The sequence below is a fragment of the Lolium perenne genome, chromosome 5, assembly GCF_019359855.2.
Source record: "Lolium perenne isolate Kyuss_39 chromosome 5, Kyuss_2.0, whole genome shotgun sequence".
NCBI classification, from domain to species: domain Eukaryota; kingdom Viridiplantae; phylum Streptophyta; class Magnoliopsida; order Poales; family Poaceae; genus Lolium; species Lolium perenne.
The window spans coordinates 183,175,323-183,247,411 of NC_067248.2; the positions used below are offsets into that span (position 1 = coordinate 183,175,323).

Here is a 72,089-nt window from a genome sequence, read left to right on the forward strand (position 1 = left end):
TATGAAGATAGATTGAAACACAAAATAAGTTTAAGTCAAAGTACATAGAATGGATATTGAAATAGTTCAATATAGAAATATTAAGAAGATGTTCTTGTCATGTAAAGTTTTAACAAGACTTGAGTGTATCTGACACTCAAAGAGTAAAAACACATGAGTGATTATAGATCACGAATAATATGTACACAATCAGATATCATGTGCTATAAAGTGTTATGAGCATTTACCAGAATGATTCATATGATGATCATTGGACGACAGTAAGAATATCCTTGAGTACTTTAGAAGAACTAAGGATATATATATATATATATTTTTGTATGAAGAAATGACAAACAAATCGCTGTAAGGTGTTACACCAATATTGTTTTTGTCACATATAAAATATAATTTCAATCTCAAATTAGACTAAGTGTTGTTTAAAAGGTAGCACAATGAGCTAGAAGTAGTCTATGCTAGATTTAGAAGAGTTCTAAATATTGTGATGGATTCTACAAAAGAAGGCAGAGTATGTCATTGTTTTGACAATAACTAAGGATGTTAAGTCAAGAAGTTCTTTGAGAACTTGGTGTAGTTCCGATAGTGTCAGAACTTTGAAGCTATATTGTGTATGACAATATTAGTAACATATTTCAGACCGCGGAATTAAGGTTCCACCAGAAGACCAAACATATTTAATGCCGACTCATTTGGAAATGAGTGATGCGTTGAGACGCAAATGAATTACAAAATACATACGTTTCTGAGCGTGTTAGATCCGTTGACTAAAAACCTCTCCCGTGAGCAATACATGATAAAGCACCATAAGGCCAAGGTGTTATATCTTTACAAATGTAAACTAGATTATTGACTCTAGTGCAAGTGGGAGACTGTTGGAGATATGCCCTAGAGGCAATAATAAAGTGGTTATTATTTATATCTTTATGTTTATGATAAATGTTTATATATCATGCTAGAATTGTATTAACCGAAACATTAGTACATGTGTGATATGTAGACAAACAAGAAGTCCCTAGTATGCCTCTTAAACTAGCTTGTTGATTAATGGATGATTAGTTTCATAATCATGAACATTGGATGTTATTAATAACAAGGTTATGTCATTGTGTGAATGATATAATGGATACACCTAATTAAGCGTAGCATAAGATCTCGTCATTAAGTTATTTGCTATAAGCTTTCGATACATAGTTACCTAGTCCTTATGACCATGAGATCATGTAAATCACTTATACCGGAAAGGTACTTTGATTACACCAAACACCACTGCGTAAATGGGTGGCTATAAAGGTGGGATTAAGTATCCGGAAAGTATGAGTTGAGGCATATGGATCAACAGTGGGATTTGTCCATCCCGATGACGGATAGATATACTCTGGGCCCTCTCGGTGGAATGTCGTCTAATGTCTTGCAAGCATATGAAAGAGTTCATAAGAGACCACATACCACGGTACGAGTAAAGAGTACTTGTCAGGAGACGAGGTTGAACAAGGTATAGAGTGATACCGAAGATCAAACCTCGGACAAGTAAAATATCGTGAGACAAAGGGAATTGGTAATTTATGTGAATGGTTCATTCGATCACTAAAGTCATCGTTGAATATGTGGGAGCCATTATGGATCTCCAGATCCCGCTATTGGTTATTGGTCGGAGTGAGTACTCAACCATGTCCGCATAGTTCTCGAACCGTAGGGTGACACACTTAAAGTTGGATGTTGAAATGGTAGCACTTGAATTATGGAATGGAGTTCGAATATTTGTTCGGAGTCCCGGATGAGATCCCGGACATCACGAGGAGTTCCGGAATGGTCCGGAGAATAAGATTCATATATAGGATGTCATTTTATGTGAAATAAAATGTCGCGGAAGGTTCTATGGAAGGTTCTAGAAGGTTCTAGAAAAGTCCGGAAGAAACCACCAAGGAAGGTGGAGTCCACAAGGGACTCCACCTCCATGGCCGGCCAGCCCTAGTGGGGGTGGAGTCCCAAGTGGACTCCACCATAGGGGGCCGGCCACCCCCCACATGGGAGGTGGGAATCCCACCTTTGGGTGGGAGTCCTAGTTGGGCTAGGTTTGCCCCCTCCTATGGAAGGTTTTGGTTTCGGGTCTTATTCGAAGACTTGGACACCAACACTTGGGATCCACCTATATAATGAGGGGCCAAGGGAGGGGGCCGGCCACCCCAAAGACCATAAGCTGGCCGCCCCCCTTGAGTGGCCGGCCACCCCCTCCCAAACCCTAGCTTTGCTCCTCCACTCCATATTGCCCGCATAGCTTAGCGAAGCTCCGCCGGACTTCTACACCACCACCGACACCACGCCGTCGTGCTGTCGGATTCAAGAGGAGCTACTACTTCCGCTGCCCGCTGGAACGGGGAGGTGGACGTCGTCTTCATCAACAACCGAACGTGTGACCGAGTACGGAGGTGCTGCCCGTTCGTGGCGCCGGAACCGATCGTGATCAAGATCTTCTACGCGCTTTTGCAAGCGGCAAGTGATCGTCTACCGCAGCAACAAGAGCCTCCTCTTGTAGGCTTTGGAATCTCTTCAAGGGTGAGACTCGATACCCCCTCGTTGCTACCGTCTTCTAGATTGCATCTTGGCTTGGATTGCGTGTTCGCGGTAGGAAAATTTTTGTTTTCTATGCAACGTTATCCTACACAGCTGTCACTTGGCGTCAACACAGAACAGAGCTTCGCGTAGCACCCTCCAAAACCAAACGGTCGGAATAAAAGCATGGGCGCGCACGACCGAATATCACCGATCCAGCAAACTTCCGGCAACATAAGCACTGTTACATTCGCCGGTGGCGCCTTCCGGAACTCAACACTCCGGCCAGATCATGAAGGGTAGGCCTCCGGCAGGTCTTCATCTTCGCCTAAGAGAGATCCTAGGACTGCCGCCTTTATGCAGGTCGGGCCACCACGCCGGCGACCATCCCAGGCTGGCCATGGTTGCCGCCGGAGATACCAAGCAGATCGCGCGCATGCACATGTGTGAGTTGCCTGAGTTAAGAAGTTAGAGCGGCTGCTCAAGAATGGGTTTCCTGGGTGTCAGTTCAGGTTGCTTGGGTGGCATAGCCCAGGGCTCATTGGTGCACAACCTTGGGGCTTGTTTGACAGTTTGGTGGTGTTTGTTATAGTGTTTGGGCTGCCTCACGACGCTTGATTCTTGAGGCCTGTGTTCTTCGTCTCCGTTGTTGGCCCTAGAAACTTGGCCAAATCAAGCCGATTGAATTCGCCTCAAACAGAAGCGTCGTGAGGCAGGAAGGCACACATTACCCGTGAGTCGTGACCAGTGGCAGCGAGCTCGGCCGGACCTGGACCAACAGGAGCAGCAACAGCAGCAGCCGGCAGTTACAAGTAGTAGGTTAAACAAGCAGAGCAAAACAGCGGGCGCCTTGAATTGAATGAGATGAGCGTCGGTTGGTCCGTTTGTTGAGGTATCTGTGGTCGAAGACTTTCACGCCCATCCATGATCCACGGCCATGGCCATGTGCGCGGCTGTGGCGTTCAGGAGATCGACGGGCCAAGCCCACATGCGCTGCCCCTGCCCTCGCGCTTGGATCTTGGCTTTGTTTTGTTTACATGTACGCACGCACGATCGCGCGTCAGAACGGCCAGTGTGCATGCACCCCGTTCTTGCGATTTGGACAAGTTTAATCCTAAAACAAATCGCGATCGCTCCTCGGTTTCGCAGCGCTCTTTTTGTACGTAACTGGTTTAGAGTATGTTGTCAGCAGGTACGTACAGACGGAGCCGCTTTCCCGGCTTCTCCCTGCTGATTCTCCGTTGAAGTAATCGCCGTTTTACTATTCGTCCCCTAGCTCAAGTTCGTCGTAGCCGGAAGGCTAAGATGGGTTTACACTTTGGAATTTTTTAGACACGCCTGGAGACAAATAACAAACTGCAACATCTTATTCTTTTCTTTTCTTTTGCGGCTGGTGCTAATTTGTAGACGTTGTGTATGTCGGCAGAGTGCTTCCAGTTGTGGCTCTAGTCGTGCGTGCTGACGGTTCACTGCGTCCGTGTAGGATCGGTATGTGTGTGGTGTGAACTAGGGAAGTATGGCGCGCATGTGCGTGCAGTTGGCCCGACGCACACCAGCAACTGATTCTCGTACGTACAAATATTCAAACTCTCTAGAAAGGCGAGCGAGACCGTTCGGGGCAAGTGCGGTGTGTTCGTGTGAAGTCGAGTCCTCTTCATATCTCGGACGTGTTTGCTAGCACGCACAACCTCAGATCCTTTCTGTGCCGTCAACAATGAAGCAGGACCAGGTGCTGGCGAAGATGCTCAAGATCAAGCAGAAGCCTCTAGAGACATCTTTTTTTATTTATAATAGGCGCTTTATTACTTAGAAAGCAATTACACCCGATTTCTTTATAGTTAAGATGTACAACCGTTCAAAAAGTCTCAAAAATCTGTAGTGTTAAAAAAAGATGAATTACATATCAGACATGAGCAAATGTAGAACGTCTAAGGTGAAGGCGGAGGTCCAAACCGTAGATTATGCTGCCACCCATTTAGGAAAAAAGTATCTCTCGCCGTGTCCTCCAACCGTGTACAGACCTCCGTAAACAGGCCGCGATTCTCCCATTTCTGCAGCGCGGACCACGAACGGAGCATAGCGGTACATCTCTAGATAACATGCAAGAGAGAACAATTCTTGTCATTAAAAACTCTGTCATTTCTACACGGCCATAACGACTATATAATGGCAAACGCCCCCACCCTAATAAACGTTCTAAATCCGTGATCGATACCATGGAGCCAATTATCGAAGAGATTGGCCACACTAGTCGGGGGATACAGATTAGAAGCTACTTGGATGCATGACTATATAGACCCGGCAAAGCAACATTGGAAGAACAAGTGTTTAATCGTCTCATTGTGTTGACAAAAAACATATTGTGTCCTCCCATGCCAATTGCATTTCACAAGATTATCTTTGGTTAGGATAAAAAATGGGGAGAATTTCACTTCCCGGCCTCTGCACCAACTAAGGATGCTCACATCCATTAAGCATGAGTACTAAGATTTTTCATCTTGGTGAAGATTAAAGCATAGTCCTTAAGATAAATTACATGAGTACCAGGTTCAGCCTGTGCCTCAAGTATAAATAGGAACCTTAATTCGCGTCTGTGAGGATTTGAACTCAGGTGCTCAAGTACCAGGTTCAGCCTGTGCCTCAAGTATAAATAGGAACCTTAATTCGCGTCTGTGAGGATTTGAACTCAGGTGCTCGGTTGTACATCCACTCCCCAAATCAGTTGAGCTAGGCTCACTCCCAACTCTAGAGACCCCTATCAGGGTAGGTAAATGGTGCGAGAACTTGATGCAGAGTGGAAGGATGGATGTCTCGTCTTCTTCAAAGGCTGGAAAGAGACCACCTTCAAGAACAAGATGAAAATCGACAACGCTGCAATCTTTTAAACTGTTTGCTAAATTCATGAGCAGGCAAGAGATAACCTGGCGAACTGAAACATCTTTCTTTTCTAGCCAGAGAAAAAAGAAAATGTCTCATGTTGCTCCTCAGAAAACACGTATAGTGGCCTTCGTCGATGCGACCTCCATTTGTGATTTCCCTTCTAATGAGACGTCTTAGCTTCTCTAGCTCTGTTAGTGAGTTGCGATGCACGTCGCCGATTTAGACATGTTATGTTCGTGAAGCACGGATTGTGGATGTGCCAGCCGACCCGCGCGTGCCCCTACAGTTGCCTCACAACGCAGGATGTCACGTGAAGAGTGGACCAGATCGATTCCTATGGAGAAATCTCGACAACACTTTGTTATAATGGCACAATACTTCGTTTCCTCAACAAAAAAGGAATAATATTATATACTTTATGAGTTAAAAAAATATTACCATATACTTTACAAGCCACCAAACCGTTTCCTCCTGCAAGCATGAAGCACGTACACGTTGCTGCCGCTTCAAGTCGCACCGTGACATATGACCAGGCACCAGCAAAGGATGATTAAATAAATGAAAACGAGGAAAAGCTGTTCAGAGAAAAAAAGGACAATTTGTCAGCCGTAAAACTTACCTTTTTTTATGGAAAGCCGTAGCAACTTTTTTTTTCTTGAGCTTAGAAAGCCGTAGGAACTTCGTACTAGGCAGTAACGTCCTTGGCTCGTGGCGGAGAGCTCGCGGGCTTTGGTCACACTCAAACTTGGGCCGGGTATAAGGAGAAATGGCGGAACAACTATGCCGCTGGTTCCTTTAGGAAGATTTCTGCTTTCAGCTCAGGACGAGGACGACCCTGAAAGGCCGACACAGTTACGCTGAACAAAGTGCTACATGACCTTCTGCGGAAATACGCTTATAGAGCAACTCTAGCGAATCCCAATGTAAACGGAATCCGGATAACCGGTATATCGGGGGTGTTGGTTAACAATCATCTCGCGTGTGGGAGAGACAAAACATTTATACCTCAATTTGATATCTAAATTAAAAAAAAAACATATGAGTCAACTGGAAAGCCTTCATGATGTCGAGGGTGGGGCAACTGGCCCTCATCAAGTCGGTGCTCGCAGCGATCCTATTTCACCAGCTCATAGTGCTATCACTATACAAGGAAAGCTCTAAAGCAAGTGAACAAGATGTAGCACGGTTTCCTATATGGGTGGGCAGGAATGATGCCAACGGTGGACACTGTCATGTCAACTGGGATAGGGTTGCCATGCCGGTGGTTTGGGAATCTAGACCTCGCACGAACGGCCATTAGCCTCCGGGTTCGTTGGATGCGTACATACCCTTCGCAATCTTGGCGCGGAATGGATATGCAGTTCTCCAGGGATGACGTCGGGTGTTCCATGTCTCCAATATGATGGTGCATGGGGGTTGGGGCCTCCACCTTGTTCTAGCAATCAAGGTGGATTGCCGGGAAATCGGTGGAGGACCTAGTGCCGGATCTCTACGCGCTTGTTAGGAGCCGACCACGGAAACGCCGCACGGTGGAACTGGCACTGGCGGGACCGCAGTTGGATTACCGATTTGTTGGGGGCATTGGGCCCACTTGACCCTTTGGCAATACGTCCAACTCTAGGTTCGCCTCCCTGGAGTTCAGCTCACCGAGGTGCCAGACAACCTGGTGTGGCGATGGACGCCGGATGGTCAGTACATTGTCGTCCTGTTACACAACGTCTTCCAGGGGTCGTTTCACTCAACATCATGGAAGCTGAATTGGAAGACATGGGCGCCTCTAAGGGCAAGGTTCTTCATCTAGCTGGCCTGTAAGGACAGATGTTGGACAAGTGATAGTTGGCACGACGGGGTCTCCCCAGGGACGGAGGGAAGGGGTGACGAGTGGGGGCTCGACCCCCCTATGATTCGCTCGACCCTTGAAAATAATTAGCGAGATCGCTAAATTTTGGGACTTTCCAACTACGTCGCCCCCCCGTGCGTGTGCAACAGATGTGAAACAATCCCCCAAGTTCCCTATTTTAAGCCCATCTAGTAATATGAATCCACGTACAAGAGAATAGCTAGGCCCAACAACTACCAGTCCATTCGGAAGACAAGGAATCAACCAAGAATCAGCACGCACGATCAGAACTCACAAGAAATTGTTTTGTTTCTTTTCTGCTGCACCTGTGTTCCACGCCTGCTTGCCAGCCGCCACCGTGGTGTCAATTCCAGAAAACCGATGTCCAAGATCGGCCGAGGATTGATAACTGAGAAGGGCAAGGGCGAAATTACCCACCCAAAGTGATTGGGGAATGGTTTCTCGCACTATTTCATTGTTCTCTGGATAGGGTTAGTTCGTCTGGTGCAGCGGGTCGGGCGGCGGTAGTTGGGAGACGCCATTGCAACCTCAGGTTTGTCCTTGGCCAAAGTCTCTTTCCTCCATTCAGTTTCTAGTCTTGTTTGATTGCCTGATCAGTTAATTTCTTCCATCGTATTGCATGGTTTTGTACTCTAGGTTTTGAGTTTTGCCTATGGAGATTGTGTTTAATCAGATCAAATTTAACAATGAACTGAACCAAGCTGTAAATTATCTATCCCTATTGCATTAATATGAGTATCAATTATCGTTCACCAAAAGGATTTATCAATTCTTTAGAAGAACATAAAAATAAATAAAATATATACTAAGAGAGGGTCAGACTTCGCCCTCCCATATACTGAAATCCTGGCTCCATCCCTGGGTCTCCCAATCCCGTCCAGGTGCCCGCTCTGCGATCAGACGGAGGAGACGATGGAGCATATCCTGACTGGGCGCCCCTTCTCCATGATGTTGTGGCATGGTGTTCTGTCTTGGATCAGATCCACTGCCCGTCCCCCGTCCCCCGGTTTGCCGAGGGTGACTTTGTTGAGTGGTGGGCACTGGTGATGCGATCCACACCCTAATCCATGTGCAAAGGAATTTCGTCGTTGATTATGCTCACGACATGGCGGATTTGGAAGAAAGGGGCCATCTTCAACAATGTGAGTCCCTTAATATCCTCGCTGCTCGACACAGTTAAGGATGATGCAAGATCGTGGGCGAGCGCAGGTGCGAGGGGCTTCATGAGCTTCTCTCTCAGTTCGCTTTTAGGTTGAGTTGTATGATGGGGTGTCTACAAATCCCCGTTTAGAAATTCCATCTTTACATCCATCTGATGTAGCTCTAGATCAAAATGTGCAACTAATGCCATTATGATTCTGAAGGAATCCTTACATGAGACTAGAGAAAATGTCTCATTGTAATCTATCCCTTCTATTTGTGTAAATTCTTTTACCACAAGTTATGCTTTGTACTTTTCTACATTCCCATTGAAGTTCTACTGTTTGGCTCCTTTAGGAATTTCTTCTAAGTCTCAAACATCGTTGGAACTCATTGATTTCATCTCGTGTTCCATGGCCTCAACCCACTTTGGATGAGTAAGGGCTTCTCATAGTTTCTTCATATCAAGTGGGATCACCTTCCATATGAACTATTTCTGTATTATAAACTTTATAATCAGTGAAAATAGCTGATTTTTAAAATTCTTTTAGAAATTCCGAGGTCATCATTCTCTGTCACATTCTATTCTTCAACTTGCGTCTCATCTTTTGGATGTGGTTGTTGTTGCTCTCTCTCATGCTCAACAAATGGTTCAGATGGCTCCTGGCGGGCAGGTTCCGAATTTTCACTCATTATTGTCACGGGTGTAGTCGCAACAAACACTTGTACCACATTCTCAGGGATTATCGGTGCAGGAGCAATAGGTAGTGCAAAAATGGTTCCTGAGTCATCGGATTAGGTGCATGCACCCTCTTCTCCTCAAGATCATTTTTCTGAGCTACCATGCTCTCCTCATCATTTCGTCATCTAGGAAGACTGCATGTCTTGTTTCTACAAACTTTGTGTATTTGTGTGGACAATAGAAGCGAAAAACTTTTGACTTTTCAGGATAGCCAATGAAATGGAACCTGATTGTTTTTGGATCTAGCTTTGCAATATTTGGATTAAACACTTTGGTTTCAGCTAGGCTCCCCCACACCCTCAAGTGGTTAATAGAAGGTACTCTTCCTTTCCACAGCTCATACGGTGTTTTGGGCACCGATTTGCTTGGTACTCCATTGAGAATGTGAATGGCGGGTTTTAACGCCTCGATCCACAATCCCAGTGGCAGGGTGGACTAACTCATCAAACTGCGCACCATATCCATAAGAGTATGGTTGCGCCTTTCAGCTACTCCATTTTGCTGAGGCTCGCCCGACATTGAATACTGGGCCACTATGTCAGTCTCCTGTAAGAACCTTGCAAAAGGTCCAGGGTGCCATATGGAGTGTGCCAACCGTAGTACTCCCCCTCCCCCACACGGTCAGATCTCACTATCTTTTTGTTCTTTTATCATGCTGATTTTCAACTTCAGGTTTGAATATCTTCAATTTATTCAACGCTACCAATCTTTCTTTGATTGGATAAATATAGCCATAGCGAGAGTAATCATCTGTGAATGTTATGAACGAGTCATAGCCATCCACACTTTTCACAAGAAATGGTCCACAATGTCGGTGTGAATTATTTCTAGTGTTCCGGTGCTTCGATTTGCACCCTTTTTTGATTTGCTTTACATACTTTCCTTTAATGCAATCTATGCATATTTAGGTTTCCGAGAACTCTAATGGAGGAAGAATTGCATTTTTAACGTGTCTTTCTATTCCCCCTCGAAATTTGTCCTAAGCGATCGTGCCATAATTTCGACGATGAGTTCTCATTCTTTTCTTTTGTTATGGATCCGACACGGAAACATGCGCATTCACATTACACACATAATACATTTTTTCATGTACGTAGAACAAAAATAAAGCTCATTGTGAAGGAAAGCAACACCCACATAAGCATTATTAAACATATGTCACACTTGCCATGTCAAAAATAGCATTCATAATGATCTTTGTCCAAACGGGAAACACTTATTAAGTTTCTGTGTAACGAATGAACATATAAAACATCTCTAAGCAGAATCATTAATCCATCAGCTAACTCCAGGGAGATGTCACTGATGACCCACAAGTATAGGGGATCGCAACAGTCTTCGAGGGAAGTAAAACCCAATTTATTGATTCGACACAAGGGGAGACAAAGAACACTTGGAAGCCTTAACAACGGAGTTGTCAATTCAGTTGCACCTGGAAACAGACTTGCTCGCAAGGGTTTATCAGTAGTAACAGGTTTATAGCAGTAGCAGTAGTGAAATAACAGCAGCAGAGTAACAGAGACAGCAGTAGTGATTTTAGTAAACAGCAGGATTAAAATACTGTAGGCACGGGGACGGATGACGGGCGTTGCATGGATGAGAGAAACTCATGTAACAATCATAGCAGGGCATTTGCAGATAATAATAAAACGGTGTCCAAGTACAAAGCAATCAATAGGCATGTGTTCCATATATAGTCGTGCGTGCTCGCAATGAGAAACTTGCACAACATCTTTTGTCCTACCAGCCGGTGGCAGCCGGGCCTCAAGGGAAACTACTGGATATTAAGGTACTCCTTTTAATAGAGTACCGGAGCAAAGCATTAACACTCCGTGAACACATGTGATCCTCACATCGCTACCATTCCCTCCGGTTGTCCCGATTTCTGTCACTTCGGGGCCATCGGTTCCGGACAGCGACATGTGTATACAACTTATAGGTAAGACCATAAACAATGATTATCTTGATGAAACAATAACATGTTCAGATCTGAGATCATGGCACTCGGGCCCTAGTGACAAGCATTAAGCATAACAAGTTGCAACAATATCATCAAAGTACCAATAACGGACACTAGGCACTATGCCCTAACAATCTTATGCTATTACATGACCAATCTCATCCAATCCCTACCATCCCCTTTGGCCTACAGCGGGGGAATTACTCACACATGGATGGGGGAAACATGGCTGGTTGATGTAGAGGCGTTGGCGGTGATGGCGGTGATGATCTCCTCCAATTCCCGTCCGGCGGCGAGCCAGAACGGAGACTTCTGGCTCCCGCGATGGAGTTTCGCGATGTGGCGGCGTTCTGGAGAGTTTCTGGCGACTTCGACTTCTCTCTGTGCGTTTTTAGGTCGAGGCCGATAAATAGTCCGAAGGAGGGCGTCGGAGGCCGGCCGAGGGGGCCACACCACAGGGCCGCGCGGGCCCCCCCTGGGCCGCGCCGCCCTATGGTGTGGGGCCCTCGGGCCTCCACTTCAATTGCCCTTCTGGCTCCGTTAGTTTCCTGGGAAAATAGGGCCGTCGCATAAATTCCGAGGTTTTTCCCGAAAGTTGGATTTCTGCACAAAAACGAGACACTGAGCAGTTCTGCTGAAAACAGCGTTAGTCCGTGTTAGTTGCATCCAAAACACACAAATTAGAGGCAAAACAATAGCAAAAGTGTTCGGGAAAGTAGATACGTTTTGGACGTATCAACTCCCCCCAAGCTTAGCTTATTGCTTGTCCTCAAGCAATTCAGTTAACAACTGAGCGATAAAAGAACTTTCACGAATACATTTGCTCATATGATGTATATATTCTCATGCTATGGCTAATACTCGAGCAGTTCATAATGAGATACATGCAAATAAGATCATCTAACAGCTATGTCAATCATGGAGAGGTACCAACAATTAATAAGAAGCATCATGAATCATGTATATAAGCAAGATTGCAATGTTCATAAGAGAGTATGATAAAGTGGTATCTCGCTAGCCTGTATTTGGTTGGCAAAACATAAATGCCCGGGCACCTCTGGAGTTCATAGAAAGACTAGAAGTAGTGATTGTCAAAAGATAAATGCATCAAAGTTATACCACAATCAATCATATTTTGAGACAAGCATATTGTACTAAGAATGACAGTTGTGCTCTCAAGATAGTGCTCAAAGAAATAATGGAGACACAACATAAAAGTAAAAGATTGACCCTTCGCAGAGGGAAGCAGGGATTAACATGCGCTAGAGCTTTTCATTTTTATAAAGACAGGAGTAAAATTATTTTGAGAGGTGTTTGTTGTTGTCAACGAATGGTAATGGGTACACTAACTACCTCGCCAACCGGACTTTCAAGAGCGGCTCCCATGAATTATTGCATATTTATTTGGCACTCCTTCCAACCTTTCTTTCACAAACCATGGCTAACCGAATCCTCGGGTGCTCGCCAACAATCTCATACCATGAAGGAGTGCCTTTTTATTTTGGTTTTATTATGATGATGACACTCCCCCCAACCTTTGCTTACACAAGCCATGGCTAACCGAATCCTTCGGGTGCCGTCCAACAATCACAAACCATGGAGGAGTGTCTATTTAAGTTAATTAATTCGAGACTAGGAATCCCATTGCCAGCTCTTTTTGCAAAATTATTGGATAAGCGGATGTGCCACTAGTCCATATGAGAGTCCGTCAAAAGTAAATGACAAGGTTGAAAGCTAAACACCACATACTTCCTCATGAGCTATGAAACATAAACACAAATTGAGAAGCATTTTGAAGGTTTTAAAGGTAGCGCATGAGAATTTACTTGGAATGGTTTGAAATGCCATGCATAGGTATTTATGGTGGACACTTTTGGAACAACTTGGTTTTCAGGTGTTTGGAAGCACGAGCAGCGTTCCCGCTCAGTACAAGTGAAGGCTAGCAATAGACTAGGGAGCGACAAATCAAGAGAGCAAGAATCGTCATAATCATGCTTGCGGCAAAATAAATTAACGGAGGCATAAAAGTGATACAAGAACTCTGAAGCAATATAGATCATCGAGGCTTAATTGACCTTTTTGTTCAGTCATATGCATGCGTGAGCATGTGCCAAGTCGATATAAATGAATTATTCAGAGGAGGATACCACAATGCCATACTTACTTATGAATAAAACAATGCAAACAAACATACATGACATGCTACTCATATTAATAAATTGGAGCTAAACATGAGAGATCATGAACTACTAGACTTTCTCAAATAACATATACCTCACACGAACCAACTAAGCATGCTCACATGGATGAGTATATGTGCAAAAATGAAAGCAAATAGAGTTCATACCAGCCTCTCACCACAATCAGATTGTCGTAGATCGTCATTATTGCCTTTTCACTTGTGTAGCTTGGATAATATGAAATGAAAACCACGCTCCAGCCACCGAAGACCATTGAATTCATAAAGAACTTTACAAACCAGAGAAGAACAGCAAATATTTTTGGTGTTTTCGAATTGCAAATAAGAACAAGAGGGAACAAACAAACAAAACAAAATCTTTTTGGGTTTTCTTATAACAAACTAGCAATAGCAAATAAAGTGAAACAAATGCAAGAAACCAAAGCAAACAAATGGTGAAGAGAAACAACAGAAATATTTTTGGTCTTTTTGTGTTTTGGGAAGGAAACAAAGCGAAATCAAGAAATAGCAAACTAAAAGAAACACAGAAAAGCGAGATGGCAGAAATCTGCCAAAACCTGACAGCAGTACAGAAATCGATTTTTACAAAAATCTTACGTTGCTCAGATCGAAAAGTGTTCAACTAATGAAAGTTAGATAACAACCTGGGGAACCTGCATAAAAATTTGCAGCTCAAAATGACGTTCTGGCTATTTTTGACAATTTTTACGGTAACGTTCCAGAATCTGTTTTCAGGCAGCACTTCCCCAAATATCATCTTCCTCTCATTAGAAAACCACTCAATCGAACAAAACAAGTATGTACAAGTATCCAGCAACCATAATATGCAAAGAATGAGTGATGCTGGTATACCTCCCCCCAAGCTTAGGCTTTTGGCCTAAGTGGAGTTCAATCCCATCGATCCCATGAAGTAGTGTCTCCGTAATATGAAGATGGGTCGTATTCTGGGTATGTGCTAGAAGAAGCACCCGGATATGTGACGGTGTGGTCGTAGGAGGCCCGACGTCCTCGGAGTCATGTTGCTGGTGGAAGTCTCTTATCTTCAAATGTTCATCCACCTCCTCCTTAGTGCACGACCATGACTGCTTGTCAATACTCAACAAACTAGGTTGGGGAAGAGGGATTTCCTTCTCCTCCCCGTCAGAAAACAACATTCTATACACCATACTATCTAAAGTAGAGTCAGTAGTAACAAAATGATGACTCTTCATAGCAGTAATATCAAGTCTCCTAGGGGCCAATGGCACATCATTAGGATCAATAGGAAGATTAAGATATGTTAAAACGCGCAGTGCAATGGTTCCTCCAAAAATAGGCCCCCTGGTAGTCAGGCGGCGAGCAATAAGAGCACCAAGGTGATAGGAGGTTTGACCAGTAAGTGCAATATTCAGGAAAGCAAGATGGTAGCTAGAGATATTACTAGTGTTCTCCCTACCAAGAATGCTAGTAGCAATGTAGTATGCAAAATATTTAATGGCGGGGAGTTGAATGTTCCTTATCTTGCCCCGCTGAATGGTGCGACAATCATCGTCGGTGATCCCACGGTAGAGCTCCAGCAAGTCCCGGGGGTTGTCATCAATCCTACTTGCTGTACCTACAGGGGCAATATCCAAGGCACAACAAAAATCCTTCAATGGCATAGTCACAGTATTACCATAAATCCTGAACGCATAGCTGTTGGCTCATAGTGTTTGTTGTTGAACTGGAAACTCTCGACGAAGATTTTGGTGAGCAAGTAGTATTGCTCCCTTTCATCGCCCATATAAGTGGTTAACCCTGCCCTGTTGACAAGGGTTAAGAAATCCTCCAGTATCCCTGCATTCCTTAGAAAATCATAACATGGAAAAGTAGAAGCATTAGGAGGACCGTTGTCCTCTTCAGGCGCGAAGCTAGGCGCGAGGATGTCTTCATTATATGATTGCCTAATCCGGGTGGCAGCCCTAGAAGGCCTCCCGGTGCTGGTTGTCCCCTTCTTGAACAACTCTCCAAAGCTAAACTTCTTCATAGCTTCTCTGAAATTTTCAACAAATGACATAAAAATTTGGTTTGGTGACATATAATTGAGGGAAACTACCATAGGAACTTGCTAGAGTACTAATCATGCATCAAAACTAGTTTCTACCACTTAGAACAAGCATGCAAGCTCACTAAACATGTTACCTACAGCAGCAAAATATTCAAGATATACTCAACCAAACGAAATTCTACTTGGATGGGTGGAGGAGTCACATACCGAAGAGCAAATGTGCCAAATTTCAGACAGAAATCTGGGCTGAGCAAAGAGATCGAAAAATCCGGAGCTCTGGAGCAAAAACGCGAGTGAGAGGAACTTGGTACGAGTTTTTTCTGGAGAGAGACTGTGCAGGCGAAAGAGATGACAAAGTGGGGCAGAGGGGGACCCACACCATATGGTGGCGCGGCCACCTCCTTGGCCGCGCCGGCCTGTGGTCTGGCCCCCTCTGGTGCCCCACAGGTCATCCTCTGGTGCTCCCAGGTGCCTCGTCGAAAAATAGGACCAACGGTATAATTTTTGTGAATTTTTGAAAACTTTGAAAAACGCACATTTCTGGGTATTTAGTTTATTATTGCTGGCCAGGAAATTTTTTGAAATCTCCAATTAACTAAGGAACTTTGCAAATCAAAAGTGCTACAGCAACTAGAGCAAATGGAGGAAGAAAGAGATGTTGTTTACCTCCTCTATGCATATAAAAAGTATTCGTTAACAAGGTTGATCAAGTCTTGCCACCAAATATATTTTACATAGCATAAGAAGAAATAAACCTCAAATCAATCATGTTACCTTGAATTGTATTGATATGGATCCAATCACGAGAGTTTGATATTCTTCCTTAGGCTCATATATAGGACAATCAATAGTTCCCACTTTGATAGTTCTCACATTAGAAATAGTATTGACTCCACATACTTTATCAATCTTCTTGGGGAAATAAACGGTATGCTCCCTATCATCAACATTGAAAGTAACCTTTCCTTTATTGCAATCAATAACAGCCCCTGCGGTGTTAAGAAAAGGTCTCCCAAGAATAATAGACATATTATCATCTTCCGGCATTTCCAACACAACAAAATCAGTTAATATCAAGCAGTTAGTAGTAACTTGAACAGGAACATTCTCACATATACCAACAGGAATAGCAGTAGATTTATCAGCCATTTGCAAAGATATATCAGTAGGTATCAACTTATCTAACTAAAGTCTCTTATAAAGAGAAAAAGGCATAACACTAACACCGGCTCCCAAGTCACATAGAGCAGTTTTAACATAATTATTCTTAATAGAACAAGGAATAGTAGGTATACCTGGGTCGCCCAACTTCTTCGGAACTTTGCCATTGAAAGAGTAATTAGCAAGCATAGTGGAAATTTCCTCATTGGGGATTTTCCTTTTGTTAGTAACAATATCTTTCATATACTTTGAATAAGGTGGCAATTTAATAGCATCAGTCAAAGGGATTTGCAAGAATAAAGGTTTCATCCAATCACAAAATTTATTATAGTGTTCTTCTTCCTTTGATTTTAGTTTCTTAGCAGGAAAAGGCATTTGCTTTTGCACCCAAGGTTCTCTTTCATTACCATGTTTCTCAGCAATAAAATCTTCTTTAGTGTACTTTTTATTTTTAGCATGCTTTTTAGGTTCTTCTTCAACCTCTTCTTTATCAGGAGTATCATTCTTATCATTATCATTATCATTATCATGTTCATTACCACTTTCAGTTTCAGCATCAGAAATAGAAATACTATTAGGATCATTAACAAGTTCAGAGGATTCTACAACATTTTTATGTTTCTTCTTCTTTTTCTTCCTAGAATGAGCACTAGGTTCAATGCGTTGAGAATCTTGTTCAACTCTTTTGGGATGCCCTTCAGGATATAGAGGATCCTGGGTAGAGACACCACCTCTAGTTGTTACTTCATAAGCATGTTTCTCTTTAGAATTATTCCCTAACAAGTCATTTTGCACTTTAGTGAGTTGATCAATTTGAGTTTGAATCATTTGAAAATGTTTAACAAGCATCTTAACATCATTGGAGGTTCTCTCCACAATATCATGCAATTCACTAATAGCTTGAGAATTTTCCATTAAATGATTCTCTACTCTCATATTAAAATTTTCTTGCTTAACAATATAATTATCAAACTCATCTAAGCATTGTGCAGGAGGTTTCGAATACGGAATATCTTCCCTAGTAAAGCGTTGAAGGGAGTTTACCTCAATCATGGATGAAGGGGGAATTATCTCACATATATCTTCAATAGGAGGTAGATTCTTCACATCTTCAGATTTAATACCTTTCTCCTTGAGAGACTTCTTGGCTTCCCTCATATCTTCATCATTCAATTTAATTAAACCCCTCTTCTTCAATATTGGAGTTGGAGTCGGTTCAGGCGTAGTCCATTCATCATGATTCCGGCTTATCTTAGCCAATAATTCTTCAGCGTAAATGTCGGAGTTCTTTTCTGAAAACACAACCAGCACAACTATCCAGGTATGCCCTAGACTCAATGGTTAGTCCACTATAAAATATATCAAGTAAATCATGCTTTTCCAGATCATGCTCAGGTCGAGCTCTAATAAGAGAGCAGAATCTCGACCAAGCCTCAGGCAATTTCTCTTCATCTCCCTGATTAAAATTATAAATTCTCTGCAAAGCAATATGTTGAGCACTAGCAGGAAAGTATTTGCGAAAGAAAACATCAAGCAATTCTTTCGGACTTTTAATAGAATTAGGTGGCAAATTATTATACCAAGTTTTAGCGTCATCCTTTAATGAGAATGGAAATATTTTAGCAACAAAGTAAGTACGCATCTTAACATCATCAGAAAACAAGCTACTAAGAGTAGATAGCTCAGTCATGTGTTCAACAGCACTTTCTTTTTCAGTACCACAAAAGGGTGTTTTCTCAACAATAGCTATATGAGATAGATCAAGAGAAAAATCATAATCTTTATCCCTAATGTTTATAGGAGATGTGGCAAACTTAGGATCAGGAGACAGTTTATATCTAACAGCATGTTCTGCAAGCAACTTTTTAATTTTTCTTGCATCAGTAGTAGCATTGCATTTTTCAATAAAATCATCATTAAGCTCCACATAATCTTCCTCAGGATCATCACTAAAATAACCAAGTTCGGGTGAACTAACAGGTGTAGTAGCATTAGGAGTTTCAGTATTTTCAATTTGTCTAGACCTAGCAATTGTAGCATCTAGAAAAGATCCCAATGAACCACTATCATCAAGCACAGCAGAAACATTATCAATATTATGAGAGTGTTCAGATTCAGCAGATGTACCCGCATGCGAAGCATGTGGCGGTGAAACAAGTTTATCAATCACAGATGGTGAATCAAGAGCAGCAGAGGTATTCAGAATTGTACCTTTTCTTGTAGTGGATGGTAATATGGCGATCTTAGTATCGCGAGGTTTACCCATGATGGAGAATTTGCAGCGAACAATATTAATCCAAGTGAACTTCCAAATAAAGCTATGCTCCCCGGCAACGAGCGCCGAGAAAATAGTCTTGATGACCCACAAGTATAGGGGATCGCAACAGTCTTCGAGGAAGTAAAACCCAATTTATTGATTCGACACAAGGGGAGACAAAGAACACTTGGAAGCCTTAACAACGGAGTTGTCAATTCGATTGCACTGGAAACAGACTTGCTCGCAAGGGTTTATCGATAGTAACGGGTTTATAGCGATAGCAGTAGTGAAATAACAGAAAGAGTAACGAGACAGCAGTAGTGATTTTAGTAAACAGCAGGATTAAAATACTGTAGGCACGGGGACGGATGACGGGCGTTGCATGGATGAGAGAAACTCATGTAACAATCATAGCAGGGCATTTGCAGATAATAATAAAACGGTGTCCAAGTACAAAGCAATCAATAGGCATGTGTTCCATATATAGTCGTGCGTGCTCGCAATGAGAAACTTGCACAACATCTTTTGTCCTACCAGCCGGTGGCAGCCGGGCCTCAAGGGAAACTACTGGATATTAAGGTACTCCTTTTAATAGAGTACCGGAGCAAAGCATTAACACTCCGTGAACACATGTGATCCTCACATCGCCACCATTCCCTCCGGTTGTCCCGATTTCTATCACTTCGGGGCCATCGGATCCGGACAGCGACATGTGTATACAACTTATAGGTAAGACCATAAACAATGATTATCTTGATGAAACAATAACATGTTCAGATCTGAGATCATGGCACTCGGGCCCTAGTGACAAGCATTAAGCATAACAAGTTGCAACAATATCATCAAAGTACCAATAACGGACACTAGGCACTATGCCCTAACAATCTTATGCTATTACATGACCAATCTCATCCAATCCCTACCATCCCCTTCGGCCTACAGCGGGGGAATTACTCACACATGGATGGGGGAAACATGGCTGGTTGATGTAGAGGCGTTGGCGGTGATGGCGGTGATGATCTCCTCCAATTCCCCGTCCCGGCGGAGTGCCAGAACGGAGACTTCTGGCTCCCGCGATGGAGTTTCGCGATGTGGCGGCGTTCTGGAGGGTTTCTGGCGACTTCGACTTCTCTCTGTGCGTTTTTAGGTCGAGGCCGATAAATAGTCCGAAGGAGGGCGTCGGAGGCCGGCCGAGGGGGCCACACCACAGGGCCGCGCGGGCCCCCCTGGGCCGCGCCGCCCTATGGTGTGGGGCCCTCGGGCCTCCACTTCAATTGCCCTTCTGGCTCCGTTAGTTTCCTGGGAAAATAGGGCCTTCTGCATAAATTCCGAGGTTTTTCCCGAAAGTTGGATTTCTGCACAAAAACGAGACACCAGAGCAGTTCTGCTGAAAACAGCGTTAGTCCGTGTTAGTTGCATCCAAAACACATAAATTAGAGGCAAAACAATAGCAAAAGTGTTCGGGAAAGTAGATACGTTTTGGACGTATCAGTCACCAACAGCTTCAACGTCTGCTTGAACTCGATTTGCAACTTCAATGCATCTTTCGCTTCTTTGCATAGTCCACGTCGAATAAAATCCTTGTAAAGAATTTACAACATAAAAGGTTGCACCTGAGTCAATTCACCAAGTAGATTTTGAAAACTATGTATACAAGGATTCATTTACGAAGGAAGCTATGTCGTTACCATTTTTTCCATTATTGACTTTAGCCAGGCAGGGCAATCTTTCTTGTAATACCTAGTCTTCTTTATCCACTGGGAGAGACTTCTGCCGATGCTGATGTTGCATGTGAGCTTTTCCATATGACTTTGAAGGAGAACCCTGGTTGCTTTGATTGTAGTCTTTTTTGTTGTTGTCCTTCACATAGTTCAAAGAACCTCCATGTGAGGATTTGAGTATGTCCTCCTCTTGCACACACATGGCTATTGTCTTTTCTATATCTCACCGCTCTGGCTGCATGTTGTAGTTAACAATAAAAGTGTCAAACTGACTTGGCAGTGAAGCCATAACCAGATGAACCAGGAGTGCAGTCTTGAGCTCCAGATCAGCATCCATGGGCTTTAGGTTAGCAGCCATGTTGCTCATCCTCAGGATATGCTCTCTCTTATGCCATCTCCACCTCCAGTGTACTTTTATCACGAGTTGCTTCAGCACCTAGACAACATAAATCTTTGAATAACCAATGAACTGTCTCTTTATCTTTTCAAGGTACTCCTCGACGGAGTCACACTCTGCAATTGAGCGCACAATAGCATGCTCAATTGTATTCTTTATAAAAGCCGTGCATTTTTTGTTGGCGGTGAGCCACTTTTTGTTATCGAGGGTATATGTCATCTCCAATGGAGCATGATCTCTCTTCTTTTTCTCCCATGCAGCATCATCATCTTTGTCATCTCTGACTAGCTCTTTTGGTTTGATTGGCTGCAGGGTGTCGATGACCCAGTCTACCTCAGCGTAGATGAAAGCCAAGTCGACCTTCTTTCTCCATTCAGTGTAGTTATCACCTCGGAGGGTTGGAACATCCTTGATGCATCCCATCAAATAGTCCCTCCTTCACAAAACCACAAAGAAGTGAGATCATAACAACAATTACATGCATTAATTCAACGTTGGTCAAAATTAAGACATACAACTGTTTACGCAACTGATTCTATATCACCGTTGGGCAGAACATAAAAATAAAAGCATATAAGCAAACACAAATCATGATCATGCTATTAACAATGTTGGTTGGAAAATAACAGGAACATAATTGTCATCATCATTTTAATCATGCTCTTTGAATAAACATCGTTACTTTTGCTCTTTTAAATTTAAAGAACACTTTTTAACTATTTGCGGCGGAAAAAATGAATAAAATTAATTAAACTTTATACTTTGCAGAAGCAATTCTGTTACTTTTATATTTCCTAAAACAAACATCTTGTTGGTTCAGTTTAAGTAGGAGAAAACTTTACAAAATTAGTCAAAAAAACTGACCTAAAAAATGTTAAAAAAATGCCTCCGTATAATTATAAAAGAAAAAACTGTGCACAGACCGGAGGAGATCATCCTAACAGGTCAGCCTTCTTTGCCGTGAGCAATCTCGTGGTTGCACCACACACTTCTGCAGCCAGGAGTGGAGACCACCCACATAGTCTCTGTAAGCATTAACCGAGCTTGCCAAACTGGAGAAAGCGAAACCTAAGGTTCATCAAGGTAAGTTTCTGCGACTCAGCATGAAGGAGATATAGATGAGATCTTTGCATCTGCCTGAGAGATGATGGTATGCTGCAGTTGGTGAACTTCCTGCATCATTCTCCACATACGTGTCTGCCTGTCATTGTTTCATGCACGATAATAAGTATGATGCCTACATTAAATGTCAGAGCTTGCATATAAGGGAAATGATGAATATTTTAGCCAGCATCTTCAATCTCTGCTTAATATACGAATGTCCCATGAAAATGATTACATTATTTAACTGCAGCACGTGCAAACACAGTTTTGAGAATAGTTCTGTCGAAATATTGGGCCCACAATTGTCGAAATATTGGGCCCACTTTTAGTGGCCCAAATTAGATTTCAGTTTTTCCTATAAATCTCAAAGCCCACATAGTGGCAGCCTTGTGAGTTTGAGCCCAAGTTGGTGGCAGCTCACTAGGAAGTGGCAAGAGGTGGGAAGTTTAGTCCCACATGGAAAGTTGGGAGGAAGTTAGACCACCTTATAAGGTGGGTTGTTCCACCACTAGTAAGTGCGTAAGAATAGGAGTGCTACACACGCGCTCCTCCTCCTCCTCGCTCGCTCGTCTCGACTCGTCACGACGCGCGCCGCGCTCGTGGTGAGTGGATTGAGCCTCGAGCCGAGACTTTCCTTACTTTTTGCAGCTCAGGAAAACGAACAGAGTCCTAGACGGACGCGTCGCAGTTAGTCGGTTCGGGTCGCTCCCGGATCGTGGGCTATCTGTAACCGACGGCGTGGCCCACGTTGCCTAGGGTTTCCCGAGCCTATATAATCTCCTGCCTGGCTACCGCAGAAAAACATCTAATACACGAGTTAGGGTTTCCACCTCTCTCTGCTTGCGCCGCCATCGTAGCCTACTCCATCCCGTGAGCTGACGTGCATCGGCGAACGGGAGAGCAGGTCTCCGGAACCGCTCGTCCTTGCGATCCTGTACGGGAGAGGGCGAATTAGGTTTTTGGGAAGCGCTCTGCGCGACTGCTCAAGCTCTTCATCACGGGTCGCCTTCCGTCCAAGTCGGGCGGTGCTGCCTACCGTCGTCTTCAACGCCGTCTACTTCGACCCGTCGTCCCCGTCGTCAACAACGTTGTCATCAACAACGTTACTGCTGCGACATCTTCTGCTACACCTCCACCGCCACCTCCACCAGATCGGTACGTGCGACATATCTCGATCTGTTTAGCGATGGATGCTTTATCGTTTGCGCTGCTGCTACTCATGTTGATTAATGCATCTAGTATGTTCGAGTTTCACATGTTAGTAGTTGCTGTCATCATGTTTTATATTCTGGAATTAATCATGGAAATTCTGCCTAATTATCCAACAATCCAAAAACCTAATTGTAGGCAATTTCCTGAGTTAACAATGGCTGGTTTTGCTGATGCACTGAGGCCGGATAAGTTTACCGGTGTGCACTTTAAGAGGTGGCAAGTTAAGGCCACGCTCTGGCTTACTCATCTGAAAGTGTTCGAAGTTAGTGATGGTTTACCTGAAGGAACTATATCTGACCAAGATCAGAACAAGTTCAAGGAAAACAATACTCTCTTCGTCGGATGCGTTACGAGTATTCTTGCTGATCGTACGTGTGATGTGTACATGCACATAACAGATGGTAAAGAGCTCACGGGATGCATCGAATGCTAAATTCGGTGCAACCGATGCAGGCAGTGAACTGTACATCATGGAGAGTTTCCATGACATCAGGATGGTAAACAACCGTTCTGTAGTCGAACAAGCTCATGAGATACAGTGCATTGCGAAAGAGCTCGAACTCCTTAAGTGTGTCTTACCTGACAAGTTTGTGGCTGGATGCATCATTGCTAAGTTGCCCCCTTCATGGAGGAACTTTGCCACAACTCTCAAACACAAGAGACAGGAGATATCAGTTGAAAATCTGATAGCGTCTCTTGATGTTGAGGAGAAAGCTCGGGCTAAGGATAATACTGAGAAAGGAGAGGGTCAGTCTAGCGCCAACATGGTGCAGAAGAAACCCTACAACAAGAACAAAGGGAATAACAAGCCCTTCTTCAATAAGCCTATGAAGACTACAACCTTCAAGAAGAAGAAGATGATAAACAAAGCAGATCTGAGCTGCTTTACCTGTGGAGAGGCTGGCCACTTTTCTAAGGACTGTCCAGAGAGGGCAGACCGCAAGAAAAAGGGGAGGCAAGTCAACACGGTGACCGCTAGCAATGCTGATGGGTACGGTAATCTCTTTCTTGTTCTTTCGGTATTTCAATCTCCATGTTGGTGGATTGATACAGGTGCTAATGTTCATGTGTGTCTTGACATATCCATGTTCACTTCTTACCAGGTCGCCCGGGATTCTTCCGTCTTGATGGGGAATGGGTCACATGCTTACGTTCGTGGTGTTGGCACGGTAGATCTGAAGTTCACTTCGGGAAGATCGTGCGGTGAGGAACGTGCGGCATGTCCCTACTATGAACAAGAATCTCGTTAGCGGCTCCCTTCTATGCGAGATGGGTTTAAGGTTGTTTTAGAGTCGAATAAAGTAGTTGTTTCCAAGTTTGGACAATTTATTGGTAAAGGCTATGAGTGCGGAGGCTTGTTCCGCTTTTCGCTTTCTGATTTCAGTAATAAGTCTGTGAACCATATTTGTGGCAATGTTAGTGATGATACCAGTGTTTGGCATTCTCGTTTATGTCACATTAATTTTGGTTTAATATCTTGGCTATCCAGTTTAAGTTTAATTCCGAATTTCACCATTGCCAAAGGTTCTAAGTGCCATAGTTGTGTGCAATCAAAGCAACCTCGGAAGCCTCACAAGGCGGCCGAGGAGAGAAACTTGGCACCTCTAGAACTCATACATTCTGATCTATGCGAGATGAATGGTGTGTTGACAAAAGGAGGAAAGAGATATTTCATGACATTGATTGATGATGCGACTAGATTTTTCTATGTTTATTTGTTGCGAACTAAAGATGAAGCTTTAGACTACTTTAAAATTTATAAAGCCGAAGTTGAAAATCAACTAGAGAGAAAGATCAAGCGTCTTAGGTCGGATCGTGGTGGTGAATATTTTCCTAAAATCTTTGATGAATTCTGTGAGGAACATGGCATTATTCATGAGAGGACGCCTCCCTATTCACCCCAATCAAACGGGGTTGCCGAGAGGAAAAACCGCACGCTGACTGACTTGGTGAATTCCATGTTAGCCACTGCTGGTTTATCAAAGGCATGGTGGGGGGAGGCTTTGTTGACTTCATGTCATGTCTGAGCGAGTTCCTAACAAGAATAAAGATAAAACCCCTTACGAGGAGTGGGCTGGGAGAAAACCATCACTTTCATATTTGCGCACATGGGGATGTTTGGCGAAAGTCAATATTCCAATTACTAAGAAGCGCAAACTTGGACCAAAGACAGTGGATTGCATCTTTCTAGGTTATGCTCCTCGGAGTGTAGGATATAGATTTTTAGTAGTTCAATCCGAGGTACCTGATATGCATGTTGATACTATTATGGAATCTCGTGATGCAACATTTTTCGAGAATATGTTTCCTATGAAAGATATGCATAGCATTGCTAGAATTTCTACTGAGATAATTCCTGAGTCTAGTACATCTAATGAGTATTTTGAACAATCACATGAGAATGTTACTGAGAAGGATGACAATGAAGCTCCTAAACGGAGTAAGAGACGAAGGATTGAAAAATCCTTTGGTGATGATTTCATTGTGTACCTTGTGGATGATACTCCCACGTCCATTGCAGAGGCATATGCATCTCCAGATGCAGATGACTGGAAAGAAGCTGTCCATAATGAGATGGACTCGATTCTTTCTAATGGAACTTGGGCGTTGTCGAAACGACCCCATGGATGCAAGCCCAGTAGGCTGCAAATGGGGGTTCAAGAAGAAGCTAAGACCTGATGGGACGATTGAAAAGTACTAGGCGCGGCTTGTAGCGGAAGGCTCCACCCCGAGTGAAGGCGAAGATTACTTCGACACCTATTCACCTGTCGCTAGACTTACCACCATTCGAGTACTATTATCCATGGCTGCCTCCTATGGTCTTATCGTTCATCAAATGGACGTAAAGACAGCTTTCCTTAATGGAGAGTTGGAAGAGGAAATCTATATGGATCAGCCTGATGGGTTTGTAGTAAAAGGTGAAGAAAGAAAGGTGTGCAAGTTGCTGAAATCTTTATATGGCCTGAAACAAGCACCTAAGCAATGGCATGAGAAGTTTGACAGAACTTTAACTTCTGTAGGCTTTGTTGTCAATGAGGCTGACAAGTGCGTTTACTATCGCCATGGTGGGGGCGAAGGTGTTATACTATGTTTGTATGTGGATGATATTCTGATCTTTGGTACAAACATGAAAGTAATACACGAGGTCAAGTCTTTCTTGTCAAAGAGTTTTGATATGAAAGATCTGGGAGAAGCTGATGTGATTCTGAACATCAAGCTGATTAAGAACGAGAGTGGGATTACTCTAACGCAATCCCATTATGTTGAGAAGATCTTGAGCCGGTTCGGCTATATTGATAGCAAGCCTTCTTCAACACCTTATGATCCCAGTGTGACACTACGCAAGAACCGGAGGATTGCCATAGATCAATTGAGATATTCTCAGATCGTTGGCTCACTCATGTACTTAGCGAGCGCGACTAGACCCGACATCTCTTTTGCTGTTAGCAAGTTGAGTAGGTTCATGTCAAACCCGGGTACTGATCATTGGCATGCACTTGATAGGGTCATGCGCTACCTATGTGGTACAATGAGTTATGGGATTCACTATTCAGGGCACCCAGCTGTGCTTGAAGGATATAGTGATTCGAATTGGATCTCAGATGTAGCTGATCTGTACGCCACAAGTGGGTATGTATTTACCTTTGGAGGTGGCGCAGTATCATGGAGATCTTGCAAGCAAACCATATTGACGAGGTCAACTATGGAAGCAGAACTAACTGCTTTAGACACAACCACTGTTGAATCAGAATGGTTGCGTGAGCTCTTGATGGACTTGCCTGTGGTTGAAAAACCTGTTCCGGCAATCCTTTTGAATTGTGACAATCAAACTGTAATTGTCAAAGTGAACAATTCTAAGGATAACGCGAAGTCATCAAGACACGTCAAGAGACGTTTGAAGTCTCACAGAAATTGCGAAACTCCGGAGTAATAACTGTTACATATATTCAAACAGACAAAAACCTAGCAGATCCCTTTACAAAGGGACTATCACGTAATGTGATAGAAAGTGCATCGAGGGAGATGGGTTTGAGACCCGTTGATGTTATGCCATAGTGGTAACCCAACCTTTGTGATCGGAGATCCCGTGAATTAGGACCTGGGAAGAACAAACTAGTGGTTTAATTGAGGAGAGTATTATGTAACCCTCTCTATGTGAAGATGCACAACTCTCAATTGCTGTAAGGCAGGTTGGCAACAAGCCTTAATGTGTTTATGTTGGCTATTTTAGCAAAGGTGCTGTCCTACAGAGCATTCTTGAAATAACACACCTATATGAGTCCGATTGTTAAACGTCGCAATCTATGAGATTTGGGTGATCTCTAGTAAACTCATGAAGAGACCATGAAGTGTGACGCATATGCTTCACCCGCGGGGTAGGCTACTGGCAGCCATGTACTGGTCATGACTTTGAGTGAAACCCTGTTCACGCAAAACTTGCAATTCAAGGCTTAGTCAATTGTTCAAGTGTGAGTGGATGTAGCTTAATGTTCTAGGCGGAAGTTCAACTTAACAGTCTCCGCTGAAACACTGGTATATAAACAAGCAGCGAGTATTGGTAAATCTCTAAATGGGGATTTGAGATCTGGTGGGGGATTGTCGAAATATTGGGCCCACTTTTAGTGGCCCAAATTAGATTTCAGTTTTTCCTATAAATCTCAAAGCCCACATAGTAGCAGCCTTGTGAGTTTGAGCCCAAGTTGGTGGCAGCTCACTAGGGAGTGGCAAGAGGTGGGAAGTTTAGTCCCACATGGAAAGTTGGGAGGAAGTTAGACCACCTTATAAGGTGGGTTGTTCCACCACTAGTAAGTGCGTAAGAATAGGAGTGCTACACGCGCGCTCCTCCTCCTCCTCGCTCGCTCGTCTCGTCTCGACTCGACTCGACTCGACACGACACGTCACGACGCACGCCGCGCTCGTGGTGAGTGGATTGAGCCTCGAGCCGAGACTTTCCTTACCTTTTGCAGCTCAGGAAAACGAACAGAGTCCTAGACGGACGCGTCGCAGTTAGTCGGTTCGGGTCGCTCCCGGATCGTGGGCTATCTGTAACCGACTCGAAACGTTCGTGCGACGTGGGCGTGGCCCACGTTGCCTAGGGTTTCCCGAGCCTATATAATCTCCTGCCTGGCTAGCGCAGAAAAACATCTAATACACGAGTTAGGGTTTCCACCTCTCTCTGCTTGCGCCGCCATCGTAGCCTACTCCATCCCGTGAGCCGACGTGCATCGGCGAACGGGAGAGCAGGTCTCCGGAACCGCTCGTCCTTGCGATCCTGTACGGGAGAGGGCGAATTAGGTTTTTGGGAAGCGCTCTGCGCGACTGCTCAAGCTCTTCATCACGGGTCGCCTTCCGTCCAAGTCGGGCGGTGCTGCCTACCGTCGTCTTCAACGCCGTCTACTTCGACCCGTCGTCCCCGTCATCAACAATGTTGTCATCAACAACGTTACTGCTGCGACATCTTCTGCTACACCTCCACCGCCACCTCCACCAGATCGGTACGTGCGACATATCTCGATCTGTTTAGCGATGGATGCTTTATCGTTTGCGCTGCTGCTACTCATGTTGATTAATGCATCTAGTATGTTCGAGTTTCACATGTTAGTAGTTGCTGTCATCATGTTTTATATTCTGGAATTAATCATGGAAATTCTGCCTAATTATCCAACACTTTTAGTGGCCCAAATTAGATTTCAGTTTTTCCTATAAATCTCAAAGCCCACATAGTGGCAGCCTTGTGAGTTTGAGCCCAAGTTGGTGGCAGCTCACTAGGGAGTGGCAAGAGGTGGGAAGTTTAGTCCCACATGGAAAGTTGGGAGGAAGTTAGACCACCTTATAAGGTGGGTTGTTCCACCACTAGTAAGTGCGTAAGAATAGGAGTGCTACACGCGCGCTCCTCCTCCTCCTCGCTCGCTCGTCTCGTCTCGACTCGACTCGACACAACACGTCACGACGCGCGCCGCGCTCGTGGTGAGTGGATTGAGCCTCGAGCCGAGACTTTCCTTACTTTTTGCAGCTCAGGAAAACGAACAGAGTCCTAGACGGACGCGTCGCAGTTAGTCGGTTCGGGTCGCTCCCGGATCGTGGGCTATCTGTAACCGACTCGAAACGTTCGTGCGACGTGGGCGTGGCCCACGTTGCCTAGGGTTTCCCGAGCCTATATAATCTCCTGCCTGGCTACCGCAGAAAAACATCTAATACACGAGTTAGGGTTTCCACCTCTCTCTGCTTGCGCCGCCATCGTAGCCTACTCCATCCCGTGAGCCGACGTGCATCGGCGAACGGGAGAGCAGGTCTCCGGAACCGCTCGTCCTTGTGATCCTGTACGGGAGAGGGCGAATTAGGTTTTTGGGAAGCGCTCTGCGCGACTGCTCAAGCTCTTCATCACGGGTCGCCTTCCGTCCAAGTCGGGCGGTGCAGCCTACCGTCGTCTTCAACGCCGTCTACTTCGACCCGTCGTCCCCGTCGTCAACAACGTTGTCATCAACAACGTTACTGCTGCGACATCTTCTGCTACACCTCCACCGCCACCTCCACCAGATCGGTACGTGCGACATATCTCGATCTGTTTAGCGATGGATGCTTTATCGTTTGCGCTGCTGCTACTCATGTTGATTAATGCATCTAGTATGTTCGAGTTTCACATGTTAGTAGTTGCTGTCATCATGTTTTATATTCTGGAATTAATCATGGAAATTCTGCCTAATTATCCAACAATCCAAAAACCTAATTGTAGGCAATTTCCTGAGTTAACAATGGCTGGTTTTGCTGATGCACTGAGGCCGGATAAGTTTACCGGTGTGCACTTTAAGAGGTGGCAAGTTAAGGCCACGCTCTGGCTTACTCATCTGAAAGTGTTCGAAGTTAGTGATGGTTTACCTGAAGGAACTATATCTGACCAAGATCAGAACAAGTTCAAGGAAAACAATACTCTCTTCGTCGGATGCGTTCTGAGTATTCTTGCTGATCGTCTGTGTGATGTGTACATGCACATAACAGATGGTAAAGAGCTCTGGGATGCACTGAATGCTAAATTCGGTGCAACCGATGCAGGCAGTGAACTGTACATCATGGAGAGTTTCCATGACATCAGGATGGTAAACAACCGTTCTGTAGTCGAACAAGCTCATGAGATACAGTGCATTGTGAAAGAGCTCGAACTCCTTAAGTGTGTCTTACCTGACAAGTTTGTGGCTGGATGCATCATTGCTAAGTTGCCTCCTTCATGGAGGAACTTTGCCACAACTCTCAAACACAAGAGACAGGAGATATCAGTTGAAAATCTGATAGCGTCTCTTGATGTTGAGGAGAAAGCTCGGGCTAAGGATAATACTGAGAAAGGAGAGGGTCAGTCTAGCGCCAACATGGTGCAGAAGAAACCCTACAGCAAGAACAAAGGGAATAACAAGCCCTTCTTCAATAAGCCTATGAAGATTACAACCTTCAAGAAGAAGAAGATGATAAACAAAGCAGATCTGAGCTGCTTTACCTGTGGAGAGGCTGGCCACTTTTCTAAGGACTGTCCAGAGAGGGCAGACCGCAAGAAAAAGGGGAGGCAAGTCAACACGGTGACCGCTAGCAATGCTGATGGGTACGGTAATCTCTTTACTGTTCTTTCGGTATTTCAATCTCCATGTTGGTGGATTGATACAGGTGCTAATGTTCATGTGTGTGCTGACATATCCATGTTCACTTCTTACCAGGTCGCCCGGGATTCTTCCGTCTTGATGGGGAATGGGTCACATGCTTCTGTTCGTGGTGTTGGCACGGTAGATCTGAAGTTCACTTCGGGGAAGATCGTGCAGCTGAGGAACGTGCAGCATGTCCCTACTATGAACAAGAATCTCGTTAGCGGCTCCCTTCTATGCAGAGATGGGTTTAAGGTTGTTTTAGAGTCGAATAAAGTAGTTGTTTCCAAGTTTGGACAATTTATTGGTAAAGGCTATGAGTGCGGAGGCTTGTTCCGCTTTTCGCTTTCTGATTTCAGTAATAAGTCTGTGAACCATATTTGTGGCAATGTTAGTGATGATACCAGTGTTTGGCATTCTCGTTTATGTCACATTAATTTTGGTTTAATGTCTTGGCTATCCAGTTTAAGTTTAATTCCGAATTTCACCATTGCCAAAGGTTCTAAGTGCCATAGTTGTGTGCAATCAAAGCAACCTCGGAAGCCTCACAAGGCGGCCGAGGAGAGAAACTTGGCACCTCTAGAACTCATACATTCTGATCTATGCGAGATGAATGGTGTGTTGACAAAAGGAGGAAAGAGATATTTCATGACATTGATTGATGATGCGACTAGATTTTTCTATGTTTATTTGTTGCGAACTAAAGATGAAGCTTTAGACTACTTTAAAATTTATAAAGCCGAAGTTGAAAATCAACTAGAGAGAAAGATCAAGCGTCTTAGGTCGGATCGTGGTGGTGAATATTTTCCTAAAATCTTTGATGAATTCTGTGAGGAACATGGCATTATTCATGAGAGGACGCCTCCCTATTCACCCCAATCAAACGGGGTTGCCGAGAGGAAAAACCGCACGCTGACTGACTTGGTGAATTCCATGTTAGCCACTGCTGGTTTATCAAAGGCATGGTGGGGGGAGGCTTTGTTGACTTCATGTCATGTCCTGAACAGAGTTCCTAACAAGAATAAAGATAAAACCCCTTACGAGGAGTGGGCTGGGAGAAAACCATCACTTTCATATTTGCGCACATGGGGATGTTTGGCGAAAGTCAATATTCCAATTACTAAGAAGCGCAAACTTGGACCAAAGACAGTGGATTGCATCTTTCTAGGTTATGCTCCTCGGAGTGTAGGATATAGATTTTTAGTAGTTCAATCCGAGGTACCTGATATGCATGTTGATACTATTATGGAATCTCGTGATGCAACATTTTTTGAGAATATGTTTCCTATGAAAGATATGCATAGCATTGCTAGAATTTCTACTGAGATAATTCCTGAGTCTAGTACATCTAATGAGTATTTTGAACAATCACATGAGAATGTTACTGAGAAGGATGACAATGAAGCTCCTAAACGGAGTAAGAGACGAAGGATTGAAAAATCCTTTGGTGATGATTTCATTGTGTACCTTGTGGATGATACTCCCACGTCCATTGCAGAGGCATATGCATCTCCAGATGCAGATGACTGGAAAGAAGCTGTCCATAATGAGATGGACTCGATTCTTTCTAATGGAACTTGGGAGTTGTCAGAACGACCCCATGGATGCAAGCCTGTAGGCTGCAAATGGGTGTTCAAGAAGAAGCTAAGACCTGATGGTACTATTGAAAAGTACAAGGCGCGGCTTGTAGCGAAAGGCTACACACAGAGAGAAGGCGAAGATTACTTCGACACCTATTCACCTGTCGCTAGACTTACCACCATTCGAGTACTATTATCCATGGCTGCCTCCTATGGTCTTATCGTTCATCAAATGGACATAAAGACAGCTTTCCTTAATGGAGAGTTGGAAGAGGAAATCTATATGGATCAGCCTGATGGGTTTGTAGTAAAAGGTGAAGAAAGAAAGGTGTGCAAGTTGCTGAAATCTTTATATGGCCTGAAACAAGCACCTAAGCAATGGCATGAGAAGTTTGATGAACTTTAACTTCTGTAGGCTTTGTTGTCAATGAGGCTGACAAGTGCGTTTACTATCGCCATGGTGGGGGCGAAGGTGTTATACTATGTTTGTATGTGGATGATATTCTGATCTTTGGTACAAACATGAAAGTAATACACGAGGTCAAGTCTTTCTTGTCAAAGAGTTTTGATATGAAAGATCTGGGAGAAGCTGATGTGATTCTGAACATCAAGCTGATTAAGAACGAGAGTGGGATTACTCTAACGCAATCCCATTATGTTGAGAAGATCTTGAGCCAGTTCGGCTATATTGATAGCAAGCCTTCTTCAACACCTTATGATCCCAGTGTGACACTACGCAAGAACCGGAGGATTGCCATAGATCAATTGAGATATTCTCAGATCGTTGGCTCACTCATGTACTTAGCGAGTGCGACTAGACCCGACATCTCTTTTGCTGTTAGCAAGTTGAGTAGGTTCATGTCAAACCCGGGTACTGATCATTGGCATGCACTTGATAGGGTCATGCGCTACCTATGTGGTACAATGAGTTATGGGATTCACTATTCAGGGCACCCAGCTGTGCTTGAAGGATATAGTGATTCGAATTGGATCTCAGATGTAGCTGATCTGTACGCCACAAGTGGGTATGTATTTACCTTTGGAGGTGGCGCAGTATCATGGAGATCTTGCAAGCAAACCATATTGACGAGGTCAACTATGGAAGCAGAACTAACTGCTTTAGACACAACCACTGTTGAATCAGAATGGTTGCGTGAGCTCTTGATGGACTTGCCTGTGGTTGAAAAACCTGTTCCGGCAATCCTTTTGAATTGTGACAATCAAACTGTAATTATCAAAGTGAACAATTCTAAGGATAACGCGAAGTCATCAAGACACGTCAAGAGACGTTTGAAGTCTGTCAGGAAATTGCGAAACTCCGGAGTAATAACTGTTACATATATTCAAACAGACAAAAACCTGGCAGATCCCTTTACAAAGGGACTATCACGTAATGTGATAGAAAGTGCATCGAGGGAGATGGGTTTGAGACCCGTTGATGTTATGCCATAGTGGTAACCCAACCTTTGTGATCGGAGATCCCGTGAATTAGGACCTGGGAAGAACAAACTAGTGGTTTAATTGAGGAGAGTATTATGTAACCCTCTCTATGTGAAGATGCACAACTCTCAATTGCTGTAAGGCAGGTTGGCAACAAGCCTTAATGTGTTTATGTTGGCTATTTTAGCAAAGGTGCTGTCCTACAGAGCATTCTTGAAATAACACACCTATATGAGTCCGATTGTTAAACGTCGCAATCTATGAGATTTGGGTGATCTCTAGTAAACTCATGAAGAGACCATGAAATATGACGCATATGCTTCACCCGCGGGGTAGGCTACTGGCAGCCATGTAATGGTCATGACTTTGAGTGAAACCCTGTTCACGCAAAACTTGCAATTCAAGGCTTAGTCCATTGTTCAAGTGTGAGTGGATGTAGCTTAAGGTTCTAGGTGGAAGTTCAACTTAACAGTCTCCGCTGAAACACTGGTATATAAACAAGCAGCGAGTATTGGTAAATCTCTAAATGGGGATTTGAGATCTGGTGGGGGATTGTCGAAATATTGGGCCCACTTTTAGTGGCCCAAATTAGATTTCAGTTTTTCCTATAAATCTCAAAGCCCACATAGTGGCAGCCTTGTGAGTTTGAGCCCAAGTTGGTGGCAGCTCACTAGGGAGTGGCAAGAAGTGGGAAGTTTAGTCCCACATGGAAAGTTGGGAGGAAGTTAGACCACCTTATAAGGTGGGTTGTTCCACCACTAGTAAGTGAGTAAGAATAGGAGTGCTACACGCGCGCTCCTCCTCCTCCTCGCTCGCTCGTCTCGTCTCGACTCGACTCGACTCGACTCGACATGACACGTCACGTCACGACGAGCGCCGCGCTCGTGGTGAGTGGTTAGTCGGTTCGGGTCGCTCCCGGATCGTGGGCTATCTGTAACCGACTCGAAACGTTCGTGCGACGTGGGCGTGGCCCACGTTGCCTAGGGTTTCCCGAGCCTATATAATCTCCTGCCTGGCTACCGCAGAAAAACATCTAATACACGAGTTAGGGTTTCCACCTCTCTCTGCTTGCGCCGCCATCGTAGCCTACTCCATCCCGTGAGCCGACGTGCATCGGCGAACGGGAGAGCAGGTCTCCGGAACCGCTCGTCCTTGTGATCCTGTACGGGAGAGGGCGAATTAGGTTTTTGGGAAGCGTTCTGCGCGACTGCTCAAGCTCTTCATCACGGGTCGCCTTCCGTCCAAGTCGGGCGGTGCTGCCTACCGTCGTCTTCAACGCCGTCTACTTCGACCCGTCGTCCCCGTCGTCAACAACGTTACTGCTGCGACATCTTCTGCTACACCTCCACCGCCACCTCCACCAGATCGGTACGTGCGACATATCTCGATCTGTTTAGCGATGGATGCTTTATCGTTTGCGCTGCTGCTACTCATGTTGATTAATGCATCTAGTATGTTCGAGTTTCACATGTTAGTAGTTGCTGTCATCATGTTTTATATTCTGGAATTAATCATGGAAATTCTGCCTAATTATCCAACAAGTTCTTGGGGTCCTTGCATGTGTTGTACATAGCACTACGAAGCAAATAAAGGCTTACCCTTCGGATATTTATTTCGGCTCATGGGTGCATATGAATTCATTGTGTGAAAACATACTTCAAAATATCAAAAAATTCTAAAATAAAATTGTGCATGTACATATAGACATTCTATGTTCGTACACAAGTTATCAGAAAAGAACATTTTTTTATGGCTAGTATAAAAAAAGACAAATTTTCATGATCGAACATGACTATTCACGAGACATTTCTTGTCTTTTTCTACACAGGCCACATAAAATGTTCGTTTTCCCCAAAAAGTTATGTACGAACATAATTGTCTACATGTACACGTAAAATTTTATCTCGGAATTTTTTGACATTTTTAAATTCTATTTTTATGCATTTTTTTGACATTTTTTATACATGTATATGCACTAATTATGTGCCAAAACACCACCTCCCTTACCCTTGCAGAAGTTCTAGAAGTTCAGGCTGCAACTCTTCATTTCGCAACTTCTCAATATTTTTGAATTTGAGTATAGTACTTCAATACCTACCATGAGTCACGAATACAGCTCTCTGATAGTAGCCCGGATTCTGTCAAATTGCCCTGGTATTCCCATCCTTTGCAAACTGATGGCTTAACTGAGCACATTTTTTGTCGAATGTCTGCTTGATTGATTCACTATTCTGCAAATCATAGCACCATACAAGCAGTTAGGTCAGAGAGTAGCAAATCAGACAGAAAATACCATGTGCACTTACATAGGAACATTGCGAATAACACAAGTACCTGAAAACTTTTGAAAGTAGTAAGAGCATCTCCACCGGCCCCCCATAGCAGTCCCGATAGCGTTTCGGGAGCCGGCAGCGAAAATTGGCTCGCACAGGAGCGCCCCAAACGGCGCAGGCCAATTTTCGAGCATAATAGAATCACCGGCAATCCCGTGCCGGCCCCTTCGCCAAGGACGCGAATCGGGCGCGTCGGCGCCTCGCGGCACGTCTGAAAACGAGTGTGGGCTTCGCCTGGCAGCCAGACACACTGATTTCCCACCTCCTACCCACGCCCGAGCAGACTCCCACCCCTCTAGATCGCCACCGTCATCGTCGCGCCCCCTGCTTGCAATAGACACCACCGTCTGTCGAGGAACCGCCGTCCATCAACACGTCCGCCACACCCTCGACCGGCGGCCGTTGTTTCGCCCGGAACAGAGCTCGCCGCCACCGTGGCACAACCGTCCCGCCCGCGAGGTTTTCGTCGGATTGCCGCGATGGATAGCAACGACGAGATGATGGTGTAGCTGTTCACGGAGGAGCAAATTGCTCAGGCTATTCGGCGGCAACAACAACAGCTAATTCTGAAGAACATGATGCGCGTTCGCCAGCCTTTCTTAGTCGTGCCTCGGTACGACGGCTCAAAGCCAGGCAAGAGGAGGAACATCAACCGACATCGTCAAGCCGGCGCAATGCTGCTTGACGCCGACTACTTCAACGACGACGCGACTCATTCGCCGAAGGAATTTTGGCGCCGGTTTAGGATGAACAAGGAGCTGTTCTTGAAGATTATCCACGACGTCAGGGAATACGACAAGTACTTCATGGCCAATCAAGATTGCATAGGTTTGTGGGGCTTCACCTCAATTCAGAAGTGCACTGCTGCAATGCGCTGTCTTGCATACAGAGCTCCTCCAGATGCAGTCAATGACTACCTACGGATGGCAGAGTCGACATGTACAGAGACTCTCTACAGGTTCTGCCGAGCCGTCATAGCTGTGTTTGCTAAAGACTATTTGAGAGCACCAAGAGAAGATGATACAGCTCGGATCCTGCAAAAGAACGCAGCAAGAGGGTTTCCTGGGATGCTCGGAAGCACTGACTGTATGCATTGGGGCTGGAAGAATTGCCCTTTTGCTTGGCAGGGGATCTACAAGGGGCATACTGGTGAGTGCATTGTCATTCTTGAGGCGGTGATAGACCATGAGCTTTGGATTTGGAATGCATTTTTGGCATGGCAGGAACAAACAGTGATATCAACGTGTTGCAGCGCTCTCCGGTGTTTGCCAGGCTAGCTGAGGGACAAGCTCCTGCCGTGAACTTTGAGGTAAACAGCCACGCATACATCAAGGGGTACTATCTAGCTGACGGTATCTACCCAACGTATGCTACATTTGTGAAGACAATTCCCTCTCCATCAAACGAGATGGAAGCCTATTTTGCAACATGCCAGGAAGCAGCATGCAATGATGTTGAGCGTGCTTTTGGGGTGCTTCAGCAGCGTTTCGCCATTGCCAGGTACCCTGCTCTCACTTGGTCCGAGGCTCAGATGTGGGAGGTGATGAACGCCTGTGTGATCATGCACAACATGATCATTGAGAGCGAGCGCGACACACCTATGCAGGATGATCAACCATTTGATTATCAAGGGCCACTCACTGAGGTAGAGCATGTAACCCAAGAATTTGCCGTTGTTCTTCATATGCACAATGAAATTCGAGATGCAGATGTCCATGCACAACTGAAGGCGGGCGAGGAGAGGAGCCGCCAACAATGCATGATTTTATTTCTATTTGTTTGCATGTATGAGTAATTTATGTACTATTTGTTTGTTGGGTTGTATGAATAATCTAAGTACTATTTGTTTGATTGATTGTATGAATAATTTAAGTACTATTTATTTGATTGATTGTATGAATAATTTTATTTTATTTGTGTGATTGTATGAATACAATGTGATTGGTATATTGTTTCAAAATATTGTAAAAAGAAAAAAATTGGGGGCCGCCATTTGGAGGCGCCGGTGTGGGAACAGCGTCCCAAACGGAGGATGCGCTGTCGGCGACCCCATACAGCAGTGTCGGCGCCACTGCCGGCGACTATTTAGGGACCGCCGGTGGAGATGCTCTGAGATACTTTGTAATCTGAAAACATCAAGATGCCCACGGGAGGTTATTTCAAGAAATTTATGCATTCAATAGGCAATACACATATTAATCTTAGGACAGATATTTTGAACACGACAATTTTTTTCCGATAAAGAGTATAGATTAATATCACGGAGATACTAATTACATCCGACCCCTGCAACAAAGCATTGCCCTAGCGGCACTACGGATGCACACATCCCGAAATAAAGAAGAATTACAGAAAAGAAAAGTCTCGCTACAACAATTTATTCTTTGAAACAATGGCACTAACACCACCAAGACAGCACCAGAAGTTCAACTTCTCCAAAAGCGACGCCTCCAAGAAGGAAACAATGCACAAACACCATCGTCTCCCGTTCATAGATCTTAGGTTTTCACCCTAAAGAAAATCCTCACTCTCAAAACAATTCCTTTAACAAGAACATTGCCAGGCACAACCAATTAAGGCTAGACCTTGGATTTTCGACCAGAGAGGTAAGACTTTGAACTTCTCTTGTGTAGTCGCCCCCACTTGCATACCGCCGCTTCAAGTCACGAATCACCAAGCCAACTCCTCATCACCACCCAGACTCGAACCACCATAGCTAGTCCTCAGATCTCGACTTTCATATCATTCTTCGCCAGCATCATTGAACGAAAACGTGCTCCAAGATATTAGTGGCTAGCAGAGCTTCGAAGCGCTCCCTCTGAAACTGAACGGCCAGAGAAAAACATGGATCCGCACGACCGAATTCCACCCGATCCAGCAATCTCCAGGCTTGTCGTCCATTTGGTGTTCGCTGGCGGAGCCTTCCGAAACACGACTGTCTAGCCAGATCATTGAAGACACGCAACCGGCGGATCAACATCTTCGCGTGAATTGGAATCGTAGGACAGCCACCTTTATGCGGCCGGACCAGCAGCCCCCTCGCCGCCGGCCGGCTTCCGGCGCACGGAAGGAGCGCTCCAACCCCTACAGGCCCAGATCGAGCCCTAGGGATGGCCCCGGATCGTCCCACGCACGGATGGATCGGGGCAGGCGCCTCCGTGGATCGCGCCGCCGCCGGCCCACCATCGCGAATGTTGCCTTTGCCTTCTCCGCGCGCCGGCGAGCGTCGCACACGGCGAGCGCCACCACCACCGCCCGCCGGCCGCCGCCATGTCTCCACCTGCGCCACCCAGAAGGAACCCCGCGCGAAGGGAAATTGACGGGCCGCGCCATCCCCGCCCGCCGTCTTCGACAGCCATGCGTGGCCGCCACCGCCGGCAGCATCCCTCGCGCACGAACGTCCCGAGAGCAGGCGGCGGCAGCGGCAACGTGCGGGATCTCGATATGCCGCTGACGAGAAGGAGAGTCGCCTCCGGAGCCGCCCTTGGGCGAGCGGCCCGGGAGAAGAACATTTGGTTTAAGATCCTAAACCACATATTAAACATCCTCATTTTGCAAATAAATAATAACCCTTTAGTTCTCTCGCCCATTGCCTCCCTTGTCACCCACAGTCCTCCCCTCAGTTGACGAACCTCCCCTCCCACAAGGTGCTGGCACCATCAGGCCACAATACTTCTCTTCAACAATACAATGCCTAGTTGCCCTCTTAGCTCCTGTCCAACTCATCAGCCCCCCTATGCATCATCCATTTTTTTCACTGTGAGCTGCCTACGTTCAACCCGTATAAGTTGTTCATCCTTCATGACACTTTATCACACTTACAGATCCTACTTTCATGTAAAATTTAGGTGATTTTTATTTTTTAGCCCATCCTAAATTACATTTTTTCGAAAAGGAGGTTAACACCCCTGGTCCTAAATTACAATTAACATTTGTAGCTTTTTGTTTGGCCTGTAAATAACCGCCGAGTTGCTTTTTCTTAGCGCTAACAATCAAACTGCTTAGATCTACAGTGAGTACATAAGCCTAATACTGCACACGCTAGCATTGGCCCACTTGCCGACAACATGCATGGGTGCAAAATAATGCAATGACAAACACAAAGCAAACAGCAACCGACAAAATATAGTTATCTCCTAAAACCGAAAAAACTCTGAATAAAAGACCAAAACAAATTAAACTATTGACGGAGACAATTTTTTTTTGGACAATTACTTGTGAATGGAAATGTACATTTGGAAAGAAAATGACCTATTATTACAAATATGTGTTACAATTTTTCAGCAATTTAATGCACAAAATCATAACATATAAAGTAAAATAAACTATGTAACGAGAGAATAAATGAGCTAGTTCGCTAGTAGATAGATACTAAAATACAGTGGCCGAGCCAGAACATCAATATTGTGTAGTCAGTTGAAACTTGTGTAGTCGAATACATGTAGTTGTATGTATTTCTTAATTTTTCTTATTGCCTACTTGAAGCTTGTATTGCCAAAAACTGTATAGTCAATTGACTACACAACTAAGACGTGGCTCCGCCACTGCTAGAATATATTGTAATTCTTATGTTAAAATTATCTTTACTGCAATTACCCATTTCATTTTACTACGAGTCGACCGCCGAAAAGTATGGGTTCCTCTATTAATTTTTGGGAGGAATAATTTCGATACCATCTCCATTCTTGTGCACTGGAGGCTCTGGAAAGAACGAAATGGTCTCACCTTTCAGCAGGAAATCAATGGAGTGGTTCACATGTTTGAGCTCATCATAGAAGATATCAGAGCCTGGAGGGCCGCAGGTTGCATTATGGCTTTTTAAGCCTTGTTTTTGTTTGTGTTGCAGTAGAGACAGTGGATGTCTTTTTGTTGTTTTTCTTTCCTGTCGGCTACCTCAGCCGATCGTAGCCATTTAGTTGGCTTTTCTGTACAAAACTCTCATTTTTCTCTCTTAATGAAGTTCGGCCGAAGGCCCTTCAATTCACATTTTGGGAGGAATACGTGTACACATACATTGCGCCTCAGACATATAACATTCATGGTGACAATGGTTCAATACACAAAGATCCCCTAGGAATGATCATAGCTCATCCGTATGAAGAGCATCTCCAAGTAACCTTTTTCGTGTGAGTGAGTTGCAGGAACATACTTTTATTTATATACACAACTTGAGCTCCAGATAAAATATTACAAAAGAAATAGACATCATAAGACAAGTGAGACTATATCTAAGTCCTGAAATTTCCCAACAGCTCACTAGCAAAAATATATTGGTTTTACCCCACTGCAATGGTGTGATTAGTTTTGATGACATGTATGGTTTCCTTTCTAGAAGACCAACATGTGCCACATGATAGTGTACACACAAAAACAAAATTTCTAAACATACATTTGCAGCGTTATTACGACTCAGCTGTATGCATGAAAGCTTCAGAAATTACTGAAAGTAGTGGTAACACCTACGAAAAGGTCATTGTATAATCAGATAGATGCCATAAAAAAAAGTTCGGTCAACTCTATACTACAGGTGAAATATAAAACACAGGACAAGCCCAATCTCATGGTTCTGTACTGACACTGCAAAAGTACCATTTCCAATGTAGTTAATTCCATATATAAACATCTGTTGAACAACATATGTTATCTCACTTTTAACTCATCATAAATCTTTCTTTCCCAAGCATAGAGTCTATATAAGAGGGTGCATGGCTTCCTGAAATCATACAGAACTGTTCAACGAAATCGCTGCAACTATCTGGAGGGTCATCTCCCTCCTTTTGAGCTGAAATGAATGGATTGTTAGATGAGCTTGATCGTGATGAAAGCGAGTGATTCCAAGTAATCACTTTTGTGACATGCTGCTCTGATTCTGCATTAAAACAGTTTGAGTTAAATAACCATCCACTGATCTACATGAGTCTGTTACTATTTAGTATTTAGAGTACAACAAAATACGCCACACTTCACAAATTACTGTATTTGATATGAAGAGAAAGTAAACCATGGGATGCTACATTTCCAGCACTACAACAGATCAATGATGCAGACAGAGAAAATGCACCTGATGGTTTCCCTGGAATAATTAGCACCAATATTAAGCAAGTAGAACTGTAGGATTTCAGTGTCACTAAAAAATATTGTCATCACCTGTTATCTGGGAAGAAACGCTAAGTCGAATCTTCCTTGTCTCAAGCATCCTCGACACCTCATGGCAAGACTCAGCTGCCCTTGTAAATTGGCGATCAAGTTCTTTCACATCGAAAACGATGTGGTAGCGGGGCGAAAGCCTGTTTCGAGGAGTTCTTTCACATCGGACAGAAAATCTTTTGATCTGCTAGTGATGGAACTGCCCTTGTCATCTTCACTGCATGATCCTTTGGGTACATTAACCTTGTCTACATGGTGGGCTTCATTTTCTCTATTATTGCTAATACTGTTAGGGTTCTGCCCCTCTACACACTGTTTCTGAACTTGATCAGGTCCTTTCTCTATGTTTAAATTTGGTAAATGCACATCAGCAATCTCAATTTTACTAAAATCAGTGTGATTCAACTTATGAAAATTTAAATTGTCATGGACTTCTTTACTTCCATATGTTCCCAGTTGTTCTTGCATCTGAACTGCTGGACTTGTGTTGCCGATCGACGAAGCTGAATCCTTTTCATCTCCATGGATACAATCCTCCAAATTTCTGATGCAAATGCTCTGGCTATCATCTAAGACATGGGATGCAACATTTGGATCAAAGAAATCCCACGAGGAGCAAACCTCCGATGAAGAGGTGGTGGAAAGGAAGTAGGGCTGCCCTTCTTTGACGAAGCTAGCATTGCTCGGGCTGAATGTCACTGTCAAGGATGTGCTTACCGCTGAGGCGCTGACCTCAAGCGACTAACATCAGAACGCCGGGGTACTCGTCGTGCTGGAGTGTTAGCACTGTCTGCAGCTGGCAATGGGGATGGTAAAGCACAAAAGAGCGAGGAGACTCCTCCAGAACACCCTCGTGATGTGATTCTACACGACATTGCGGAGAGATTGCTCGTATGACAGCTGAGCCGCCGAAAGGGCAAACCTTGCATCAATAGCTTGTTGAATGTGTTTCAGCTGACCCTTGCACAGCTGCATTGCAGTGTTGCAATCTTGCTTCGAGGCAGATGACCCCATGGTTCACTTCCTGACAACAAAAATGGATTTACAGTGAGAACAGCAAAAACAAATTATCATGGCCATGGAATTCATCATGGTTGACAAAAGGGATTAATCATTTGCATTCATAAAGCCAAGTCTATCAAGTTCACTTGTCTTGTTAAGTATATTACAAAAGCAGGGGAGCTTTTATTGATGCAAAAATTCAGGCATCAACAGAAAACTGTAATCGATAAAAAAAAAGAACACCTATTTAAAGACTTGAACTCCTCGCAGTACTAGCAATTCTTTGAAGTAGGAAATAAAGTAAACAAAAGCTCACCTATTTGACCACTGAATTCGGGGGATCTCCGTCCCAACTAAAAGTTTGCTTTGTCTCATCAGCAAATTTGTCCAAATTGTGTGCCACTTGGGCAGTGCTGAAAGAACACCTACTGCGCTGAGTAAGGACTCCAAATCTCAATAGGTATGTTGCAAGCCTGTATGAGTTCTAGCGAATCCGATTCTATGATCACTTTCCTACATCCTAATTTTTCAAGAACTTCCATTCCTCTAAGCAGAGCCTCAGCTGTAGATGCCGATAGAGTATTTTCAAGTGGACAGCAGCGATAGCCTCAGCTGTAGATGCCGATAGAGTATTTTCAAGTGGACAGCAGCGATAGCTTCAGCATTGGAGTTTCGAAGGATTGCTCCTAACCCAGTACTGAAATAAGATGCATCGGTGTTAATTTTATAGAAGGGCTTGTGCTTCCATAGAATCCCAAGATTGAAACGTTTTTGTGAGAGATATATACTGTACGTATAAACGGATAGTCTAGGATAGAGATAGGACTCTCGTGTCTTGTCTTGCACTCCAAGATTATCCCTGTACGTCTATACATACTCACCCATGAGCACGGGCGGAGCGTCGTGGAGGCGAAACTGGGCCACAACCCCCCCTTCGAAAATGCAACTTTGTTTCTACTTCGTATGCTCGCTCGTGGCCCAGCCCATCGGCAGTCAGCAAACCACAGAACGATCAATTGAACGAAGACGAAAAGATATACCACATCGTCCAGTCTTCCGCGACGCGTCCGCGAGTGCATATCGACCTGATGTGCTGATCGATAGGTCTGTCTTCCTCGATTGATTCATGCGTGACTTGTTCATGCTCGCCCCTCTGCCGGCGGGCCACGGCCAGCCTCCTCAATCTATTTTTTCTCATCGCGATCGGCGAGCCGACGCGGCCACACGGCGTGCTGCTGTTGCTGCTGTTTCACCCCTTCATGGCTATCTGCACGGTTGCAAGCCACCGGCCGGCCAGTGCCCCAGTCCTTCAATTCAGGCTGCAGCGCCCTACCACAACCCCCCGCGCAGGTTAGGTATCTTTTTCTATTTATTTCATTAAAGATTGAGGTGCATTGAAAACCCTGCCGAGGTTAGGAAAGTAAGAATTTTAGATGTATTAGTGCAAATTTTGGTATGGGAAACAGCAGAAGAGCAGTCTTTCTTCAAAACAAAACAAGATGAAGAAGCTGCTAAACGTACATCTGCTCCTGATGCTCTTGCACTAGTGGAATATGTAAATCAGAAGCAACATGAAGTGATGAACATGGACATAGAAAATAAGAGGCAAGATGAAAATAAGCAAAACAAAAAAATCCTAGTAACCAAGATGAGCACAGGTATAACCGAACCATGTATAATTGAACCATTTTTATCAGTTGTATTTGCGTGATCAAGATAAATACATCATCATGACACTGCCAGATGTTTCTATGACTCGCCCAACTTTTATATGTGTACTTTGTTTTTTATGAAATTGGCCCCCTCTTATGTTTTGTTCACGCTCCGCCACTGCCCATGAGTCTCAATAATACATCTAACATATTCGGCATCTCTCTCTATCGTTCAACAGTTTTCCCGACTGAAATACCAAAAACGGCTGAGACTAAACGATACATGTTCGGGATTTAGGGTAGGATGGATGAGATTAAATAATACCACGGTACCCCTTCGAAATTTACACTATTGTAAGATTTAGAGGTCTATGAAAGTACAATCTTTATAGAATCCCATGAGCTGTTTGTTCCATGCAATGTCTCTTCTTTTTCGCTTGCAGTTCCATAGTTTTCTGTCAAAGCATTGATTGCAAACCCTGTTTTTACTGGAGTAGTCACCAAAACATTCTTGACAATTTCCTCCCGGTTACCACCAAATATACCAACAAGGCACAACAGTTGACTCCTGAAACTCAAATTGTAAAAAAAAAGAGTATTGAAGACATTTTCGCTCGAGGATTTGATTTGCCTACAAAAGAAATCTAGATAATTCCACACCTCACGAGCATTTGTAAAAAGTGTAACAATATTTTAAGATTTATCCATAGTACTTCCTCAGTCCTATCAAAAGTGTCTTGAGACATTTTTTCGTGAGATGGAGGGAGTATCAAACATATAAAGCATGTCTATTTGCCTTGAGACGTTTTGGCAAATGCCATTACGTCCTAAAAGAACATTGAGACAACCATGATACACTAGAAAATATTTACAAGGCCTGATTGGAAGAAATAACTTTACTTCCGAATAGCAATTGCAGTTCAAATTTTTTTTACAGCCAAGCATGCCTACTCGTCGATGGCTGTCAAGGAAGCCAAGAAAAAAATAAAACAAAAATAATATGGCTGATGATGAAGAGTAGCTGGCTGGGTCGGAGCAGCACGTCGCTGAATCGTCGGAGAAGCTCACCAGGACAACGGCGGATGAGAAACGATGAGGCGCTGGCGGCTCGAGATCCTATCACCAGCGGCTGATGGAGACACACTACGGGAGAGATGGAGTATGCCGACGGCCACCAACACAGCCCAGAAGGCCGTCGGCACAGGCTATGCCGACGGTGACCGTCGACATAGCATCGTTGGCACAGTTCTGATCGGGGACTGCCCAGTCACCGTCGGCACAGACAGGCCGTCGGCACAGATTGTTGTGCCGACGGTAAAACCGTCTGCATAGTATTTCAAAATTTTCAAAATTATTTTCGAAAAAATATTCAATTTTTTAAAAGAAATATTTTTTTATTATTTTTTCACTTTTCTTCTTCTACTTTTTTACTTGTTAATCTTTCACAATTACACTTAGTACACTTAATCTTAGGTCAAATTGTACTTATGGTCAAACTTCCCAGTTGGTCACCCATCCTCACACTACTCCCACCCCGGTACGCTTAACTTCTTGGTTCTCTTCGGATGAGTTTCCATGAAAGAAATGACACCTTGATGTTAATACTACCATATCTATCATATTAACCATTTGACCGTGATATCACACCTCTATATTTTTGAATTCTAAAAAATTAGTTAAGTAAAAAACAATGAATATATATATATATATAATAATACAGAATTTAAAAAACAATTAAATGATTTTTTATTTTTTTATTTAATATGGAATAATTAATATCAGTAAATGCGAATTTGGCAAATAATATGTCTAAATTGATCAAAAAAATGAGAGGAATGCAAATATGATATCCATATCATCTTTTGAACCTACAAAGTTAACTTACCTAAAAAGCATGAGCATTAGATCAAGTACCTCTAGTTTAAATTTGACTGACTTTATCGAAAATGAGGTGAAAAACGGCCTCGATATGGCATAGTTTGCCGAAACAAGGTCATATTTGGCACGTGTGTGGACCCTAGGATGGGAAGCAAGACCCCAGACACGGATTTCTAATCCGACCTACGGACATCCATCTTTTCATTTTTAGCGTGCACAAACGATTTTTATTTGTGAAGCAGCTACATGGGGCGCATTTTAGTATGACGTGAAACCTCCGTGCAATGATAGTAGACCACCTACGCACCACCTATCACATGACATGTGCACGCGTTAGCTTTTTGGGAACCCATGCGGCTTCCGGCGGTGTCCCGCCGAATTTGCTGGAAACTGATCGGATTTGAACTGGGGGTGAACTATCCGTGGCTCCAGAAATTCCGAAATTTTTTTTAGTTCAACGACGCATCATTATATGTGCTATTTTTTGTCCTTTTAGTTTGTTCGCGAATGGATGCACCCGCACGCCCGGTACGGCGATACCGCATGTCACGGGGTCCTGTTTTGGCTAGGTGGCAATTTAAATGAAGTCAAAAAATCTCATGGAGCCGCGTGACGTCATTTTATATGTCATAGTAACTATTCCATTTTTCAAAACTGGGATACGGCAATTATTTTGAAAAACCCTTCACGAAAAGGGCTATCACGTCCGGAGTTCTATGGATTTCAGGGGAAATGTGGGAAACGGCCTCGACATGGCATAGTTTGCCGAAACGAGATCATATTTGGCACGTGATTGGACCCTAGGATGGAAAGTAAGATCCCGGACGCGGATTTCTAATCCGACCCACCGACTGCCATCTTTTCATTTTTAGCGTGCCCAAACGGTTTTTATTTGTGAAGCAGCTACATGGGGCGCATTTTACTATGACGTGAAATCTCTATGCGATGATAGTAGATCACCTATGCACCACCTATCACATGACATGTGAACGCGTTAGCTTTTTGGGAACCCATGCGGCTTCCGGCGGTGTCCCGCCGAATCCACTGGAAACTGACCGGATTTGAACTAGGGGTCAACTATCCGTCGCTCCAGAAATTTCGGAAAAATTGTTTTTAGTTCAACGACGCATCATTATATGTGCTAATTTTTGTGCGTTTAGTTTGTTCGCGAATGGGTGCACCCGCACGCCCGGTATAGCGATACCGCATGTCCCGGGGGTCCTGTTTTGGCCAGATGGCAATTTAAACGAAGTCAAAAAAATCTCACGGAGCCGCGTGACGTCATTTTATATGTCATAGTAACTATTTCTTTTGTCAAAACTGGGATACGGTAATTATTTGAAAACCCCTTCGCGAAAAGGGCTATCACATCCGGAGTTCTATGGATTTCAGGGGAAATGAGGTGGAAAACGGCCTCGGCATGGCATAGTTTGCCGAAACGAGATCATATTTGGCATGCGTGTGGACCCTAGGATGGGAAGCAAGACCCCGGACGCGGATTTCTAATCCGACCTACGGACGGCCATCTTTTCATTTTTAGCGTGCCCAAACGGTTTTTATTTGTGAAGCAGCTACATGGGGCGCATTTTAGTATGACGTGAAACCTCTGTGTGATGATAGTAGACCACCTATGCAGCACATATCAGATGACATGTGCGCGCGTTAGCTTTTTGGGAACCCATGCGGCTTCCGGCGGTATCCCGCCGAATCCGCTGGAAACTGACCGGACTTGAAGGAGGGGTCAACTATCCGTCGCTCCAGAAATTTCGGAAAAAATGTTGTTAGTACAACAAGGCATCATTATATGTGCTAGTTTTGTCCGTTTAGTTTGTTCGCGAATGGGTGCACCCGCACGCTCGGTACGGCGACACCGCATGTCCCGGGGGTCCTGTTTTGGCCAGATGGCAATTTGAACGAAGTCCAAAAATCCCACGGAGACGCGTGACATCATTTTATATGTCATAGAAACTATTCCGTTTGTTAAAACTGGGATACGACAATTATTTCAAAAAAATCCTTCACGAAAAGGGCTATCACGTAGGGAGTTCTATGGATTTCAGGGGAAATGAGGTGGGAAACGGCCTCGGCATGGCATAGTTTGCCGAAACAAGATCATATTTGACACGTGTGTGGGCCCTAGGATGGGAAGTAAGACCCCGGACGAGCATTTCTAATCCGACCCACGAGCGACAATATTTTCATTTTTGGCGTGTGTGTAAGCCATGAAACCTCGAACATTATAGCTCATTTCTAAGAAGATTTATTTAGGTATTTGAAATATTCCATTTTTATATTTTTCTATGATAGATCTTGTTTTTCTGCAAAATTTGATATATTATACTTATTTTTCTCAATTAGAATGATTTAGTTATGCTTTTTTGAAGATTGTCGTGCAGAAATAGAAAAAAGGTATGCCGACGGTTATGCCGACGGTATAACCGTCGGCACAGGTCCGTAGTGAAAAAAAAGGAAAAAAATGTTGTGCCGACGGCCAGACTGGTCCTGTGCTGACGGCCAGAACTATGCCGGCGGTGACCGTCGGCACAACCGGCCTGTACCGACGGCCATTTTAACGCCGACGACCATCCTTATCGCCGCGGTCCGGAGGCTTCTGTGCCGACGGCCCCGATATTTGGCCGTCGGCACACACGACGGCCGTCGGCACATCTGTGCTCTTCCGTAATGACAAGATTAATTCGCGAGCGTCCGGAGTTGTTGGAGGCAGGGAACATTGCGGAGGAGCAGACCATGGGCTGGGACGGCAGCGAATGGCAGCTCGCATAGCTTCTATCACAGGTGGCCGACGGGGACAAGCTCGACCCCTAGGGCGTGTGGTCGATTCGAGGATAGAGGGAGTTGTATCAGGGCGGGAACGAAAGTAAGGGAAGGGACCTTGCACTGCGGTGGCGGGGAAGGGCGGCGACGAAGGGAAACAACGACAATACCGGGAACTGCTGGCGTGCTGTTGACGTGGGAGTTAGAAATCTCTGTGGTGTAATTTTCCTTCTCGTCCCTGGCAACGACGCCAGAAAAAGAGCTTGATACGCGTGAAGCACACGTCCGTTGGGAACCCCAAGAGGAAGGTGTGATGCGTACAGCAGCAAGTTTTCCCTCAGTAAGAAACCAAGGTTATCGAACCAGTAGGAGTCAAGGGCCACGTGAAGGTTGTTGGTGACAGAGTGTAGTGCGGCGCAACACCAGGGATTCCGGCGCCAACATGGAACCTGTACAACACAATAAAAATACTTTGCCCCAACGTAACAGTGAGGTTGTCAATCTCACCGGTCTTGCTGTAAACAAAGGATTAAATGTATAGTGTGGAAGATGATGTTTGTTTGCGAAGAACAGTAAAGAACAATGTTTGCAGTAGATTGTATTCAGATGTAAAAGAATGGACCGGGATCCACAGTTCACTAGTGGTGTCTCTCCAATAAGAAATAGCATGTTGGGTGAACAAATTACAGTTGGGCAATTGACAAATAGAGAGGGCATAACAATGCACATACATATCATGATGACTACTATGAGATTTAATTAGGGCATTACGACAAAGTACATAGACCACTATCCAGCATGCATCTATGCCTAAAAAGTCCACCTTCGGGTTAGCATCTGCACCCCTTCCAGTATTAAGTTACAAACAACAGACAATTGCATTAAGTATGGTGCGTAATGTAATCAACACAAATATCCTTAGATAAATCATTGATATTTTATCCCTAGTGGCAATAGCACATCCACAACCTTAGAACTTTCTGTCACTGTCCCAGATTCAATGGAGGCATGAACCCACTATCGAGCATAAATACTCCGTCTTGGAGTTACAAGTATCAACTTGGCCAGAGCCTCTACTAGCAACGGAGAGCATGCAAGAACATAAACAACACATATATGATAGATTGATAATCAACTTGACATAGTATTCCATATTCATCGGATCCCAACAAACATAACATGTAGCATTACAAATAGATGATCTTGATCATGATATGCAGCTCACAAGATCTAACATGATAGCACAATGAGGAGAAGACAACCATCTAGCTACTGCTATGGACCCATAGTCCAAGGATGAACTACTCACACATCAATCCGGAGGCGATCTCCTGAATCCCCCGAGATGGGATTGGCGGCGGCTGCGTCTCTGGAAGTATTTCCGTATCGTGGCTCTCGGTAATAGGGTTTTCGCGACGGAGGGAATAAATAGGCGGAAGGGCAGAGTTGGAGGCGGCGCAGGGGCCCCACACCATGTGCCGGCGCGGGCCCCATGCTGGCTGCTCCGCCCTATGGTTACGGCCCCTCGTGGCCCCACTTCGTATCCCCTTCGGTCTTCTGGAAGCTCCGTGGAAAAATAAGATCCTAGGCGTTGATTTCGTCCAATTCCGAGAATATTTCCTTTGTAGGATTTCTGAAACCAAAAACAACAGAAAACAGCAACTGGCTCTTCGGCATCTCGTCAATAGGTTAGTGCCGGAAAATGCATATAAATGATATAAAGTGTGTATAAAACATGTGAGTATCATCATAAAAGTAGCATGGAACATAAGAAATTATAGATACGTTTGAGACGTATCAAGCATCCCCAAGCTTAGTTCCTACTCGCCCTCGAGTAGGTAAACGATAACAAAGATAATTTCTGAAGGGACATGCTATCATAATCTTGATCAATACTATTGTAAAGCATATGAGATGAATGAAGTGATTCGAAGCAATGGTAAAGACAATGATTAAACAACTGAATCATATAGCAAAGACTTTTCATGAATAGTACTTTCAAGACAAGCATCAATAAGACTTGCATATGAGTTAACTCATAAAGTAATAGATTCTTAGTAGAAAGTTTTGAAGCAACACAAAGGAAGATATAAGTTTCAGCAGTTGCTTTCAACTTCAACATGTATATCTCATGGATAATTGTCAACACAAAGTAATATGATGAATGCAAATAAGCAAGTATGTAGGAATCAATGCACACAGTTGACACAAGTGTTTGCTTCTAAGATAGAAAGAAGTAGGTAAACTGACTCAACATAAAAATAAAAGAAAGGCCCTTCGCAGAGGGAAGCATGGATTACTATTTTTGTGCTAGAGCTTTTCATTTTGAAAACATAGAAACAATTTTGTCAACGGTACTAATAATTCATATGTGTTATGCATAAGACATCCTATAAGTTGCAAGCCTCATGCATAGAATACCAATAGTGCTCGCACCTTGTCCTAATTAGCTTGGATTTACATGGGTTATCATTGCATAACATATGTTTCAACGAAGTGTCACAAAGGGGTACCTCTATGCCGCCTGTACAAAGGTCTAAGGAGAAAGTTCGCATTGGATTTCTCGCTTTTGATTATTCTCCACTTAGACATCCATACCGGTACAACATAGAAAACAGATAATGGACTCCTCTTTAATGCATAAGCATTCAACAATAGATAATATTCTCATAAGAGATTGAGGATTGATTGTCCAAACTGAAACTTCCACCATGATTCATGGCTTTAGTTAGTGGCCCAATGTTCTTCTCTAACAATATGCATACTAAAACCATTTGATCATGATAAATCACCCTTACTTCAGACAAGACGAACATGCATAGCAACTCACATGATATTCAACAAAGGTGTAATAGTTGATGGCGTCCCCAGAAACATGGTTACCGCTCAACAAGCAACTTATAAGAAATAAGATACATAAGCTACATATTCAATACCACAATAGTTTTTAAGCTATTTTCCCATGAGCTATATATTGCAAAGACAAAGAATGGAATTTTAAAGGTAGCACTCAAGTAATTTACTTTGGAATGACAGAGAAATACCATGTCGTAGGTAGGTATGGTGGACACAAATGGCATAGTTTTTGGCTAAAGGATTTGGATGCACGAGAAGAATTCCCTCTCAATACAAGGCTTTGGCTAGCAAGGTTGTTTGAAGCAAACTCAAGTATGAACTGGTACAGCAAAACTTACATAAGAACATATTGCAAGCATTATAAGACTCTACCCTGTCTTCCTTGTTGTTCAACACCTCACCAAAAAATATCTAGACTCTAGAGAGACCAATCACGCAAACCAAATTTCAACAAGCTCTATGGTAGTTCTTCATTAATAGATGCAAAGTACATGATGCAAGAGCTTAAACATGATCTATTTGAGCACAACAATTGCCAAGTATCAAATTATTCAAGACATTATACCAATTACCACATGAAGCATTTTCTGTTTCCAACCATAATAATGATGAACGAAGCAGTTTCAACCTTCGCCATGAACATTAAAAGTAAAGCTAAGAACACATGTGTTCATATGCAACAGCGGAGCGTGTCTCTCTCCCAAACAAGGAATGCTAGGATCCGATTTTATTCAAACAAAAACAAAAACAAAAACATACAGACGCTCCAAGTAAAGCACAAAAGATGTGACGGAATAAAAATATAGTTTCACTAGAGGTGACCTGATAAGTTGTTGATGAAGAAGGGATGCCTTGGGCATCCCCAAGCTTAGATGCTTGAGTCTTCTTGAAATATGCAGGGATGAACCACGGGGGCATCCCCAAGCTTAGACTTTTCACTCTTCTTGATCATATTGTATCATCCTCCTCTCTTGACCCTTGAAAACTTCCTCCACGCCAAACTCAAAACAAACTCATTAGAGGGTTAGTGCATAATTAAAAATTCACATATTCAGAGGTGACATCATCATTCTTAACACTTATGGACATTGCACAAAGCTACTGAAATTTAATGGAACAAAGAAATCCATCAAACATAGCAAAATAGGCAATGCGAAACAAAAGGCAGAATCTGTCAAAACAGAACAGTCCGTAAAGACGAATTTTTCTGGGGCACTTAGCTTGCTCAGATGAAAAAGCTCAAATTGAATGAAAGTTGCGTACATATCTGAGGATCACGCACGTAAATTGGCAGGTTTTTATGAATTACCTACAGACGGGGCTGCTCAATTTCGTGACAGTAAGAAATCTGTTTCTGCGCAGTAATCCAAATCTAGTATTAACCCTACTATCAAAGACTTTCCTTGGCACAATAATGCAATAAAATAAAGATAAGGAGAGGTTGCTACAGTAGCAACAACTTCCAAGACTCAAATATAAAACAAAAGTGCAGAAGTAAAATAATGGGTTGTCTCCCATAAGCGCTTTTCTTTAACGCCTTTCAGCTAGGCGCAGCAAGTGTGAATCAAGTAACATCAAGAGATGAAGCATTAACATCATAATTTGTTCTAATAATAGAATCATAAGGTAACTTCGTTCTCTTTCTAGGGAAGTGTTCCATACCTTTCTTGAGAGGAAATTGATACTTAATATTACCTTCCTTCATATCAATAATAGCACCAACAGTTCGAAGAAAAGGTCTTCCCAAAATAATGGGACAAGATGCATTGCATTCAATATCCAAGACAACAAAATCAACGTGGACAAGGTTATTGTTAACCATAATGCGAACATTATCAACCCTCCCAAAGGTTTCTTTGTAGAATTATCAGCAAGATTAACATCCAAATAACAATTTTTCAATGGTGGCAAGTCAAGCATATCATAGATTTTCTTAGGCATAACAGAAATACTTGCACCAAGATCACATAAAGCATTACAATCAAAATCATTGACCTTCATCTTAATGATGGGCTATAGACCATCTTCTAACTTCCTAGGAATAGAAGTTTCAAGTTTTAGTTTCTCTTCTCTAGCTTTAATGAGAGCATTTGTAATATGTTTTGTAAAGGCCAAATTTATAGCACTAGCATTGGGACTTCTAGAAAGTTTTTGTAAGAACTTTATAACTTCAGAGATATGACAATCATCAAAATCTGAACCATTATGATCTAGAGCAATGGGATCATTGTCCCCAATATTTTGAAAAATTTTAGCAGTTTTATCACAAGCAGTTTCATCAGTTTTAGCAGTTTCAAGCTGTTTTGAACGCTTTGCATTAGGAGTAGAAATATTGCTAACACCAATTATTTTACCATTGATAGTAGGAGGTTTAGCAACATGTGAAGCATCAACATTACTAGTGGTGGTAATAGTCCAAACTTTAGCTACATTATTCTCTTTAGCAAATTTTTCTTCTTTTTCCCACCTAGCATGCAATTCAGCCATCAATCTAATATTTTCATTAATTCGAACTTGGATAGCGTTTGCTGTAGCAAATGACTTAATATCTTTAGTTTCATTAGGCATAGCTTTCAATTTTAAAAGATCAACATCAGCAGCAAGACTATCAACCTTAGAAACAAGAATATCAATTTTACCAAGCTTTTCTTCAACAGATTTGTTAAAAGCAGTTTGTGTACTAATAAATTCTTTAAGCATGGCTTCAAGACCAGGGGGTACACTCCTATTATTGTTGTAAGAATTCCCATAAGAATTACCATAACCATTACTATTATTAGAAGGATATGGCCTATAGTTGTTACCAAAATTATTCCGATAAGCATTGTTGTTGAAATTATTGTTTTTAATGAAGTTCACATCAACATGCTCTTCTTGAGCAACCAATGAAGCTAAAGGAACATTATTAGGATCAACATTAGATCTACCATTAACAAGCATAGATATAATAGCATCAATCTTATCACTCAAGGAAGAGGTTTCTTCAACAGAATTTACCTTCTTACCTTGTGGAGCTCTTTCCGTGTGCCATTCAGAGTAGTTGATCATCATATTATCAAGAAGCTTTGTTGCGGCGCCTAAGGTAATGGACATAAAAGTACCTCCAGCAGCTGAATCCAATAGGTTCCACGAAGAAAAATTCAGTCCTGCATAAAAGGTTTGGATGATCATCCAAGTAGTCAGTCCATGGGTAGGGCAATTCTTTACCAAAGATTTCATTCTTTCCCATGCTTGGGCAACATGCTCATTATCCAATTGCTTAAAATTCATTATGCTACTTCTCAAAGATATAATTTTAGCAGGAGGATAATATCTACCAATGAAAGCATCTTTACATTTAGTCCATGAATCAATACTATTTTTAGGCAAAGATAGCAACCAATCTTTAGCTCTTCCTCTTAAGGAGAAAGGAAACAATTTTAATTTTATAATGTCACCATCTACATCCTTATAATTTTGTATTTCACAAAGTTCAACAAAATTATTAAGATGGGCAGCAACATCATCAGAACTAACACCAGAAAATTGCTCTCTCATAACAAGATTCAGTAAAGCAGGTTTAATTTCATAAAATTCTGCTATAGAAATCATTATTATTTGTGGTTGTGAAGTCACACAACTTAATATTCTCAGGAGTACCCATTTTAGCAGTAGTAAATAAAGCAAACTAAATAAAGTAAATGCGAGTAACTAATTTTTTTGTGTTTTTAATATGGAGAACGCAAACAAGATAGTAAATAAAGTAAAGCAAGTAACTAATTTTTTTGTGTTTTTGATATAGAGAAGAAACAAAGCAGTAAATAAAATAAAGTAAAGCAAGACAAAAACAAAGTAAAGAGATTGGATGTGGGAGACTCCCCTTGCGGCGTGTCTTGATCTCCCCGGCAACGACGCCAGAAAAAGAGCTGCTGGCGTGCTGTTGACGTGGGAGTTAGAAATCTCTGTGGTGTAATTTTCCTTCTTGTCCCCGGCAACGGCGCCAGAAAAAGAGCTTGATATGCGTGAAGCACACGTCCGTTGGGAACCCCAAGAGGAAGGTGTGATGCGTACAGCAGCAAGTTTTGCCTCAGTAAGAAACCAAGGTTATCGAACCAGTAGGAGTCAAGGGCCACGTGAAGGTTGTTGGTGACGGAGTGTAGTGCGGCGCAACACCAGGGATTCCGGCGCCAACGTGGAACCTGCACAACACAATCAAAATACTTTGCCCCAACGTAACAGTGAGGTTGTCAATCTCACCGGTCTTGCTGTAAACAAAGGATTAAATGTATAGTGTGGAAGATGATGTTTGTTTGCGAAGAACAGTAAAGAATAATGTTTGCAGTAGATTGTATTCATATGTAAAAGAATGGACCGGAGTCCACAGCTCACTAGTGGTGTCTCTCCAATAAGAAATAGTATATTGGGTGAACAAATTACAGTTGGGTAATTGACAAATAGAGAGGGCATAACAATGCACATACATATCATGATGACTACAATGAGATTTAATTAGGGCATTACGACAAAGTACATAGACCGCTATCCAGCATGCATCTATGCCTAAAAAGTCCACCTTCGGGTTAGCATCCGCACCCCTTCCAGTATTAAGTTGCAAACAACAGACAATTGCATTAAGTATGGTGCATAATGTAATGAACACAAATATCCTTAGACAAAGCAGTGATGTTTTATCCCTAGTGGCAACAACACATCCACAACCTTAAAACTTTCTGTCACTGTCCCAGATTCAATGGAGGCATGAACCCACTATCGAGCATAAATACTCCCTCTTGGAGTTACAAGTATCAACTTGGCCAGAGCCTCTACTAGCAACGGAGAACATGCAAGAACATAAACAACACATATATGATAGATTGATAATCAACTTGACATAGTATTCCATATTCATCGGATCCCAACAAACACAACATGTAGCATTACAAATAGATGATCTTGATCATGATAGGCAGGTCACAAGATCTAACATGATAGCACAATGAGGAGAAGACAACCATCTAGCTACTGCTATGGACCCATAGTCCAAGGATGAACTACTCACACATCAATCCGGAGGCGATCATGGTGATGAAGAGTCCTCCGGGAGATGATTCCCCTCTCCGGCAGGGTGCCGAAGGCGATCTCCTGAATCCCCCAAGATGGGATTGGCGGCGGCTGCGTCTCTGGAAGTATTTCCGTATCGTGGCTCTCGGTAATAGGGTTTTCGCGACGGAGGGAATAAATAGGCGGAAGGGCAGAGTTGGAGGCGGCGCAGGGGCCCCACACCATAGGCCGGCGCGGCCCCCCATGCTGGTCGCGCCGCCCTATGGTTACGACCCCTCGTGGCCCCACTTCGTATCCCCTTCGGTCTTCTGGAAGCTCCGTTGGTTTCGTCCAATTCCGAGAATATTTCCTTTGTAGGATTTCTGAAACCAAAAACAACAGAAAACATCAACTGGCTCTTCGGCATCTCGTCAATAGGTTAGTGCCGGAAAATGCATATAAATGATATAAAGTGTGTATAAAACATGTGAGTATCATCATAAAAGTAGCATGGAACATAAGAAATTATAGATACGTTTGAGACGTATCAGGAACCTACCTCTGCCATGGGACATATGTGAGAGAAGGGGAAATGAAATAGAGCCGGTCAGGGTGAACTCGTTTGCACGGGGTATGGAGTGGCAATTGCTTTGCAGATAGTCTGAAATTGAGAGGGTATTTTTGTCCCATGTAACTCGGGAGGCAAAGAGGCGGAAGCACCTCTCGACTAGCTTTCCATCACGTCCGGTCCAATAGTTCATTTTCCGTTCACGCTCCTCGACATCACTTTTCAGTTTTGGACTCTTTGTTTGGGCTTCCGCTCTTTTAACCCAAAAGCAGAAGCAGAAGCCCAAATAAACACCGTCTTAGAGTCATCATTAAGAGAGGCTTTTGTTACTTTGAAGAATAGGTTTAAGGTCCTTGATCAGAAACCCATCCACACTTCATGTTGGTTCTTGTTTGCTACATTATTCATAACTAGATTTTATGATGGGACGGGGATGACTACTTCTAAGTACCTAGTATGCTTGATAAAGTTTGAGACCAGCCATGACTTGGACACAAACGATAATAAAACATGGAAGAACAAGAGACTCGAGGGGACAAACGTAATGTGAGATACCAGAGCAGACCACCAGGCCCCTCCACCCTCCCAGCGCTGCCGCCACCCCTCCCTCCCTCCACCACCACCCCTCCCATCCCCTTCTCCCTTCCCACCTTCGCCCTGGGTAGTCTCGCGCGAGGCGGCTCCGGGCGACGATCCGAACCCAAGAAGAGGTGGCCCATATTCCTCCTCCTAGCCGCTGCCGCCGTCGGGGTCGGAGGTGGCGGCCGCGTCCGGCTGCCAAAAGCAGGAGCGGTGGTGGTGCGTCCAGCGGAGGCGGGGTCTTCCAGGGGCGGCGACGGTGGATGGCGGTTCTGGTGGTGGTGGCCTTCGACTACTTCACCTAGATCATGGCAGGAGACGCGGTGGTGTGGCGGAACTCAGCGGGGAAAGGGCGGCAGGGGGATCGCTGCTGACTTCCACCGGCCGGATTGGAGGAGAAAGATGGACCGCGGTTCCCAGCCATGGCGGCGGCGTGGGGGCCGGCCGTTCCGGCTTTCATGGTGGTGGTCCTAGGGTTCTTCTTTCACGAAGATGAAGACGCTCTTGATGATGATCTTTCTTCATCTAGCCGGGGTGATTAGTTTCGGAAGGCTCTGACATCGAATGGAACAGTGCATCTTTTGCCTGGAGTTCACAGGATCGGGTGGTATTTGGTCGCGCGCACCCATGCTTTTATTCCGACCGTTTGGTTCTCGAGGGAGCGGCGCGAAGCTCTGTTCTGTTTTGACATCAAGAGACTTTTGGTCCATGGTGAAGTCAGAAGCAGAGAATTTCATGAAGGCGGGATTGTGGGATTAGCTAAAGAAGGTTCAAGTCTCCGCGATGTTGAGGAACTTGCTTGGTGTTCCGGGATTCGCAGCAGTGATATGAAAATGGAGGCGGCAGCCCAGATAAAGTTCAGAGTTCTACCTTTCAGGGTGAAAATCCTAGTTCTGGCCTTAACTGGTTGTGCCTGACAATGACCTTTTTGGAGTCATTGTTTTAAGAGCGGAGACTATCTTCAGGGTGAAAATCTAAGATCTTTGATCGAGCGACGACGACGCCGGTGCACTGTTCCCTTCTTGGAGGCGTCGTTTTTGGAGAGTCTGTATTTCAGGTGTTGTCTAGGGGTGGATGTATTACTGTTGCTAGGCCTGTGACACTATAGCAGGACTTTTCTTTCTTAGTTTTCTTTTAAATTTTTTGGTTGTGTGCAATTCCCATTAGGGTGTTGCGTTGTTGCAGAGGCTAGATGTAATTTGTATCTTTTGATATTGATATATTCCCTTTATCGAAAAAGAGAGCAGACCACCATATGAGAAGTCTCTTGATCATCCTTTGGTGAACTCTTCTTTGACACCCGTCTAATGAACTACTCCTCTAATTACCGTTCTATCATAATGTTATATTTTCATTTGTAGTAGCTATGGAGTATGCTTATGCACTGTTATTCGTAGTATCTTGAGACTTTACACTCTCACATTGTTAGGATGAACAGATGAATTGGTAGCTTCTTTAGGTGTGAAGGTGATAATAATATGATAAGGTCACCAGTCTAGTGAAGACATATCCGACCTTTGCGTGAATGGTACCAAACACGCGACGTCACGTTTCAATCGTGATTTTGGATAACAAATAACGAAAGCTTTTATAACTTAATTGATGCATCACAAGCAATCAAACAACACACCGAAAATTACACGTGGCTCGTTCCGAGCAGACCAAGAACTCCGAAAACCTGTCCCCACCTCTTCTACCAAAGGCCTGCGAACTGCAAGCTATCGCCAGAACCCCCACCTCTTCTATCAAAGGTCTGCGAACTGCAATTATGCTAATTGCCTGGGAGATTTGGAAGGAGCGAAATGAGCGTGTGTTCAACAATAAATCCTCCCTACCCTCGGAGATCATGCTCAAAATAAGGGAGGAGAGCAAGAATTGGATTCTTGCTGGTGCAAAGGGCCTAGCTGAGCTCGTGGGCTGACCTTTTCATAGTGTTTTCTCTTTGGGGGAGGCGGGTGTGTTTGCCCCCGTCTTCCCTCCTCTTTTTTACTTTTATGGCTCTTGCCATCCCCTTGTTTGCTCCTCCTATATTAATATAAGGCAAAAGCTTTTTTTGCCCGTTTCAAAAAAAAAAGACCCTGTCCAGGGAGCCTCAAAAATCAGCTTAACCTACCATACGCGCATCACAGTTTTCTAAATCTGTACTACTTAAAAAGAACGGGAGTGTTCCGTCGTCAATCATCGACCATGGTACGTCGTCCTTTCACTTCTTCCGTCGCCCCCTTATGGGCCTGGCCCAATTTCATTTAGCAGCTCGACTCGGTTATCTTTCTTTTCTCCCTCACCCAGCGAGCGCAACACCAAAACAGAGTTGCCTCTAGCTCTAGGGTTTCCCTGCCGCCACTCGGCCAATCTCCGGTGGCTGGCACCGCCTACTTCCTCTGGCGGGAGGAACTGAAGCCTCGTCTCGCGGTTCCTCCTCTTGAAGCTGTACCGGAAGGTGAGTGTGTTGCTGTTGGAGGCCGTATACGGCGGCTCCTCCGGATCGACGTCGCCATGGACCACAGGAAGGACTCCATCGATCTCCTCCTCGCGAGCCGCTGCCTCGACCGCAGCGTCCCCTTGGCATCTGCGTCACGACCATCTCCCGCCCCATATTCTGTACGACGATGACGGTTGACAGAACTGGGACGTCTGCACCTAGGGCCTTCGCTGCCTCTCACGGATCTGGGGAGCCACAACAGGCTAACAGCATACATGCCACATCGCAAAATCGGGGAGTGCATGTCGCACCAAGTGGAGTTGTCCATGACTTGACCAGACTGACGCCGTGTTCGCCATATTCTGAGATGCCCGTGCGCAACGCGGGGTCATCTCTAAGGAAGACAAGGCCTCCGCCTCCAACAGGATCAGTTCTCCTCTTCCTCATCAAAACTTGCATGCATCTCATTATTTGAGAAATAGGTTCCTGATCAAGGGGATGTGTCATGGGTAAAATAATATTTTAATTGTGCTGTTAAAGGCAGAAAAGGGTATACAATTATGTGATAAAATATTGCCGAAAATAATCAGATTCATTCACTAAGTCATGGGTAAAATAAAATTTTAATTGTGCTGCTAGAGGAAGAAAAGGGTATACAACTATGTGATAAAATATTGGCGAAAATAATCAGGTTCATTCACTAATAATGCACCTCAAAATGAGTCTACATTAGTGACTGATAGTTTTTAACTTGGTCATATCTAGGAAGGTTGCCCACCACAATGTCAAAAGATGATGGTACCAAATGAAAGAACTACCGAGAAAGTGGGGGACATTCAGATTGCCTTTGGCATATTCTTATTTGCATGAAAGAAACTTGATCAAGAGTTGTTGACGCAACAATTGTGGCAACATCTTCCTGATGTTGCGCATAAAGCTTACCAATAATTCCTACTGAAATCCAAGTCAAAACTATCATCTTCCCGCTATTGAAAAAACAGCTTACCAATTACTCCTAACTGAAATCCAAGTGAAACAGGTTGAATCTATATGATTAATTTCCATCTCTTCAAGTTCAGCAAACTGCATGAAAAATATTAGAATTTCATATGAGATAATAGAACCGAGTACTTCACCACATCTCTGACAGTTTATACTTTGGTAGAATGATTTATTCAGTCATACAATTCAGCTAACACCAATGAAACATTCCTAAAAGGCCCTAGATCTTTTAGTACACTTGCTAATATTATTTATCTGTATACTGTTGTTATGCGAACAGAATGCATATTAGTTTTGTGATGGGTGCTGGTGCAGACCGGTTCAATAATTCTGCATATTTGTTGCTCATGTTTTCTCAATCAGGTAAACTTATTTTTAGATCACTGATGTTCTACTTAAATTTATATTGTCACTGACATCATGGCCTCATGATCTTAACCACACAGAGGTTTGTCAGCTCTTGAAAAAATCAAGCAACCAATTACAGATTTCATTTTCTTACGGTTAGTTTCATGAAAACCATTTACATGTAGAACTCTGTTAATGGTTGGAAGCCAAAGCTTGTCAGCACTCACCACTGCAATATATAATTATCCATAATCATTAATATACGATGTAATCATTAACTTGAACAACTTGTTTTGACTGCAGAAACAACCAAATTGGGGTCAATCCGACAATACCTGAATGGATCTGGGCTAAGAATAAAACAAATCAAAATTTTGCGAAGGAAGAGAAGATGTGAACTGGCTAGTACTCAGCCACATGCATGTGGTTGTATTCCCTTGCCTCACTTCAGCTTTGACAATGTTGTCGAGCTTGCTTGGTGCTCTGAGGTGTTTTTTTTTTCAAGAGCACGAAGAGAATTGCGCGTCTTCCTTGTTAAGATAGAAAGAGAGTTTTGTTTACAAGATTAGAACCATGAGACAACAATCACATGCTCTGAGGTGTTGTGGCATTGGTGTGGTGCTGGACGCATTGGGCGTCTCTGAAGAGCAAGTGCGTGATGCCCTCTTGGAAGGTAAACTGATGGCTTGTTATATCCTACATTATGTAGATATTGTTTGCTCTATTCTGTCATTGATGTTTGTCAAAGTGCTATGATGTTTGTGGATATTTTACACCTATCGGCTTGTCTGCACCAACATTCTAAGTAGTAAAGGTTTTTCTAATTCTTTGAAAGATAGCGCAATCTCTGGCCCTCCTTCGTCCTAGCGCTACCGTCTGCCTTCATCCTAGCGTGTTGTAGAGGCGCCGTGCATGGACTCACCACCTTTATGCCGTGTTCTGTGCCAGGACTCGCCACCGTTACTTTATGTGCCATTGGGATTCATTTTGGAGAGGACAGATGTTACCGCGGCAACCTACCCTCTGTGCGTCACACGCGCCTGTCCCTCTGTGCACCGACACCGACGAACCAGGGTCTGAGGCTGCACTACCAGTTTACTGAGTGGCAGAAGTTTGCCATTCTTGTGTCCATTTATCAAGGATCATTTGATAACATATGATGAGGTGAGATATATAGTGCTGGTATTACTCACTCAGCTAAATCGTTTGGTCCAATTTGGTAGTTTAAACTGACAAAATAGAATTCAGTATATCCTTCTTTAGGGTAATGCTAGCTGCCTGTCAAAGTCCTCTTTCAGCTTTTATTTAGTCCTTATAAATTGATGAAAACATCAGTGGCCTATAAATGTAGTGTTCTATCTATCATTACCGCATTTCCAAAGTTCAACATGATAGCTTTTACTGCAACACATAGCAAGTCACTGATGCATATCCAACAGTAGGTTTCTTCGTTGGCACTAACCTTATGTTGACACTAAGATTTATTCTTGAGGTGTAACAATAATTCTGCCCAAATGAAACACAATGAGTGGAGGATTCCCTATTTCTTTATTACATGCTTTCAAATAAAAGGGGGCCTTTTTATATTGTCACTGGCATACTGTGTACTCTTCCATAGTTTATAGAAGAGCCTAATTAATTAAATATATATTACATATTGATCGCTGTAATATGCATTTTAACTGCATTTGATGCAACATGTAGAAGTTCATTGTTTGTTTGCAACTACTGTGAAGTAAAATATTTGGGGACGCTATTAAATTTGTAATTGAAGGTTAACATTGCTTAGTGTGATCATATCAACACATGTAGAGTTTCCGATCCATTTAGCACATGATTTCTGGTGCATTTAGCACATGCCACATTCTTGGTTGTGGTCTGTGGGAACCTGTATTGTTGCATACTTGGATGTGCCACTTAGTACATGGATCATTTTCTTGCAAGTATCACATTTAGTAACCAACTTGTCTCATGTGCTATCATATATTTGTACCTGCATTCTGTTTCAAAATGCTAGAAGAAAACTGGGAAATACACTTGCATCATTTAATTAGGACAACAAAACTGGGTTATCCTTTTTTGTTCAGAATTATCTAAAGGTTTGCAAATATCTACTTCAGTCAAGAATCTTTCTGGTCAGCCATGGCTTATAGTTCGACAAATATTATGATCCTCTACCTGGAACATAGTAAGTATCATTTATGGTATGTATTCATGTCCGGCCTAAAAATATCATGTTTTTGGGTGTTGTTAGGCAATCGTCCGGCCCTCCATGAGGACACTTAGTCCAAGTCACCTTGCTTACGTGTTTTTATATGTTTACTGGTTTCTCAATATATTTATTGTACCTTTTGTTTTCTGTAAATAAAATGTACAATATTTTCTTATGTATTGTAATAGAATTAAATCTATGATAAGAACATTTCCCTCATTGCATATTATTGTGTCAGCCTTTATTTTAACATGGCACTCCCTCCGTTCGAGTGGTGGAGATGCTAGCATGCAGGTACATGGTGTCCGACGTTAATTAAATTAAATTAGAACGGAAGAAGTGCATCTTAGTTTTCCCTTGCAATTGGCTTATTAAGATTTGTATACTAGTTGAATGCTTCATAAATTTTAGAAATGTCTAATGTTAATGGTTTATTTTGTAGTACTAAGGATGATGAATTCCATGGTCATATAATTTACAGCTCTAAAATATGGGCTTTGACAAATTACCCTCTCTTGGTTCTTAGTCATGTAAAGTGATCTCTTAATTGGTACATATCTCTACTACTAACACAGATGCCAGGTTCCGTTTTCCCCCTCCGAGTATTTTGCTCGGCCCTTTGTCAATGTCAAGTATTTTACATTTTTTTCCCTCATGAAATGGTAATCAAACCAGCTACGCCCTTCCACCTTATCACTTTGTGAACTCCATATTCGTGTAAGCCATTTGAAGTTCTGGTGAAAAAGGATAATGTATCTGTTACATGGACCAGTTACCAGGGAAGCAGATGCCAGCAGTTAACTGCTTGAGGTTAATGAGCTAGAGGAGAATCTTGAAGTACATCTATATATTTCTCACATTGTATAATCCGTACCATAACAAACTTGTAGCTTCGTGTTTTATCTACCTTGGATATAACATAGGCGACATGTGAAATCTAACAAAACGGATCAAACCAAACCATATTTCTAAGAATTTTGAAGTAGTATTGGCTGATAGAATGAAATCTAAGAAGCTTAAAAGGCTCCTTTCCCTCTGTTCTCTTTCAATCAAAATTTTAGACTAAAATCTTGTTCCACGTTAGTCTATATTTTAGCTTCGTATAATTAACAACAAGAAAACCGAAGATTCCTTACTCTCTCTTGGATGTCGTTAATTTTATTGTACTCCATCCGTACAGGTTTATAAGGGTTACACATAGTTTAAAAAAAAGTTAGACCACTAATTTAATCATCAAAATATGAGTTATATCTCACAGAAATTAAAACAGAAGTGTTAAATGACTTACTAATTCATTCTAAAAAAATTAGTATATATGTGATGGGAAAATAAATTTGCGCACCCGTAGCAAGGCACGGGCATTTAACTAGTTCCGAGAACCAGCAGAAACATTCAGGAACCTGAGACTGAATAGTCGTCCGTGGCAGGAAAAGAAGTAGAGAGGTGGAACCCGGCCATAGAATAGTCAAGAGCATCGCGCCACATGCCACCGAGGCGGTGAGGTGGCGAACGACCACCCTAGGACCCGCGGCAACGTGGTCAGTTTGACAAGCTGTTGACCATGGATCGGGGCGCCCAGGCGGTTGCCGGTTGGAGCAACGCATGCGGTGCAGCCGGAGCCGGAGCCGGATCCGGGATGACGTGTTCCCGGTGGTTTCCGAGGCCGCGCGCCCGACCAGAGAGCCGAAAAGACGAAACCCACCGTGGCGACGAAGAGAACGGGAGCGGCATCCGGCACGTGGCGCGGTGACCACGCGTGTCGAGCTCGCACGCTCCCCACGTACGTACCCCCGCGCGCAGGAGCGGCGGCGGCGACGTCCGGCGCCGGCATCCAGAGGCCGGCGGCCCTTCCCCTTCCCTTCTCGGTGCGTGCGTACGTGCGTCGATGGGCGCGCCGTCTGTCTGCGTGTGACGTCGTCGTTGGCCAGGGCATGGGCGATGGGCAGATCTGGCTAGCCACCTAGCGCAAGGTGTGCAAGTTGCACGACCAGCGCGCGTGCGTGGTGCAGCTACATAGTACCGGCACGCGAACTGCCCAAGTCGTGAGTGTTGATATTTCAGGTAACCGTGTCAATGACTTGCTTGAAACTTGAAAGTGGTGGGAGATAAGAAGTGAGATCTTTGCAAATTGCAATGGAAAAAAAAGAGCAAGCGAGTGGTGGTGCTCAGCCTAGCGGCGGAAATGGTAGCGGCTAGGGCTAGCTTGGCGACCTCAGTGTGTTGCTTGATTTTACCATCAGTTTTGTGTGATTGCGCACTATTTTGGTCATGCTTCACTGCTACTCATAAGGGCATCTCCACCGGTGCGATGTATTTTATTGTTCGCGAGCGTCCGTTTGCGTCACGTCGCGGATGCTAAAATGATCGTTTTTGTCCGCGCGTTCATTTGCGTCTGAGGTGGCTCCAGCGGGTTGACGCATTTTTTACTTCTTTTTTTCATCTTCTCCATTTAAACATAGTTCCAAATATTATATATTGGAACATGATTTTACACAAGCTAATACATAGTTTGGAACATGGTTTACACAAACTAATACATAGTTTGAACCATGGTTGACACAAATATAACATTTTTTTAAAAAGAAACCAGTTGTGTTGATTTTCGTATGTCGCTGTCAAGAAAGAACATTCGAGGGCACACCCAGTCACCCAAACTGGAAATCCAGCTGGTGACGGTGGCCCTGTTGGTTTTTTCGAGGAAGAACTATCAGAAACTTCCACTATCGGCTTCAATTGGCTCGTAGCCATATTCGCTGCAAAGAAAGAACACTCTAAGTTCTAACTATCAGTGTCCGAGCCGGATTCGTCGGTGCGGTAGTGCATGCGGCACGCTATGTCGTCGAACACCTTGATCGTCTCGCCATCACCCTCGTAGAGGAAGGTGAGCTGGCAGCCAGGCTCGAGCTCGAGGTCGCGGGCGAACTTGTCCCACCCCGTGTACAGGTACATCTTGTCATACCCGTCGAACAAGACCTCGACATTCCACCGGCAGAAGTTTCAGTTGGCCTCCCATAGTTGCAACTGCGCCGGCTCAACGCCATCGACGAACTCGGCGAACTTGTTCGGGAGCCACTTGATGCCGAGTGGATCGTCGTCGATACAGAGGAGGAACTCGAAGCATCGGTCCTCCTGCGAAGATGAGGAGGGCGCAGGAGACGGCGACCGTGAAGGAGATATGCCCTAGAGGCAATAATAAAGTGGTTATTATTTATATCTTTATGTTTATGATAAATGTTTATATATCATGCTAGAATTGTATTAACCGAAACATTAGTACATGTGTGATATGTAGACAAACAAGAAGTCCCTAGTATGCCTCTTAAACTAGCTTGTTGATTAATAGATGATTAGTTTCATAATCATGAACATTGGATGTTATTAATAACAAGGTTATGTCATTGTGTGAATGATATAATGGACACACCCAATTAAGCGTAGCATAAGATCTCGTCATTAAGTTATTTGCTATAAGCTTTCGATACATAGTTACCTAGTCCTTATGACCATGAGATCATGTAAATCACTTATACCGGAAAGGTACTTTGATTACACCAAACACCACTGCGTAAATGGGTGGCTATAAAGGTGGGATTAAGTATCCGGAAAGTATGAGTTGAGGCATATGGATCAACAGTGGGATTTGTCCATCCCGATGACGGATAGATATACTCTGGGCCCTCTCGGTGGAATGTCGTCTAATGTCTTGCAAGCATATGAATGAGTTCATAAGAGACCACATACCACGGTACGAGTAAAGAGTACTTGTCAGGAGACGAGGTTGAACAAGGTATAGAGTGATACCGAAGATCAAACCTCGGACAAGTAAAATATCGCGAGACAAAGGGAATTGGTAATGTATGTGAATGGTTCATTCGATCACTAAAGTCATCGTTGAATATGTGGGAGCCATTATGGATCTCCAGATCCCGCTATTGGTTATTGGTCGGAGTGAGTACTCAACCATGTCCACATAGTTCTCGAACCGTAGGGTGACACACTTAAAGTTGGATGTTGAAATGGTAGTACTTGAATTATGGAATGGAGTTCGAATATTTTGTTCGGAGTCCCGGATGAGATCCCGGACATCACGAGGAGTTCCGGAATGGTCCGGAGAATAAGATTCATATATAGGATGTCATTTTATGTGAAATAAAATGTCGCGGAAGGTTCTATGGAAGGTTCTAGAAGGTTCTAGAAAAGTCCGGAAGAAACCACCAAGGAAGGTGGAGTCCACAAGGGACTCCACCTCCATGGCCGGCCAGCCCTAGTGGGGGTGGAGTCCCAAGTGGACTCCACCATAGGGGGCCGGCCACCCCCCACATGGGAGGTGGGAATCCCACCTTTGGGTGGGAGTCCTAGTTGGGCTAGGTTTCCCCCTCCTATGGAAGGTTTTGGTTTCGGGTCTTATTCGAAGACTTGGACACCAACACTTGGGATCCACCTATATAATGAGGGGCCAAGGGAGGGGGCCGGCCACCCCAAGACCACAAGCTGGCCGCCCCCCATAGAGTGGCCGGCCACCCCTCCCAAACCCTAGCTTTGCTCCTCCACTTCATATTGCCCGCATAGCTTAGCGAAGCTCCGCCGGACTTCTACACCGCCACCGACACCACGCCGTCGTCTTTGTCGGATTCAAGAGGAGCTACTACTTCCGCTGCCACTGGAACGGGAGGTGGACGTCGTCTTCATCAACAACCGAACGTGTGACCGAGTACGGAGGTGCTGCCCGTTCGTGGCGCCGGAACCGATCGTGATCAAGATCTTCTACGCGCTTTTGCAAGCGGCAAGTGATCGTCTACCGCAGCAACAAGAGCCTCATCTTGTAGGCTTTGGAATCTCTTCAAGGGTGAGACTCGATACCCCCTCGTTGCTACCGTCTTCTAGATTGCATCTTGGCTTGGATTACGTGTTCGCCGTAGGAAAATTTTTGTTTTCTATGCAACGTTATCCTACAGTGGTATCAGAGCCGTGTCTATGCATAGATGGTTGCACGAGTAGAACACAATGGTTTGTGGGCGTTGATGCTCTTGTTATCTTTAGTTTGAGTACTTTGCATCTTTATGGCATAGTGGGATGAAGCGGCTCGGACTAACTTTACATGACCGCGTTCATGAGACTTGTTCCTCGTTCGACATGCAACTTGTATTGCATAAGAGGCTTTGCGGGTGTCTGTCTCTCCTACTATAGTAAAGATTCAATTTACTCTTCTATTGAAAACATTAGTATCAACGTTGTGGTTCATGTTCGTAGGTAGATTAGATCTCTCTCGAAAACCCTAAACCACGTAAAATATGCAAACCAAATTAGAGACGTCTAACTTGTTTTTGCAGGGTTTGGTGATGTGATATGGCCATAATGTGATGATGAATATGTATGAGATGATCATTATTGTATTGTGGCAACCGGCAGGAGCCTTATGGTTGTCTTTAAATTTCATGTTGAGTAGTATTTCAAAGTAGTTGTAATAGTTGCTACATGGAGGACAATCATGAAGACAGCGCCATTGACCTTGACGCTACGCCGACGATGATGGAGATCATGCCCGAAGATGATGGAGATCATATCCGTGCTTTGGAGATGAAGATCAAAGGCGCAAGAACAAAAGGGCCATATCATATCACATATGAATCGCATGTGATGTTAATCCTTTTTATGCATCTTATTTTGCTTAGATCGCGACGGTAGCATTATAAGATGATCCCTCACTAAAATCTCAAGATAATAAAGTGTTCATCCTTAGTAGCACCGTTGCCAAGTCTTGTCGTTTGAAGCACCTCGTGATGATCGGGTGTGATAGATTCAATAAGTACATATGACGGGTGCAAGACAGTTTTGCACATGCGGATACTAAGGTGGCCTTGACGAGCCTAGCATGTACAGACATGGTCTCGGAACACGTGATACCGAAAGGTAGAGCATGAATCATATGGTTGATATGATGAACACTTTGAGTGTTCGCCATTGAAATCACACCTTTTCTCGTGATGATCGGGTTTAGGTGCGGTGGATTTGGTTCGTGTGATCACTAAGACAATGCGAGGGATATTGTTTTGAGTGGGAGTTCACTTAGGTTTTTAATTATGTTGAATTAAAATTTGAACTCAATTTGTCATAAACTTAGTCTAAACTATTGCAAATATATGTTGTAGAGATGGCGTCCCCAATCAATTTTAATCAGTTCCTAGAGAAAGAGAAACTTAAGAGCAACGGTAGCAACTTCACCGATTGGTTCCGTCATGTGAGGATCTTCCTCTCTCGGCGGAAATCTGCAATTTGTGCTTGATGCACCGCTAGGTGACCCTCTGCGTAAGATGAATCCGATGAAGTAAAAGCTGTTTACGCGACTCGAAAAACTCGGTACTCTCAAGTTCGGTGTGCCATCCCGTGCGATGGAATCCGATCTTCAAAAACGTTTTGAGCACCATGATCCTCATGAGTTGATGAATGAGCTGAAAGCTATATTCGAGACTCATGCGGCCGTGGAATGCTATGAAGCATCGAAACATTTCTTCAGTGTATGATGGAAGAAGGCAGCTCCGTTAGTGAGCACATGCTCGCCATGACCGGGCATGCGAAGAAACTCAAAGTGACTTGGGAATAGTGATTCCTAACAGATTTGGGGATTAATCGTGTCCTTCAATCATCGCCACCAAGTTACAAGAACTTTGTGATGAACTATAATATGCGAGAACATGAACAAGGAGTTACCTGAACTTTTTGGCATGCTAAAAGCTGCTGAGATTGAGATCAAGAAAGAGCACCAAGTGTTGATGGTCAACAAGACCACCAGTTTCAAGAAACAGGGCAAGTCTAAGGGAAAATTCAAGAAGGGTGGCAAGAAAGCTGCTACGCCTCCTATGAAACCTAAGAACGGCCCTAAGCCTGATGCTGAGTGCTATTATCGCAAGGAGAAGGGACACCGGAAGCGTAATTGCTCCAAGTATCTCGGCTGATCTCAAGAGCGGCCTTGTCAAGAAGAAGAAAGAAGGTATATTTGATATACATGTTATAGATGTTCATTTCTTGGTTCTCGTTCTAGTACTGGGTATTTGATACCGGTTCGGTTGCTCATATTTGTAACTCAAACAGGAACTAAAGAATAAACGACAACCGCTGAAAGATGAAGTGACGATGCGCGTTGAAACGGATCCAAGGTCAATGTGATCGCAGTCGGCACACTTCCTCTACATCTACCTTCGGGATTAGTTTTAAGCCTAAATAATTGCTATTATGTACCTGCGTTGAGCATGAACATTATATCTGGATCTTGTTTAATGCAAGACGGTTATTCATTCAAGTCTGAGAATAATGGTTGTTCTATTTTTATGAATAATATCTTTTATGGTCGAGCACCACAAAAGAATGGCTTATTTCTGTTAGATCTCGATAGTAGTGATACGCACATACATAACATTGATGCTAAGCGAATTAAACTTAATG

The 72,089-nt window shown here is 43.7% G+C and overlaps 1 pseudogene; it reads right to left on the minus strand.

Annotated features, from left to right (window-relative positions):
• Positions 1-20,934: 20,934 nt before the first annotated feature.
• On the minus strand, positions 20,935-43,350 carry LOC127303881 (uncharacterized; annotated as a pseudogene).
• Between the last annotated feature and the right edge of the window lie 28,739 nt (positions 43,351-72,089).